The sequence below is a fragment of the Phaseolus vulgaris genome, chromosome 8, assembly GCF_051622355.1.
Source record: "Phaseolus vulgaris cultivar YP4 chromosome 8, ASM5162235v1, whole genome shotgun sequence".
Lineage (NCBI taxonomy): Eukaryota > Viridiplantae > Streptophyta > Magnoliopsida > Fabales > Fabaceae > Phaseolus > Phaseolus vulgaris.
In genome coordinates this window covers 2705710-2766486 of record NC_143505.1, presented here as the reverse complement: position 1 = coordinate 2766486, position 60777 = coordinate 2705710, and the positions used below count along the sequence as shown (strand labels likewise).

The following is a 60777-nucleotide window of genomic DNA, read 5'->3' as shown; positions in this document are numbered from 1 at the left end:
ACCTAATTGTTGTTGTCCAGCAGCTGCTTAATTCTCCTAGTCCTTTCTCCTCTGCGTGTATGCTCGTCCGGTCGGCGAGGGTACCTGCGATTACACTCCGACGCTCAAGTCAGTTCTCTCCCTTTCTCAGTGTTTTTCCAGAAGATTCAAAACGTACCTTTTCCCCCTTTCAGCCGTTTTCCTTATAGGTTGACTTGGGCTTTTCCGTGTGGGCCAAGTAGGTAGTTGCTGAAATCGTGCTTAGTGGTGTTTGGGTCATGAATAGTGGCTTCCTGATATTAAGGGAGTGTACCTGCAAATGTCTTTGACCCATTCAACTACAGTTATAACTGTTGTTCTGCCACGTATTTATTTTGTTCGTTTTATTCAACATTCATGTTCGGTCGTACGGAGCCGAACGGTTATATATTAAAACAACATAAAGAAAGTAGATTCAATCTCCCTTTGTCACTTGTCACTGCGTGCAATTCCAATACTAAAATGCCCACACCAAACAGAATACTATAAATGTTGAAATGTGTACTTTCTAGAAGAAAAAGAAAACACGACAAGAAGAGACAGGTCAACTTTTGCTTGTCAACCAAACCAGAGAATTCAACAAAATATCAAGTTAGTACAAACTAGCAAAGAACAATTTTGTATATTAACATATAATAATAATAATATTATTATTATTAATAATAATTTGTTTTAGCAAATATTATTTCTAAGCTGTGGTCCATTTTTTCTGCTTGCCGTCTCGGATGGAACTAGGATCAAAGCAACAAAAAAAATTTAATAATCCCTCACGTCATTCTATATGCCTTAATAATTATATATAAACATTATTTATACCATTTTTCTATTATTTTACCATGTCACTTATTGTATTCATCGATCCTTCTGCCTTTTACTCATATTTTAGAAAAATATAAATGTTTATCCCATATTTAAATGGTAGAAAATGGAGGAAAAGTCATGCAAATAATTAATATAATAAAAATAAATATAAGAAAAAAGATAAAATGTTAAAAAATACTATATTTTGAGATACCCTTTTGTGTTGCAAACAAAAAAAAATAGGGACATTTAAGATCAAGTTAATCCAAAATATAATAAAAAACTGGTAAAATGTCAAATACATTTTCTAAGTGATTTTTCTTTAATTTTTTTTCGGCTTTCGGTTTAAAATCAGTAACGGAATCAAATCAGTGATTGAATATAATATAAAATATTATATATTTAAAATTAACTAACAACTAGTTAATAGACATAAATATGACTAAGAGAGAATTTTAGTATTTGATTATATTATATATGAGCATTGAAAATATATGTATCGAAACATGAAAATGAATTTATATTATAGTTTCTAACTGCAATATAATATTATTTTTAGAAAAAATATGAAATTGCGTGATTTATTTATGAATAAGGGACCACAATTAAAATATAATAATAAGTATAAAAGAGTAATAATAATATTTTATTAGAGATTAATCAAAAATTTACAAAAACAAAAAACACAAAATGATCAAACTCAAACATCAATATTCAAATAGTATATTAAATTAAAATTGAATTATCTAAATTTATATTTAACCTAACAGTCTACAACTTTTAGGAAAGAATATTGGGCACTGAGAATTACTGACCTGGCTGGGGGCCTAAACATTCTGGAATATTATTACACTCTAACTATTCAATTTAAATTCAGATCTAGAAATCAACCCAGCTTGCAAATTTGTTGATTTATGAAACACATTTTCACCATAAAACCAAAGCTTCACCCTTATTTGTTCCAATCTTGAAAGAAACACAAGTTCTCTGCTTTCTCCACATGGCTTCCAACAACATCAAAATCCACCAACAGTGCAGGGTTGCTCCTCCCTCTGCACCCCAAACATCCCTCCCTCTCGTATTCTTCGACATGTTCTGGCTCAGGTTTCACCCTGTCGAACGCATCTTCTTCTATACCCTCCCTATAACCCATTCAAACCCATCCATTTTCTTCACTCAAGTTGTTCCAAAGCTCAAAACTTCACTCTCTCACACCCTCCAACACTTTCCCCCTCTCGCCGGCAATGTCGTGTGGACCGATAGTTCCTCCAAGCCCGTCGTTCAGTACACCCCAGGCGACGCCGTTTCAGTGGTGCTTGCAGAATCCGAAGCCGATTTCGACCATGCGTTGGACAACGCTCCCAAAGAAGCATCCGAATCACGTTGTTTGGTGCCCCACTTGGAATCCTTGGATTCTCGGGCCTCTGTTATGGCTCTCCAAATCACTCTGTTCCCTAACAGAGGGTTCGCCATAGGAATCAGCACCCACCACGCCGTCCTTGACGGAAAATCTTCAACTCTTTTCCTCAAAGCTTGGGCTTCTCTGTGCAAAACCAATGATGATCACTCTGAGTCATCATCATCAACACCATCTTTGGCTCCAGAGTTGGAGCCTTTCTTTGACAGAACAGCCATCGAAACAGCGAGTGTGTTCGGGAGCTCATCAAGTATTGATAACCTCTTTTCCAAATTGTTATCAGATGAAGACAGCGACCCAAGATGCCTAAAGCTTCTACCTTTCCCTCCAAGATTGGAAGATCATGCTCGAGGGTCATTTGTGCTTACGGGAGCAGATTTGGATAAATTAAGGAATAGGGTGTTGTCCAAGTGGGACAGTGTTGACATAGTTGAAGAAGAATCAAACTCAAACTCAGGGGTTTCTTCAAAACCAACCAAACTGTCGACTTTTGTCCTAACGTGTGCTTATGCTACGGCTTGCATTGCCAAGGCCTGGCACGGAGTTGAAAAGGAGAAAAATAAGTTTTGTTTTGGGTTCAGTGTGGATTGTAGGGCCAGGTTGGAGCCTCCAATTCCTGAAAACTATTTTGGGAACTGTGTGTGGGGGCATTTGGTGGATGCTAAGCCATCGGAATTTATAGAAGAAGAAGGGTTTGTTATTATTGCCAAAAGAATTCATAGTAAAATAAAACAGATGTTAGATGAGAGTGTTTTTCATGGGGCAGATACTGTGGCTCCTAGATTTATAGCTTTGGTAAAAGAGGGAATTGAAATGTTTGGAATTGCAGGGTCTAACCGGTTTGGGGTTTATGGGATTGATTTTGGTTGGGGTAAGCCTTCGAAGGTGGAGATAGTATCCATCGATAGAGCCCTAACAATTGGATTGGCAGAGAACAGAGATAACAAAGGTGGTGTTGAAGTTGGGGTTGTTCTGAAGAAACCTGTGATGAAACTATTTGGCACTTTGTTTTATGGAGGATTATCAGATGAGTGATTCAAGACTCGACTGGAACATGTCATCTGAAATTGAAGAATGTGCACACAAACTTGCCCTTTTTTTTTTTATCATATATTTACTTTTTCTTCTTCTCAATTTTATTTTCTTCTGGTTGTTTCTGAATTGTGTAACTTATCGAGATATTAGATACTTTGCATTACAGCATAAAAAGTGAAGTAAGAGTATCCATAATCATTGATACAATTCTATCATGTTCTTAAAAAAGGTTGGGAGCCTTTGTTTTATATTAGATACTTTGCATTACAATGTACTTTTCTTATCTTTTAGCTGTAGTCTTCTTCTGCTATTCGTCCACCAGATTAGAAGAGTGAGATATCGATATTCCAACATTGATATATCTGTACGAGTTTAAAATTATAAAAGTTATTATAAAGTCTATTTTTATTAAACTTTGTCTTTTATAAAAATTATTATAGGTTCAATAGTCTTTTAATTGTATTTTAATATCTTTAATTTGATTTTAACTTTAATTAACCTTTGAGAAGTAATGATAGAGAAATTTTGGGTAAGTAACTATCGATTTTCGGTAGGATATATATATTATAGCTTCGTCACACGTACAAATATTTAAGCTCTCTTGTTTTTCATGGGGATTTTCATTTCCATGATTTCAACGAATTAATAATTTAAGTGGAAGTGGACCCACCATGAGTTAATAATGTTAAGTGTGTACCACTGATTCTCTCTGAAAAAGTTTTGAAAACTAAGAATTGGTTAAAAGTTTAATAAAAGTGAAAAAGATAAATATTTTATTTCAATATTTTTTTTATTAAATTAAACTTATTTATTGTTTATATTGAGAAATTATATTTTATAGCGGTGAATTCTTAATTTATCCACTCTGTATAACAAATTAATTAGAAATCACTTGAAAATTGAAAAGAATAAGGGAAAGAAAACTCACCCTAACTTTTAAAGTGTAATCTAGTTTAAAAATTTAAGTAAGAATGACTTTTTTTAATGATGTATACACAAGTTTCTTTCTTTCTTATTTTCATCTTCTTACATACAATTTTCTTATATGATATCAGAGGTATTTGAAATCTATCCTAAATATGTGTTTGTTAGACTTAAAGTCCACTTAGTTATATGATTAATAGCTTCTAAAGAAATTATTTATAAATATAATTAATTATATTTTAAATATAATTAATTATTTTTTAAATATAATTAATTATTTTTTAAATAAAATTAATTAATTATTAAATATAATTAATTAATTAATTATTAAATATAATTAAAATATAATTAATTATTTATAAATATAATTGATTATTTACTTTAAATATAATTGATTATTTACTTTAAATATATATTCTATTAGAAATGAAAAATTTAATAAAAAAATTATTTTCATTTTTTCAATTTTTGAATTTCATTTTTCACACTTTCAACTTGTTAAAAATTATTCTAATTCAAATATATTCGTACATACTAAAAGATACATTCTACTTCTTATTCTCATTGTCTTTTTTTTTCCTCACTCATTTACCTACAAAACTCATATCAAAATTAAAAATTCTACACCTCTCCCACCATTGTTCTAAAAAAGCTCAAATGCCTAATCCAAATTAACAAACATCAAGTTTGTATAAGACAAAATCTTTTATTAAAACTTGTTACACAAATTATAATTCCTTATACATCATACGGTATATATGTGGAAGACAATTATCTAATATTTTTGAAAGATGGTAAGTTTATGTTTAATTTAAAGAAAAATGTTAGTAGTTTAATGCTTTAATTAAGGAAATTATAAATTATTGAAATATTTTTATTTTTCATATATTTTAAATAATATAAATAAATTATCAAATAACCACTTACTTTTCTTTAGAATACATATAGCAAAGCAGACCATCGCCAGAAATTCATATTTCTATTTGATCTCTTATGCATATATAATTAACATCTTTACTATCTATATATTTGTTTATCTAGTATTTATATATAACCATATTCGAACTCTTTTACTGAATTTGAAAATGATATTTCATAACATGTTTATTTAACAAATTAGTAAAACATATACTAAAACAAAGAACGTTGATTAAATTAATATTGGGTATATATAAGTTAATTAAAGTTGTCCAGATATACTTTAATTTTGAATTAAAAAATACTATAAAAATATGTAATTGTTACGAACTCTAATCTCTAGTCTGTGGGATCTCCAACACACCCTCATGCACGACTATATATTTTGGGTGGTCCGATAGCGATCCGATAGCGGGTGACCTAATAAGTCCAACAAACACTCGCTAGGATAAACTCGAAATGACTCTGATACCATATTACGAAGTAGACTTTAAGCCTAACTCAACCCCATAAAACCGGCTCATAGGATTGAGGTCTGCACCCATTTATATATTATGAAATGTCTTTATCTTTAGTCGACGTGGGATCTCCAACAGTAATTCCACTAAAAAGTATTTAAATTCTTAGGAAATTTGATAAATTAATAAAGGAACTTCTTTTTGTGTCAGTGACCTGAGGGAACTTCCCTAAGAGGTAATGGCTGTAACCCTACAAACTCTACAATTATTACAATCTGATTTTTTTCATAAATAAGAGAAAATATTTTTTTTATCCATAATTAAGGCACCTAAAGAGGAACACGTGGGTATAATTCAGTCAAGTAGGATTTGTAATGTAATTTATTATTATTAATAAGATATTGTAAGTCTAAATTTACATTCATTGAGTATTTATTGATGTATGTGTATTAAATTTAAATATTTAAAATTTGGAAAATAATTATTTTCTTCAATAAGGGTTAGAGTTTAAATTATTTAATTTATATTTATTTAGTGGTGACGTATCTTTAATCATATCATTTAGCAAATAACAAAAAAAAAAGGAATAAAAGTTTTGAAAAACAAATGAAAAAATATTATTTTAATTGCAGAAAATGATTAAAATATAAAACGATACTCTAGTATTTACTGTCTGTATATTTTTGGTTAATTAAAATTGCTTAAAGTGTCTGGTTGGATATGGTGAAAATGTAGACATGGAGTTCATTTGAATTTGTTTGATAGCACAGAGAATCAAAAGATAAATAAGTTTCACTAATATTTTTTTTATAATTTTAATTATTTTATCTATTTTTATCTACCTTGTTTATTTTCTGAAAATATCAGGACATTTAAGTGTTTTAATTGAAGGAACAGGTGGTTGTAGAGAGTAGGAGCCTTCTAAACAATTTCCTCTCACTATTTGTTCACTTATATTGGATATTTCTGAAACAAATATTTACAGATTTTTCTATATATACCTATAGATTTCATGGATATTTGTAGAAAATAATATTTTTTAATTTTAAAGAAAATGATTTAAAATATAAAGTCAGATAAAAAAATATTTTTATAATAGAATTCAAATAAGTTTTTATAATAAAATATTAATATAAATAAATTGAACTTTTCTAAAATATAAATTTAAATAAGTTGAATTATAATATATAAATTTTTAAAAAGTAATTATCTTAAACAAATTTAATGTTATAGATATAATACAAATATATAATAAAAATTTAAATAATTTTAACAATTAATATTCTTTTTTAAATTTTATTTTGATAATTTAATTTTTTAAATATTTATACAAAATTTATTAATAACAGCAACAGAGTTTTGGCAGAGTTATAAAATTAGTAGAGATTTTTTTGCAAGCCTACAGGAGAGGATTGGCCATGATTTTAGTTTAACTTTTAATTTTTAAATAATTCCATTTAAAAAAATATCTTTACTTTTTTATAATAATTACTGTCAATGAATAAATAATATTTCTTCTAAATTATTAATATTTTTAAAAGTTTTATTTTCTCATTTTTTTATCAAGAAAAATGTTTATTTTTAAAAAAATATTAATATTCCTTAATTCAGAATCATATAAACTAATAAATGTTTTATTCAAATTTAATATCTTCTCATTGATCTAAATTACGTTTTTTATTTAGTTTCTTTCCAAATCAAGTTTTCACTTTTCTCAACTTTGAACTACATGATATAAATATTAATGTAATATATATTTACGGTATCCGGTCAAATCCCACCGGCTACGTCTAGAATTGTAGTGTCTTCTTCAGGTAGAAAACTTTGCGTGTTGAATATTACCATTATTTTTTGTTTTTCGAAAGTGGTAGAAAACTTTGCGTGTTGAATATTACCATTATTTTTTGTTTCTCAAAAGTGACGTAACACACCCTTTGACCCAAACATGAACCAGAAGCACAATTCTACTTAAAAATTATCTCTTTTTTTTTTTTCAGAAAAAACTATCTCCTTGCACAAATCATCTAAATCTAACCAATTAATCAAAGTACAAAAGGATTTGAAAGTACTTTTATGACTTGTTTGGAGAAAAAAAAGTTAAGGAACTGAAAAAAACAGAACAAAAAATGCAGTTATTTAAATTAAAGGATATTCATAAAATTAAAAAAATTATATTTATTTATTTATTAATATTCACACTTTAAAATTTTAATCATATATTTTTGGAATATAATCATTTCTATTTTTTTATTTCATCTAATTGGGTTAACTGTTATTTATTTATGTTAATCTTATAATTAGTCACAATAAATTGTAAAATATTTTTTAAAGTAGACAGTTTGACTAAATGATCAGATAAAAATGTGATGAATTAATAGAAATATGTGATTAGACTGGATGAATGAAGCGTCTATCATTATAAGTAGGTCAAATTACACAAAAATTAAAGTTACTTATTTGAATCAAAATAAGATACACAATTCGAAATCAAAATTAGAGAATAAAATACATTATCTCAAAAATATAATTGAAAGTAAATATTCTATAAAAATATGAAAAAACAGAATTGACAATAAAAGGTAAAATAATTCGAAAATTTTGAAAAATTAAAAAGTGAGAAACTATAAACAAAATCTAAACAACGATATTTTCTTATATAATTTAATTTGAAAACAAAAAAATCTATTGAATTCACCATAACAGTCACTAGTATTTAAATTCTTAGGGAATGCACCATAACTTTGAGTGTTTGTCATCGTACCTATTGAATTTAATAAATTAATAAAGGAACTTGTTTTGTGTCATGACCTGAGGGAACTTCTATCCATAACAGTCTTAGCTTTCCATATGTTTCCCACCGGCTACGTCAAAACTTTGCGTCTTGAATATTACCATTATTCTTTATTTCTCGAAAGTAACGTAACACACAGAAATGAAGCAGAAGCACAATTGTACTTAAAAACTATCTCCTTCCACAAATAATCTACATCTAACCAATGAATCAAAGTACAAAAGGATTTGAAAGTACTTTTATGCCTTATTTGGAGAAAAAAAAGTTAAGGGAATGAAAAAAAAAAAACAAAAATTGTAGTTGTTTAAATTAAAGGATATAGATAAAAATAAATTAAATATATCTAGTTATTAGTAATATAAGAAAAATATAAATATTAATAAAAGTTAACAGCATAACATACAAATATGTAATTGATTATGTTTTTTTTTTCTATAAAAATTAGTTCAAACTTCAAGTAAAAAATAAATTAAGTCATAATAAACTTGTTCAGACTAATTCAAAATATTAAAAAAAAACTATAATATATATAAAAATAGTTTTGTGTCATCCATACTAAATCCATTTATATAAGAGTGAGTAAGTTTTAATTATATTAAGTTTAACCAAATCATAAATGAAACACAACCTACTTTAATTAGACTGAATTAAGTTGAATTAGATTATCAGATAACGAACTCAATGAACATCCACGTAATTTTCGTAGTTCAAATTAGACAAACTATTTTTAAAGATAATTTAATAATAAGAACAAATAAATAAAAATAGAAAACAGAAATAGTAAGTATAAAGAGATTGAATAATTTATTTTGTTCCCAAAAGAAAACAAAGAAGACAGAGTAAATTTATTTATTGTAGGCTTAATTTATCACTATGATTTCAGATCAGAAAAAGTTAACCAAATGATAAAACAAAAGATACAACAGTTTTCATAATAACTGCTGATCATGGGTTATTCTTTTTTTTTTATCAAAATGGGGTCCGTTTTAAAAAATTACAAATTTAGACAAGTCGTGCCTAATTGGGACGATTTCAGGACGACTTCATACGCATAAGTCGTTCCAATTAGACACGACTTCTGCCATGTCATACTAAAGTCGTGTCAACTTGGTACGACTTTTGTCATGTCATACTGAAGTCGTGCCAACTTGGCACGACTTCTGCCACGTCATAATTTTTTATTTTATTTTTAATTTTATTGTTTATATATTGGGTAGTAAGTTATGTAATGTTAAAAATTAATTTATTCTCATCATTACGTGTTCTGTAAAATTATTACTTCTCAAGCTATTTATTTTGCAAATTCATAACAATAATTCTCTATTTATTTTTCAAATATAATAATTTTTCATTTATCTATTTATTTCCAAATTCAATAACAATTTTCTTCATTTTTTAATTAATCAAATAATCAAGTTATTGTATTACGTCAAACATGATCCATACACGATTATCCAATTTTTTGTTCCTTAAAACTACCACTCTTAGAAAATTATGTATCAAATTAATTTTTAACATTACATAACTTACTATCCAATATATAAACAATAAAATAAAAAAATATGACGTGGCAGAAGTCGTGCTAACTTGACACGACTTCTGTATGACAAGGCAGAAGTCGTGTCAAATTGGCACGACTTCAATATGACATGGCAGAAGTCGTGCCTAATTGGAACGATTTTTTGCATATGAAGTCGTGTCGAATTGGCACAACTTGCCTAAATTTATAATTTTTTTTAAACGAACTCCATTTTGATAAAAAAAAAAATAACCTTATCATGATAAAAAATCACATTTAGTTAATTTCACTCGTTACGCTTGAAGAAAACTTAAACTTATAATATATTAAACATACATGAACATTCAGTGTGTTTTGTCTCAATAAGATAAACATAATTCATATGTAAGGTCTTAAAAGCAAAATAAAACACAATTCTTATCTTGCTTTGCCTCCAGTTTTATTGTTGAGAGAAGAGAAAAGTCAAGATTGAAGGGAATCGAGAAGGAGAGACCCAAAAGTGAGCATTGCTTCTTTGGTGGACACAAACCCTATCTCAACACCATCACCACTTCTGCTATCTGATAAACAAAATGCCCCAGTTTTGTCTATGGAAGCCATCTCAACCTTCTTTGGTCTTCCCCAACCAAAGTCATTACTGTAAGCATCAAACCTTGGTGACCCAGCAATGCCAACCATCTTCACATCACCTTTCATACCTTCAAGCAACAACCTTGTCCAACTTTCTGCCCCACTCAGCGCTCCCTCCTTCAGACTTTCCAAACCCTCATTCACTGCATCCACTGCCACAATCAGTCCTTCCTCTCCCAATATCTCGCTTGTTTCAGCAACTGCAAACCTCCCCCCTACACAGTTCCCAAAATACGTTGCGGGAACTGCTGGCTCCAAACGCGCCCTGCAGTCAACGTTCAAAGCCAGCATCACCGTTTTGTTTTTTGTTTCCTCTGCTCTCACCCTGCAAACCCAAGCATAACCAATCGATAACACAAACGTTGACAACCGAAGGTTGCTGCTGTTTCCTTTCTTCTTGGACACCACAATCTGCTTCAGCTTTTCAAGATCTGAACGAGAGAGATGAAACGCGCCTCTTGTTGCATCTTCTGGGACCTGCACATCCCAAACTACGAGGCTTCTGTTGTTGGGTCCATCCTGTTTTAACCAATCACTGAGATATTTTTGTTCTAAATGATTGGGGTCTTGGACTACTTTCCTGTCATAAAATGGAGAGAGTTCGGGTGGCAGAGAAAAGGGTGATTGCTGTTGTTCTCTACAAAGATAAGCCCAGGATTTGATAAACGATGTTGAAGTCTTGCCATCTAGAACAGCATGGTGTGAGGTTACTCCTATGGAAAATCCAGAGTTTGGAAATAGAGTGACTTGCAAGGCTAAAACATCTGCTTGATCATGGGATATGGTCAAGTGGGGTAGAAGGTGGTGGATTTCTCTAGCCTCAGAAAGATCCGTGCCTGCTAGATGGTTGAAATCAGCGTGAGATTCAGCTACAGTTAGGGAAACGGTGTCACCGGTTTTGTAAGTGACGATGGGGTTTTGGGAGTGAAGGGGCCAAGTGAGATGTCCAGCAAGAGGGAAAAAGTGGGCAAGCGCAAGAGAGAGAGAGTGTTTGAGTTTGGGAAGAAGGGTATCAAAGAAGAGAGGAGTTGGATGAGGAAATTCATAGAAGAAGATGCGTTGAACAGGAGGCAACCTTAGCCATAATATGTCAAAGAAGGTGAGGGGAAGTGTTGTTTGAGCTGGTAACTCATTTGATTCTGAAGTTGGAGCTACGTTGAACACCTCTACCACTTTCATGGCTTCTTTTGTTGTCGTTCAAACCAGAGAAACAGAGAGGTTAAGTATGTCTCTGGTTTCTCAAATCCTAAGTATTCAACAAATGCGACCAGCGAATCTCATTTATGGTCTCTAACATCGTCTTTTGAATTCATTATTTATTTATTAGAGCAAAGTAATACTTCCACGATCTTTTAAAAGATTACATAATCTATATTAAAATTAAAAAGTAAAGTAAACGTTATTAAATATTACTTTAAGTTATCTAATGCATATTTTCGTTAAAGAATATTAAAATATCAGTACTTTTTATTATAAGCACATATTTGATACACATAATATGTTGATATTTTTAGATAATATCCTATTCATTTGACAATCAAAATATATTATTATTATTTTTAAAAATATTAATATTAATTTTATTAAAAAACATAATATTTTATTGTCTCGGTATGGGCGAGGCCGAGACCTTAGAAGATTTGGCCGAAAGGTCGAGAGGCCGAGACCCTATAAGACTTGGCCAAGACCTTATAAGACTCGACCAAGACCAGTGGAATTTGGCCGATGGCCGACCCATACAATGGGAACTTGGCCGACGGCCGACCCCTACTACAGCTAACGCTAAAACCAAGATCAGTGAAGTTAATCCATCATCAAGAATTAGGTAATGCAACCCTAAGCGGTATCCACCTCGATAAGCGGACCCAACAAGGTAGGCCCATTAGAATAATATAAATAGCACGCATTCCAAGGAGTAAGGTATGTCATTTATTACTGTTCACCTACCTGAGAGCTGACCACCCGCTTTACTGACTTGAGCGTCGGAGTGCCTTCGCAGGTACCCCACCATCCGGTGTTCAGCCGAGGCCGAGTGCCGAAGGAGAAGCAGGAAGACGAGAAGAATCCCAGCTCACCATCCAGTCACCTGACCGACCGAAGGAAGGAGAAGAAGACCTCAATAGTTCTTTAGGTCCCATCTCCCTAGCAGAAACATTTATAATTAAGCAGGAATATTTATAATTAAAAAGGATTGTAAATAGAAGTGGAAAAAGAAACCTAGTGTTCAGTAGTTTTTTTTCATAATTCAATTATATATTCGCAGACATATTAAGTAACTTATAATAATCATATACATAAATTTATAAGTATGCATGCATGTGTACAGTTTAGTCATACATATTTTATTTATGTATATGGTATCATTCTATGTGTATCTTTGGATAATTAAAAATAATTTCTCATATGGTATCATCATGCATGAGCTAAAGTTTTTTGACTGGTGATGTTTTCTTCTTCTACTATCTAACCTGATACCTTCCTAGAAATGTCTAACACAGAAATGTTGATCTGCCCCACGTAATTTATTTTGTATTATGGGCAAGTCACCCTCATGACCCTTACCCTCCTTACCTTCACCATCTTGGCCCTGTTCACCTTCCTCACACGTGTCCTTCTCACAATCAGCCAGCTCACCATTGTCCTCCGAACACTCACCCTCACCTTCCTCACACATTAGCCTCCTCACCATCATCAACATAGTTGGTCTGCTTCTGAATTCCTTCATCATTACCACTCTCAACCCTTAATTCTAAAAAGTGATGATTGAAACCACAACTTCTCACAAAGGTGTGCCACAAACAAATGTCCATATATAATTGGAATGTTTACCATATTCATTACAACACTATCATGAAACAATAACTCCAACCTATCTTTTAAGTTAGAACACCCACCACATCAATACCACAACTCTTCCAGTGTGAAATAGTCTATTTCTAAATGCTTAGTATTTGAAAATAACTACATCGGAGTCACAAAACCATCTACTGGTCTCACCAACATATAATAAAAAACTTATGTAATAATATTTGAAAAAACACTTATTTAAATGATATATAAAATTAGATTTATTAAAGAAAATTTTGAATATTAAGTCAAAAGTAATTAAAGTTTTATTTATATTAAGTTTAAAGGTGCATGGAAACAAAGTATATTAAATTGAAGAATATGAACATAATTGAAATGAAATTAAACTAATTGACATTTAATTAAGCTTACTTTACAAGTAAGTTTTATGAAATCATAAATTCACTGATATCAAACTATACAAAAAAAAAAGTTATCTTACAAAAATTTATTAAAATTATTATGGCATATTTCATCGGACTCTATAGTATCTTCTAAAATAAAGTATTACTTCGAAAGTGATGATATTAAAATTTGTAAAATAATTTATAAGTAAATTTAGAAACGTATTATTTCCTTAGTAAATTTCCTAAACTTAGTTAAATTCAATCACTAGAAGAAAATTTAAACTTATAATATATTAAACATATATACATGATCATTTAACTACAAGAAAATCATGAAATAAAAACTAATTTTTAGAAATCAAAATAATTAGTTACAATAATAACTAAATTAGAAATCATTTTAGAAACTAAAAAAAAATTGGTTTCTAAATTAGTTTATATTATTGTTAAATAGTTTCTAAATTGATATCTAATTAGCAACCAAATGTTTTTCTATTAAATTTGGAAACTAAATAATTGGTAGATAAAACCTTGGTTGCTAATTAAATGGTTTTTTGACCATGATGGGGTTATTTTTTTTTGTTTTTACCAAAATGGGGTCTGTTTAAAAAAAATTACAAATTTAGGCAAGTCAAGTCAATTCGGTATGACTTCATATGCAGAAGTCGTCCCAATTAGGCACGACTTCTGCCATGTCATACTAAAGTCGTGCCAACTTGGTACGACTTCTGCCCTGTCATACTGAAGTCGTGCCAACTTGACACAACTTCTGCCCCGTCATACTGAAGTCGTGCCAACTTGGCATGACTTCTGCCACGTCATAATTGTCCGCACAGACAAGCTTAATAATAAAATTCAATTCAAGTTTGATTATTAATTTCCTCATTTTCTTTATCTATGTATTTATTACTTCATAACACTCATAGAACATTCATTTTCTTTATCTATCTATGTATTTATTCATTCAATTCAAACATGATCCATACACATTATCCAATCTTTTGTTCCTTAAAACTAGCACTCTTAGAAAATTATGTATCAAATTAATTTTTAACATTACATAACTTACTACCCAATATATAAACAATAAAATTTTTTAAAAAAAATAAAAAAATAATGACGTGGCAGAAGTCGTGTCAAGTTGACACGACTTCAGTATGACAGGACAGAAGTCGTGTCAAGTAGGCACGACTTCAATAAGACATGACAAAAATCGTGCCAAGTTGGCACGACTTCAGTATGACAGGGCAGAAGTCGTGCCAAGTTGGCACGACTTTAGTATGACATGACAGAAGTCGTGCCTAATTGGGACGACTTCTGCATATGAAGTCATGTCGAATTGGCACGACTTGCCTAAATTTGTAATTTTTTTTAAACGGACCCATTTTGGTAAAAACAAAAAAAATAACCTCATCATGGTCAAAAAAACCTAATTAAATACTAATTTAAAAACTATTTAACAATAATAGAAACTAATTTAGAAACCAGTTTTTTTTTTAGTTTCTAAAATGTTTTCTAATTTAGTTAATATTGCAACTAATTATTTTGGCCTCTAAAAAATAATTTATATTTCATAATTTTCTTGTAGTGTTAATATCTTGGTTGGTTCGTATAACTGTGTTTTGGTTGAATAATTTTAATTTGGTAATTAAGTGAAAGATAAACTTAATTTATACATAAGCTCTTGAAAGCAAAATCAAACATGAGATGAAATGAAAGTGGGATGTGAGTGAAAAAATCTTATTTTGCTTTGCATCCACTTTTATTGTTGAGAAAAGAGAAAAGTCAAGATTGAAGGGAATTGTGAAGGAGAGACCCAAAATTGCGCATTGCTCCTTTGGTGGACACAAACCCTATCTCAACCCCATCACCACTTCTGCTATCTGATAAACAAAATGCTCCACTGCTGTCTATGGAAGCCATCTCAACTTTCTTTGGTCTTCCCCATCCAAAGTCATTACTGTAAGTATCAAACCTTGGTGAGCCAGCAACTACAAATATCATCAAATCAGCTTTGGAAAGTTCAAGCAACTCACTTGACCAATTTTCTGCCCCACTCAGCCCTTCCTCCTTCAGTCTTTCCAAACTCTCATTCACTGCATCCACTGCCACAGTGAATCCATCCTCCCCCAATATCTCGCTTGTTTCAACAATTGCAAACCTTGGCCCTACACAGTTCCCAAAATACGTTGTGGGAACTGCTGGCTCCAAACGCCCCCTGAAGTCAACGTTCAAACCCAACATAACCCTTTTGTTTTTTGTTTCCTCAGCTCTCACCCTGCAAACCCAAGCATAACAAACGGATAACACAAACGTTGACAACCGAAGGTTGCTGCTGTTTCCTTTCTTCTTGGACACCACAATCTGCTTCAGCTTTTCAATATCTGAACGAGAGAGATGAAACACTCCTCTTGTTGCATCTTCTGGGACTTGCGAATCCCAAACTAGGAGGCTTCTTTTGTTGGGTCCATCTTGTTTTAACAAATCACTGAGATATTTTTGGTCTAAATGATTGGGGTCTTGGACTACTTTCCTGTCATAAAATGGAGAAAGTTCGGGTGGCAGAGAAAAGGGTGATTGCTGTTGTTCTCTACAAAGATAAGCCCAGGATTTGATAAACGATGTTGAAGTCTTGCCATCTAGAACAGCATGGTGTGAGGTTATTCCTATGGAAAATCCAGAGTTTGGAAATAGAGTGACTTGCAAGGCTAAAACATTTGCTTGATCATGGGATATGGTCAAGTGGGGTAGAAGGTGGTGGATTTCTCTAGCCTCAGAAAGATCCGTGCCTGCTAGATGGTTGAAATCAGCGTGAGATTCAGCTACAGTTAGGGAAACGGTGTCACCGGTTTTGTAAGTGACGATGGGGTTTTGGGAGTGAAGGGGCCAAGTGAGATGTCCAGCAAGAGGGAAAAAGTGGGCAAGCGCAAGAGAGAGAGAGAGTGTTTGAGTTTGGGAAGAAGGGTGTCAAAGAAGAGAGAAGTTGGATGAGGAAATTCGTAGAAGAAGATGCGTTGAACAGGAGGCACCCTTAGCCAGAATATGTCGAAGAAGGTGAGGGGAAGAGTTGTTTGAGTTGGTAACTCATTTGATTCTGAACTTGGAGCTACCTTGAACACCTCTACCACTTTCATGGTTTCTTTTGTTGCCGTTCAAACCAGAGAAACAAAAAAATGGTTAAGTATGTCTCTTGGTTTCTCTAATCTTGTACCTCTCACTAGTTCATAAATATAGCACAAATTCTACCAGCACGATTCTCATTTACCTCTCCAACATCGTCTTTTGAATTCATTTTTTATTAGAAGCAAGTACATAATATAGGAAAATATCTATTTGAGACTCTATATTTTACCTACATTTACTTAACAATTCTTTTTTAATATAATGAGTTCCACATGTATACTGAACACATGTATGAGAGATATAGATGAAGTGTACAATTTAGAAAAATACTTTTTTAATATCTGATAATTTTAACACGGAATATAATTTAGATAAAAGAAATACAATATTTTTTAAAAATTTAAAATTTGTATAAATTTTTATTTTAATTATATAAATAAAGAAAAAATCTTATATATAGTAAATAGTATTTAAATTATATATGTATTATTGAGATTTTAAGGTTTAGATTTATAATGTGAAAAATTTTAAATTGTTAATTTATCGAATTTTAATTAAATTGTTTTTTTAATAATAATTTTTTTTCATATAATTCATAATGACGTGTTGTGTCCGATGTGAGTAAGTAGCCATAACATATAACTCAATTATGTACATATTAAATAACTTACAATTGTTATATGCATGGGTCTCTATGTATGCATGCATGTTTACATTTCAGCCATGCATACTCTGTTTGTTTCTGGTGCAATTATCTGTGTATCTCAGGATGATTAGAAATAATATACAATTTATTTTTTCTTGTTTTTGTTTTTTTCTCTTCTTACAGACACACACACGGAAAAAAATAAATATTAAGCATACTTTATAATTCAAGAAGTTAAGATAAACGATTATAGAATGTCACAATTTTTCATGATGTCCGTTTATTAACTTCAGGAATATTATTCATTCTAAAAATATTGCTAGATAAAAAAAATCTTTAAAACATTATTCTATTTATTATTAAAACTTTTTAGTAAATTGATAAAAACAATTTAATATGTTGTATATGGATTTCACACTAGATGAAATGGAGGTAAATATTTATTTACTATTAAAAATATTTGATAATATAATAGAAACTGTTATATAATAAGAATTTCATGTTAAATGAAAGGTTTGTCATGAAGAGTAGAATACTATAACCATAACAAAATCTAATAGTTTTTTTTTTTGAAAAATAAGTTTTGTATAGAATGTTTGAATTGTTAGTTACCACCACTATTATTTGTCTCCTTTCCTTCAATACTGACACAAGTTAAAGAAAGAACCTTTTATTTGAATTTTCTATTTTTAAGATTATTCTAAGTTCAATTTTCCAAACTTAACAAGTTCCTCACAAATTGACTTTTAGACAAATTTTAACACTTTTAATAATTCTTAACAAAAGAGTTTTTCCTTAAACAAAAAATTTATTAAATGAAAAAAAAACTGTATTTGTTATTGATCATGCATAACCGAATATTCCATTACATGTTTCATCTTTTATCGTTTGTCAAATTGAATTCTCAATTTAAGTTGTTCTCATATTTATAATTTCTATATAATAATTGTATTGACTTTACCTATATAGATGATTAAATTAGGCCTAAATGGACCCAAATTTTCCCCATCATAATTTTGTAGAAGGTTTATTATTCAATATTTGTTAATTACATTGTTAAATTCTTAATTCTTACTAAGAGATCCTTATTATATATGTTGTAGAGATACCAAGTAGATTCTTCTCAGTATCTCGATAGTCAAGTGTACTAATATTTTCATAATAAATATGGAATACAATTATTTTCATAAAAAAAAGTTGAAACACTTAATTATATTATTTTCATAATCGAAAGTCTTTTTTTCGTTTTTGAAACATATTTTTATTCATATTCTTTTTCATCTCTTGTTCATATTTTGATTAATACTTATCTTAATTTTCTGCAATAAAAGCATATAGTGTAATAAAATTAAATTTTAAATAACATAATACTAAAAAAAAATATGAAATAAAAACTAAATTTATAGACAAAAAATAATTAGTTGCTATAGTAACTAAATTAGAGGTCATTTTAGAAACTAATTTTTTTTGGTTTCTAAATTAGTTTCTAAAGTAGTTTATATTATTGTTAGATGATTTCTAAATTGATATCTAATTAGCAACCAAAGTTTTTCTATCAAATTTAGAATCTAAATTATTGGTAGTTAAAACTTTGGTAATTAATTAGATACCAATTTAAAAACTATTTAACAATAATAAAAATTAATTTAGAAACCATTGTTTTTTAGTTTCTAAAAATGGTCTCTAATTTAGTCATTATAACAACTAATTATTTTTTGTCTGTAAAATTGATTTCTATTTCATGATTTTCTTGTAGTGTAATATAAGAAATTGATTTTTTTTTTTTTAAAGTAAAAGTAAAAACACAAATGATTAAGAGTGTTAGTTTTCCTTTTGGAAAAACTAAATATTAAAATGTAAGTGGATGTGAATACTGAAAAAAACTAACCATAATATAAGAATAGTAAAAAAGACTGGAGGGAAAATTATTAAAATATACCGTTGTGATATGACTTGAATAATAAATTATTAAAATTAAAGCAAATAAAACAACAAGATTTTGATAAAAAAAAAGTGGAATCTACTAAATAATTATCTTGTGAATGTGTTTCTCATCTTCTTTGTCTCTCTTTGTGGGTGTTATCTTTCTTTTTGGTTTTGTTGTTGTCCTCCATCTCACTGTAATACACCACCGTGAAGATGTCGCATACGACAGCGGAAACGTGGTGGTTGAGACATAATAATGGCAAGGAAAAACTATATCTAAATAAAAGGTTTGTTTGTTTTAATCACCGTCGGACCCAAAATAAAGTTTAAGATTTCGGATCACGAGATTCATAGTTTAGTTGTATAACCACAAATATTCTATCATATTTTTTGGTGCGTGTAAAATATGGTAAAGAAAAATTGTGACTAAACGACAGTGTTACAGTGATTTTGTATCTTAGAAAATTAGATTTCATAGGTTAAAGAAAAGCAATAGATGTTGATAGATGCGTTGGATATTTAGGAGATAGAAAAGAAGATTTTTTTAAATCCTAATAGCGAGTTTTAAGGCTCTTACATGTGGCTGAGTGGGAAGAAATTTTTTAATCTTAATAATGTATTTGAAACAGAGTGTTTAGGTATAGATTCTTCTATACTTTATTATTTAAGAGTAGATGTAATGTAATTAAGATCAAATTGGAATATTTTATTATTTTAATATAAAGTTTATAAATGGTTAATTATTTAAATTTTAGTTTACAAAAAATATTATCTTTTCTTAAAATAAAAATTCTACTTTTTCTCTAGATTTTTAAAAGATATATTTATCATTCAGTAGATTATAGTTCATCTTATGAAAAAAACAAGTCTAGCTAATCAGAATTTCTTTTAAGGTAAGTTTCTTTTTGTTTATTTTCTTGATTTGGTTTTGAGAAGTTTTACATGTATGGGGGTGTTTCTATGATAAAGATGGACCTCTGTAAGTCTATTATTATATTAGTATATGTTTAAATCATTAATTAATGTTTTGTGTGTATAAGCTTTCCATGTGATTCGAGAAGTTGAATGTTTGACTTTAAAATAAACAAGCTTTAATAATTAGTACTTAAGCTTTATTATATCAGGTTAATCAAGTTTTTTTTTTAAGGTAGTTGATATGAATGTGAATGTGAATGTGACGTTCACATAATATTTTTATGTAAAGATTGTATATTGTTTGAATATATTTAAATTGTTTTAATCTTAAAATAAATGTTTAGTGATATGTTGAAGATTTTCATGGTGTAATATGATTAAATATATTTTTTAGATAATTTGGTTAGTTATCTATGGTGTCTAGGTGTAGTTGGCTTCATAAATGGGAGTTGAATAAAGCCTCATACTTTCTTTTTGTAACGAATAATTAGACTGTCTAATTAGACCATCTAATGAGTCATATAGTAAAATCGTCTAATAAATTGTTTAGTAAGACTAGTATGTCATCCAATAGTTAGAATTAAGGCAACAAGGAGATTAAAGAGATATCAACACACAAAATTTGTCTTGATTCACTTAAATTTGGGCTACATGCAGTCCCCTTAAGCAACTGGTTATAACAAGTATTATCACATTTTTTGGTTCAACAAGTATTAAATAAATATATAAACTCAAAAAATGATAAAAAAAATTAAAATATTTTTAAAATAAAAAATACTTACTTTATGTTCTTGCAAAGGTCAATAAAGTCTTGTCACTTACAGTACGACTATTCTCTTATGAGTGTTTTCTATGTGAACTTGGTCTTTAGTTTTCAACCTCTCTTAGCACTATAAGAAAATCATGAAATAGAAACCAATTTTAGAAACAACAAATAATTAGTTGTTATATTGACTAAATTAGAGAGTATTTTAGAGACTAGAAAAAAATTGGTTTTTAAATTAGTTTCTATTATTGTTAAATGGTTTCTAAATTGGTGTCTAATTAACAACCAAGGTTTTTGCTACCAAATTTAGAATCTAAATAATTGGTAGCAAAAACCTTGGTTGCTACTTAGACACCAATTTAGAAACCATTTAACAATAATATAAACTAATTTAGAAACCAAAGTTTTTTTTAGTCTCTAAAATGACCTCTAATTTAGTCAGTATAGTAACTAATTATTTTTTATTTCTAAAAATTGATTTCAATTTCATGATTTTCTTGTAGTGTAAATCTTGGTCTTCGACCTCAAATTTTAGTATCGATCAGATATAAATTACCTGTAAAAGATCCTTCAACACTAAAATTAGAATATGATATTAGAAGGTTTAGGACAGTTAATGTTAACATAAATATTTATTTGGAAATTAGAGGGGTTGTAAATACAATTTTATTAAAACACAGGATAGGCGTGTATCTGTTTCGAAACTACAAGAGGTGCGATGTTCTTTAGCATAACTTTATAGTATGTAAGCTTATCATATGATATTATCATTATTGTAGACGTCTTTAAATCATATGTTTTGGTGAACTTAAAATAAGTTTCCTAAATATTATTGAGCACGTATTTAAAAAAATTGGGGACTTAAAATAATATTAATGTAAAAGACTGAAATAAAAAAAATGTAAGTAATTTTCAAGATGAAATGTATGCTCAAGATAAAATGTGATCAAATGTATTTGTTTTTATAAAAGCGTCGAGAATATATTAAAAATAATTTAATTTTATGATATCATATAAATTCAAAAAATTCCATAAGGTTATATTAATTGGAATAGGATAATTTTAATATATTAATCATGCAGTCAAATAATAATTTTATTTGTAAATTGTTTTCCAATGAAAATATAGATATAATGACGTTAGTATATTGGTTGGGCTTTAGTGCATTGGTCATTTTCCTTCCACATGCAATATAGGTAAATTCTTTCTGCACCTCTATACCTTCTTTTTACAGTTTCATATTTTATTTAATTTCAATTTTACCTTTTTGAGTATATGTTATGGAAAGTATCGTGACTTCTTTTCATTTTCAAGTAATCTTGGTTTTCTGGTGTTCATTGACTGCTAGTGATAAATATTAGTAATTGAGATAAGTTTTATGATGTGTTTAACGTTCATTTTTCATTCACTTATTTTTTATTTTTTTTTTTTGTGTATAGCGAATTGTAAAATTTAAGGGTGGGCAAAAAATCTAAATTACAAAATCCAATCCATAATGATCCAAATTCATATTAGTTTTAATCCATTTAAATGGATTTATCTTAAATTCAAATCCATATTTTTGGATTTTAAATTCAATCCATTTAATTGGATATGGATTAGATATGGATTGGATACATTTTTTGATTATCCAAATTGCATTTTGGGTTGGGTTTTGACTTGGCCTGATCTAAGTTGAGCCAAGACAATCCAGGCCGATGTCGAGTAGAGCAAACCCGAACCGATGTCGAGTCATTCGGGCCCGAGTCGTTGTCGAGTGTCCGGGCTCGGGCCGAAGTCGAGTCGTCCGAGCCGAGGCCGATTTCGAGCTGAGCAGGCCAAGACCGATATTGCGTCGAGCGGGCCCGGGCCGATGTTGAGCCGAGCGGGTCCACACCAATGTCGATCTGAGCGGGCTCGGGCCGATGTCATTCTGAGCAGACACAGGCCGATGTTGAGTTGTACGGGCCCGGGCCAATGTCGAGTCGTACGGGCCCAGGCCAATGTCGAGTCGTACGGACCCGTGCCGATGTAGAGTCGAACGGGCCCGAGCCAATGTCGAGTCGTATGGGCCTGAGATGATGTCGAGTCATACGGGCCCGGGGCGATGTCGAGTCGTATGGGCCTGGGCCGATGTCGAGTCATACGGGCCCGGGCTGATGTTAAGTCGTGTGGGCCCGGGCCTATGTTAAGTTGTACGGGCCCGGGCTATTGTTAAGTCGTGCAGGCCCGGGTCGATGTCGAGTCGTACGGGCCCGGGCCAATGTCGAGTTGTACGGGCCCAAGCCGATGTCGAGTCGTACGGGTCCGAGTTGATGTCAAGTCATACGGGCCCGTGCCGATGTCGAGTCGTACGACCCGGGCTGATGTCGAGTTGTCTGGTCCTGGGCCTGATGTCTTGTCGTCTGGGCTCGGGCCGATGTCGAGCCAAGAGGGGCCGGTTGATGTCGAGTCGTCCAGGCCTGGGTCGATGTTGAGTCGTCCGGGTTCGGGTCGATATTGGGTCGTTTGGGCCTGGGCCGATGTCGATTCGTTCGAGACCAAACCGATGTCGAGTGGTCCAGGCCCGGGTCGATGTTGAACTGAGTTGGTTCGCGTAGATCCGCGTCCAAGTTCAGTCGGATTAGGCCCAGTTCGAGCCAAGTTAGTTTGTGTCCATATCAAAATGGATTTAATGTATTTGACAAAGTGGATTTAATCTAATTAAGAAAGTGGATTTAATCCACTTTAAATGGATTTAAGAAAAATCCAAATAAATTTGATCTATTTAAAATGGATATGGATTTTAAATTCAATCCATTTATTTGGATTTGAATTGGATTTTGAAAAATCCAATCCATGACCACTCCTTATAAAATTCATAACACGTCTTTACTATAATATACATTTTAGATTTTAGAGTCCGAAAGATAATTCTAGATCCAAAAATACCTTATAAATCGTATAATTTGAAATATATTTTAAAATTAAATTCTAGATTGTATAATTCAGATTCAAAAATATATTATGAATGGTACAATCCAATGTATAATTCAAAAGTTATTACCAAATTTAAGAAGACCTTTATAGATTCTATAATTCAAAATAAAAAAAATTTAAAGAAAAAAATATGGAGGTAAATAGAAAATATATGGTATATTTTTTAATTCTACAATCCGGATGTGTAAATAGAAAAAATAACAGTTTCAAATTGTAATCCAAAATTTTTATAAGGAAAAAATAATTTTTTTACCTGATCTATAGAGTGCCAACAAATTAGGGAGGTGCATGAAGAAAGGCAGACAAACCACATGAAAAGCAAGTAAAAATAACCAAAATGGTTCCATGATATTGAAATCTCTGACAAACATGTTTCTTTTCTTTTAGAATTGCTCCACTGGAGATGCTTCCAGAGTTTTGTAAGCGGAAAATAGTTTTTTTTTAGGAACTTTACCAAATATTGGAAATAACTTACATGACAATGCGAGTTTCGCGAAATTAAAATTAGTTTCTTAGTGAAGGAATTGGTGCTTGTTAATAAAAAATATTTTTTTTCACTGTAATTTGGAGGAATTTGAAGCCAAAGAAAGAGAAAAAAATAGGAAAATGTGTGGGAGGAGAAACACAAACATGCGTCTGGGGCTGAATTTTCTTTTTTAATTAGGAAATTATTCAAAACAAAATTAGTATAAACATATGTTTCACTAAAAAAAATAAAACAAATTATAAGAGACATATGATGATATGTCAAAGACTATATAAAACTTTAGATTTAATGTTAAAAATTGGATGCACTCGAGAGAGAGAGAGGAAGGGAGAACACAGAAACATCTATTCAAAAGTTTCTAAAAAATAATTTAAATTTAATTTAACTTTATAAGTGACTTATACTAATCCATCTATTATTATGATATATGTTACTAGAAAAATAGTCTTGTAAAATTATATGTTTTTTTCAATGTTATAGTTTTTAATTAAATATTATCATGCATTTTCATTATTATGTATTTCCTTTAAGTAGTTTGTAATTTTCATTATTTTTAACTAAACATTACTATGTTTTATGAATTTCTCATTTATTTAAACATATTCTACAAATTAAATAAACTAAACTTTTTTGAAATTTTAATACTAATAATTAAAAAAAAATTATTGTCAAAATAGGAGGGTTAATATATATTAAAGTGGGCTTTATACAGAAGAAGCTCAACAAGAGTTTCTCTAGTTTGATCTGCAATTTACTCCATTTCTTCCACAGTAACGATAAGGAAGGAGATCAAAGATTTTTCATTTTGCCCTCATGGCTTCATGTGCAATTTTTTGTTTTCACGTGAAATATTCTTTTCTGTAGAGGTCAACTTTCATTTTCCTCCACAAAGATTGGTCAGTGATTTACTCGTTCTTGGATTATTCGAGTGATTAATTTAAAAGATCTGAATGAAGTTATAATATATAAAAAAAGTATGATGATATCTTCCAGCTGTTTCTTGAAGTATGTGTGACTGTAGACGGTGGATCTCCACGGATTTGTTGAACCTCTTTTTTTTTAAAAATATTTTTCTCGTTCTACTTCAAATTCTCATATATTATATAATGAACAATGAACTTTGAAATAGATATCTTGACAGTAAGAGAGCAAAAATTAGTGATAAAAGTAATACGCGAAATGAAGAAGAAAAGTAGTTGAAAAGTAGATGGGTAGGTTCTATAACAGTATGATTGGTAGACATAAAATGATTAAAATGAAAGTAAAACGTGAATGAATGAATAAAAAAGTAGTTGGATGGTTTTTATAATAATACTGGAGGATCGAAAGACACTTCAGTATCTGTCTGGTTTTGGTGTGTTTGTTTGGAATGGGTGGAACAAAGGAACAGGAAGCCATGAAAGTGGTAGAAGTTTCAAGTATAGCACCAAGCTCTGAATCACAAGAGTTACCAACTGAGGCATCTTTTGCCCTCACCTTCTTTGACATCTTATGGCTGAGGTTACCTCCTGTTCAACGTGTCTTCTTCTATCAGTTTCATCATCCAAGTAATGTCTTTTATGATACCCTTCTTCCCAAACTCAAACACTCTCTATCTCTCGCACTGGGCCACTTTTTCCCTCTTGCTGGGCACCTCACTTGGCCTACTCACTCCACCAAACCCACCATCGTCTACAACCAAGGTGATACTCTTTCACTCACTGTAGCTGAATCGCAGGCTGATTTCAACCATCTAGCAGGCACAGATCTCTCTGAAGCTACAGAGATTCACCATCTTGTACCTCCCTTGACCATATCCCACGAGCAAACTACGCTTTTTGCCTTGCAAGTCACTCTCTTTCCAAACTCTGGATTTTCCATTGGAGTAACCTCCCACCATGCTGTTCTTGATGGCAAAGCTTCAACAACATTTTTCAAATCCTGGGCTTATCTTTGCAGAGAATCACAACCACCCTTCTCTTTGCCAGCTGAATGGAGTCCTGTTTTTGACAGGGAAATAGTGAAAGACCCTACTAGAATCGGAGAAAAGTTTTCCCGGGGTTGGTTGAGGCTAGGTGGGCCCAACAACAGAAGCCTCATGGTTAATAATATGCCAGTTCCAGAAGATGCAACTAGAGGGTTGTTTCAGTTGTCTCGCTCAGATATTGAAAAGCTTAGGCAGATTGTGGAGAGGAAAGAGAATAACACCAATCTTCAGTTGTCAACGTTTGTGTTAGCTGCCGCTTATGCGATGGTTTGCAGAGTGAAAGCAGAAGGAGCCGAAAGTCAAAAGATTGGTTTCGGTCTGAATATTGATTGCAGGAGTCAGTTGGAGCCGGCTGTTCCTCCAACATATTTAGGGAACTGTGTTGGTATCGCTGTTCCAGTTACTGAAACAAGTGAAATTATGGGGGAGGATGGACTTGTTGTGGCTGTGAAAGCAGTGAGTGAATGTTTGGGAAAATTGAAGAAGGATGGTTTTCTGAGTAAAGCAGAAAACTGGTGGAAGATGGTGTATGAAAGTTACGAAATGGGTGACACAAAGACAGCTGCCTTTGCAGGGTCACCGAGGTTTGAGGTTTACAGCTGTGACTTTGGTTGGGGAAAACCAACCAAGGTGGAGATGGTGTCTATTGATAGAACTGCAGCGTTTTGTTTTTCAGATAGCAGAACTGGTGATGGAATTGAAATAGGTTTTGTGACCAAGAAAAAAGCTATGGAGACCTTTACTTCTCTCTTTGTAGATGGCCTTCAATCTTGAGTCCCTATCCTACCAATTTGGGTAGATCTTGTGCTTTTCAGGAATAATACTCTATCATTCGGTAGCTTATTGTCATCTAAAATGTTGTGTTGGTGTGCCATAATAAAATAAATCATTTGAAACCCATGCATTAGCATTGGTATTGATTATCCCCATGTTTGGGTAGATCTTGTGTCTTTTCAGGAATAAAAGTTTGGCAAAACTTTTTATCTCTTGTGCTCTATCATTTGGGAACTTATTATCATCTGAAATTTTGTGTGTGTAGTAGTAAAAGAAATCATTCGACTATCATTTATCAGCATTAGTGTTGATTATCCACCTCAATTTGGGGAGGAAACGAGGAGGAAAGTGGAAGGTATGAAGAGGAAAACTAGAAGTTGTGATGAGTAACAAGAACAAAAGGAAAGGAAAAAAACAAGGTGAGAACGAGTACAAGGTTTAGAAATGAAGGTGTGTTGTTTTGACTAGATTCTTTGGTCGAAATGGAATCATTGTTTCTTGACATTGTGAACAAGCAACTTCTTCGAGAAATTGAGATGAAGAAGTTCAATGAACAGTAATTGGACAAGTTAAAGAATCAAAACAAAATAAACTGATATGGTTCAGTCGAGGCACATTCTACAGGCAGAAATAAACTTTCAAACATAACATGATAAAAGTACGATGACTAAGTAACCAACTAACTGATTGACCACGTAACTGATACACATATTACAAATCTTAGGTATAGATTGACAGAAAGAAGAGACAAGAAATATTTTAGATTGAAACACGAATACACTAAGCTATTTAAAAGAAAAGCATGCAAAGAGTTCTTCTTTTGGAATCACTTCAGATGAATCTTATTTGTAATTTTGTATTAATATGGCATTACATAGTTTTCCCACAATGATATTTAGGATTTGACAGATTTTATATGAAGGAAATTGTCATCGTAGGAATTTTTGGAACTGCTGAGTGTATAATTGGATTGTTTACAGTAAAAACTGAGTGATATATAATGGATAAGAAACGTTTAAGAACTTAAAAAAGTATAAAAAAAAAAACAAGTTATCAAAACGAAAATAACCTTAGAAGAAGTGAAAAAGCAATAGGAACTGCACAGGTCATCTCGCGATTTCCGAACACGTAATTGAGGGTAGGAAAATTTTTGTTATGAACTGACACGTACAAAAGATTTATGCAGAAAATGACACCTGTGAAGTGGGAGGAGAATTTCATAATAGAAGGTTAATAATGGCTAATAGATTAGAATCAACACAATTGAAATGAAGAAAATTACAGGGCTCGTTATGCAGAGAATAAAATCTATATCAGTTTCAATTGATAAGTAATCAGATCAGAGAATCACGAGACATAACCACCTGCATCTGTTTTCTTTTTCTTTCTTTCTGTTTGGTCCAAGCAACAAGATATAGAAACCATGCATGTGGTACAAGTTTTCAGTGTAGCACCAACTTTGGAATCAGAAGAATTACCGACTCAAACATCGCTTCCCCTCACCTTCTTTGACATACTATGGTTAAGGTCACCTCCTACTCAACGCATCCTCTTCTACCAATTCTCTAACCGAACCCCACCCTTCTTCCTTACCCTTCTTCCCAAACTCATACACTCTCTTTCTTTTGCACTTGGCCACTTTTTTCCTCTTGCAGGCCACCTCACTTGGCCCCTTCACTCCCAAAACCCCATCATCAATTACAAAACGGGTGACACCGTTTCTCTCACAGTAGCTGAATCTGATGCTGATTTCAACTATCTAGCTGCCTCAAATATTTGGGAAACTGAAAAAATGCACCATCTTTTACCTCACTTGACCATAACACATGAACAAGCTACGCTTTTAGCCTTGCAAGTCACTCAATTTCCAAACTCTGGATTTTCCATTGGAATAACCTCACACCGTGCTGCTCTTGATGGCAAGACTTTAACATCGTTTATCAACTCCTGGGCATATCTTTGTAGAGAATCAAAAGCACCCCCTTGTTTGCCACCTGAACTATGTCCTTTCTATGAAAGGATATTAGTAAAAGACCCCAACCAAATTGGGGGGAAATTCATCAATGATTGGTTATTGCAGGGAGGATCCAACAACAGAAGCCTCATGGTTTTGGATGTGCAGTCTCCGGAACATGCAACTGGAGGCTTATTTCAATTGACTGGTTCAGATATTGAAAAGCTGAAGCATTTTGTTGTGTCTAAGCAGAAAAACAACACCAACCTTCACTTGTCAACCTTTGTGCTGTCTCTAGCCTATGCATGGGTTTGCAGGGTGAGAGCCGAGGAAATGGAAAACAAGAGAGTTATGTTGATTCTGACTGTGGATTGCAGGGGTTGTTTGGAGCCACCTCTTCCTCCAACCTATTTTGGGAACTGTGTTGGGTTAAGACTTGCAAGTGCTGAAAAAAGAGATTTGTTGGGAGAGGATGGACTAATTGTGGCTGTGGAAGCACTAAGTGAAGCTTTGGAAAGTGTGAAGAAGGATGGTGTTGTGAATGGAGCTGAAAATTGGTCATCATGGTTGCTTGACTGTGTGGGAGGTGAAGCTGATGTGAAGACCATTGGAGTTGCAGGGTCACCGAATTTTGAGGCTTACAGTAGTGACTTTGGTTGGGGAGGACCAAAGAAGGTGGAGACAGTGTCTGTTGAGAGAACTGCAGTGTTTAGTCTTTCAGATAGCAACAATGGAGAAGGAATTGAGATAGGTTTTGTGTCCAAGAAAACAACAATGGAGACCTTTGCTTCTCTCTTTGCTAAAGGCCTTCAATCTTGAGTCCCTCCCTTGCAGTTTGGGTACATCTTGTGGCTTTTCAAGAATAAAATTTAATCTACTGTTATAGCATGTAACAGCTTGTTATTTGAAATGTTATGTCCTTGTCTAATAAAAGAGTGTTTATGGACTGTGGTTTGAGAGATAATGTTACTAATACTTATTCATTCATAATACAGAGTGAACAAATTTCAATGATTCTAACACACAATCTACCACCTTTGTAGTGCCACATGAACATATGAACATTTTATATTACGACTTTGGTTAATGCATGCCTTGCAAATTGCACTTTCTAGAGTTCGAAATGGATAAGCAACAACTCCATGAATTGGGACAATTGTGAATTCCTTTATGTACCTGGGTGGACGTCAGGGCTAGAGTGATATTGTTCCACGTCAGTATCTAATTGTTGTTGTCCAGCGGCTACTTAATTCTTCTAGTCCTTTCTCCTCTGCGCGTATGCTCGTCCGGTCGGCGGGGTACCTGCGATTGCACTCCGACGCTCAAGTCAGTACTCCTCCTTTCTCAGTGTTTTCAGAAGATTAAAAACGTACATTTTCCCCCTTTCAGAAGTCTTTCTTATAGGTTGACTTGGGCTTTGGTTCGTGTGGGCCAAGTAGGTAGTTGCTGAAATCGTGCTTAGTGGTGTTTGGGTCATGAGTAGCGGCTTCCTGATATTAAGGGAGTGTTCCTGAAAATGTCCTTAACCCATTTAACTACAGTTGTAACTGCCGTTCTGCCACGTATTTATTTTGTTCGTTTTATTTAACATCCATGTTCGATCGTATGGAGCGGACCGGTACACTTTCAACAAAGGGAGTGTAATGCAAACATACCTATAATCAGTTCACAATCACGTATTAAGGTAGGCTTGTTTTTATCTATTTTTTTTATCTTATTCTTTTGATCTTTCTCTTTATTTCTAATTACATTATTACCATATCTAATCTTCTTCTCAAAAAATAAATCCATTTCTCCTTTGTTGTTGTGAAATGGTTATGGATGAAGTAGCTGTTTCAAAATGATCCGATTCTTGCACAGAATGAAGTCTACAATTTTTGTTTTCTTTTCATTTAATTGCAACATAAAAAATTATATTTAACATTATATGCATCCTCTTATATCCAATTGAAGAGGATAAATTCCCCCTCCCCTCCGTATCTTCTTCCTCTACATTCATATACAGTGAAAATTCAGTTTTAACTCTTTTAAAAAATTTAAATAACAAACATAATTTCACATCTTTATATTTTAAAATAATATTAGTTTTAACTATTTTAAAAAATTTAAATAACAAACATACCTTCACATTCTCATACCTCTCTTTTAGTCACATACCTCTCTTCCCAATAACATTTCCATTCTTCTTCACTCGCAAATTCTTCTCTAATCACAACGTTTAATAGTAGTTTTATCGCTTGAGCGTGTATGAGAGGATTAACAAGAATATTAGTTGTATTTGACATTGACCATTGTGAAGATATATTTTTTTTTTTGCGTTTAGTACTTCATTTTTGTATCTACTGATTTTTTTTCTGGATTTTTTGGCTTTAAAAAACTGAATAAAATAAAAAACATAACCACAACTTTACCTCAACCACCAACATTCACTATCACAAACAATCACTTGAAAATGAAAAAAAATAAAAATTATCTCAATCATACTTAGAAAGATATTGTTGGAATACAAACAATCACAACCACTTGAAAATGAAAAAAAAAACATTATGTCAATATAATTAAAAGGATATTGTTGGAATTAAAAAAAAAAAGTATGAAAGAAAAAAAAAAGTATGAAAGAAAGGGAAAATATATGGAGGTGTATGGCAGAATTTGACTTTAAAGTAAAGCAATCTTAATTCTTAACTTCAGTTTAGATTGGGTCAATATTATCGTTGAATCAGACCTTAATAGCCCAACTCGTTGCTATTTTGAACTATAGATCTAACATTTGGGCCTATTTTTTGGGGGGAATCACATGATCTATTTACATTTAATTTATTCTTCAAATTACTTTATTTTTATGCATGTTTTACATTTTTTTATCATTTTTTCCTCACAGCATTACATTTTACATTTATTGTTTTCTTGAAGGTATATTATACAGGAAATTATTCAATTAAAGAATCAAGTGAAACAAATGGTATAAAAAATCCAAATACTTCTATTACAATTATACTAACTCTTTTATTCACGATGAAGATAAAAGTAAAATATTTCGTTTAGAAAGCTCTACAAGAAATAAAATTCTTTCTTTACTTTTGTATTTCCTTCTTCCAAATTGGTGTAAATATTTTTCTTTTACAATCAATGAACTTTGGAATTATAGTTACACAAACCTTTATATCTCTTTCATCAAAAGATGTTGTTTGAAAATGTTTATGTAATGAATATATTTTGAAAATTTGTTTGACAGAAAATAAGAAAAAAAAAAAATCTATTTATAAGTTAACTTATGTATAAATTAATTTGTAAAACTGTTTTCATGTGTTTTTATTTTATTTTTAATTTGTACATAAGTTAATTTTAGCTTATAAAAAAGATATTTCATTTTTTATTTTTATCCGAACAAAAAATTCATGTATTTATTCTACATTAATTAGCGAATGTACTTTTATTGTATTAAAACAGTATATTGATGGATCTTCTACCTCGTAAATAAAGAATTTTCTTTTTTGAGAAAAATAAAAATAAAAATAAAAATAAAGTATTTAGTATCTCAAAGTTTTGTTTGGATTGATGTATTTATCTTCTAGCCATTTTATCTCCTATTATAATTTATTGTTTGTGTTTATACATTTATATTCTAATAATTTTTGGATTAAAACAGATTTTTTTTTTCTTTTGATCCATCTTATTCAGATGTCATTGCCAAGATTCATGGAAGATTAATGTTTCAAATAATCAGGCCTTTTCAAAGTTCTAATGCCAATTTTCAAACTAATAATAAATCATATTTTAAAAGAAGAGAAAAAAAAAATTCAATTAAAAGATAACTTTGTAATTTTAATATCATTACCTCAAAAAAACAATTTCTCTGCAGCTAATTAACCATTTACTGTAAGTTATGATTAAAACTACATTTGCATATTAAAACTACATTTACTTTAACCATTTGCATTTTAATATTTGCATATTAAAATTGAGAAAGAATTTTTACTAAAGGTAATTTTGTAGATTAATTACCAAGATAAATAAAATTTTAAAAAATTATTAACATGTAATCAAATTTTAACTAAGTAGTTACATGCCTTCCATCCAAATTTAATTACACTAAAATTATGTTATATTAATAACTATATTCATAGACAACTTCAATTCAAGTATATAATTAGATCATTTAAAATCGTATTATCTTCAAATGATTTTAATTTAAATATACTGAAACTGTGTCTCAACTTAACATTACTTAACTATTTTTTAAAAAAATTATCCATTTAGTTTCATAAAAAAAAATGAAAAACTTTACCCTTAGACATAAAAAAGCTGGCGAGAAATGATATGGCATGCGTGAGAGAAAGGAATCTGTGGAAGAGAAAAGATTAGACAGAGAAAGCAAAGCAGTCACACATCTCCCAAACAAAGCATTTCTTACGTCATCACTCTTCTTCTATTCAATCTCAAGATACAAAACCTACCGTTTTTCTCTTTTTCTTTTTCTTTTCCCTTCAAATTTCTCTTCGATCTTCTTCCAAATTCAAGTTTAATATTGTCACTCTTATTTTTAGTACAAGCTAACTTACATATTTAATCTTTCCTAATCAAAATTATGTATGTTCACTAGTTACACTTTCATTTTTATATTTCATTTAAAGTCATGGAGTAAAATTAAAAATATAACTAGCACTATACATTTTATGGAACTAGCTTAATTGGATCATATTTAACTAGCATAATTAAAACATAAGAGATACTAAAACCATTGCAACAATATTTGATATCACACCCTTTTTTTTTGCAGTGATTATAGAATAATGGTCATTTAAAGCTTGGTATTAGAGATTAAAATATTAATTTCTTAAAAATTAGGTATAAATTTATTTATGAAATACTAATTACTTTTTTTTTCTTGGAACTAAGTACTTTTAATCCTTATCCTTAAGAAAATGACCTAACTTTATAAAAATCAGTACCGAATACTTTAAAGTACAAAAAGAAGGATAAACTTGAAAAAGATAAACATTTAGAATTTTGTTTCCTATAACTTCAGATAGAGGCAGTTTCTAATTCCCTGGAATAAAGAGTAAATTGCTTAACGTTACCTCTACTTTAAGTTGGAGTGATTGATGGCTGCTTTCGTTCTCAATATGCATATTATTAGGATTTATTACGATGAATTTGTTAGTTCTCATTTCATTAGCGGTGAAAAGGGTCCTATTCTTTTAGGTATGTATAAAGGTTGAATCACTGTGGTTCCTCCTTAAGTGGTTCCTGTTATTCGATCATTATTGCTGATAAAAAAAAAAGGTAAAAAGAATCTGACATCGATTTTTATGAAAAAATCTTTCAGGAAAAAAAATCCTCCTTATCTTTTAATTGGTAGGGAGATTGTGGATATTATGAAATATGAAAGGTGTTAGATTGCAATTAATTTAGAAATATAAATTATAGATAAAAAAAACAAAATAAGAAGGAAAAATTAGATATAAGAGGAAGAAAGTGGTCTCATCAATATAAAACAACAATTCAATTCGTAATATTGTTTCTTAGTAAACTAAATATTCTAGTTAGAAAGTGAAATCTTCAAGAAGAAAGATTAGTAGAAAATGATGAAATTTATTTTTTTATAAATTAAAATTAAGTTATGTATAAATACAAATTTGACAAAATTGCAAGTGAGCGTGACTATAAGCGTAACTTGATTGCAAGTGGTTTGGCAACTATTTTTTCATGGAGGTTACTGTCTCAACTTCTACCATTCTGGGAGCCACTATCCCTCTCACCAAACACTATCATTTCTATCATTCTCATACACTCTCTGAAAATGAAAACCTACACAGGTTTTGCTGGTTAATTAGTGTAAGAGGAATTATATTAATGAAAATTATGCAGTCATAAACACCCTAGAACCCTAGAGGACATGAACAAAATTGTAGTTTCTAGACTGTTTTTTAATCATCACACAAATGCCTTCTTTATTTTTCTTTATCTTTCTTCCTTTTTATATCACATCCATACTTCTTTCTCTGTGTATAGATTGACATGTGTGAGATGAATCATTTTTAATTTTATAGTTACCATGCTTTAAACTGTACTTGTGATTACGATTTTATTGTGTTCTATACAGTTACAGAAGTTATCATTGATAATACAGTCGCATGTTTTTTAGAAGCTTGATAGCTATATTGAAAATTCGTTACCAATCACAAAACTTCCATTGTTGATGAGCTTAGACTAACATGCAAAATTGAAGTTAAGACTTCGACAAAGACAAAAGATAACGTTACTGCTTACAGATAGTACTGCTGCTTCTGCTTCTGATGCATTCTGGCCATTCACTAAAGTGAGTGATTAGTCACGAGCTCTGAGTCTGACCCAGGGTTGTGACGAATCTTTTTTTTTTTTGGATCATATTTTACCCATACCAAGAAACAAGTTATTAATCTGTTTATCATTTTTTTTTTCAGATAAAACAGATGCTAGACACTGCTTGTTCATAGTCTTTTATATAGCCTCAAAAGCCTTCAGAATGACAGAGAGGAACCCTCTATTACAGTTTAAAGAATGTATATATAACCATTTTCCTTCTCCTTTCAAAAAGTAGGAACTTGGTTCTTTTCCTCCTTCTTTTCACCTTCATCCTTTCGCTCATATTCTCTTGGCTGTTTACGTCTTCTTAATCTTCTTTTTTTCTGTCATGTTTCAAATTAATGGAATGGAAGCTACACACACACGTATATATATGGTGTGCAAATGAACGTTCTTCTAGCTGTTAAACTATATAATTTAAATAGATTTAATGAAGCAAATTTATATATAATGACTGTGTTTGAAATGTTTGGGTGTGGAATTACTTCAGCCTCCAATGGTTGATATAGTTCTTTGGGCATCCATCTCTTTCAGATAATAACTCGAACCATGATGTCTTTTTTTTGTAAGTTTTGTGTGATGAAAAGGAATTGGAGCCAAAGAGTCGCTTGCCTTTGTTCTCTTTGTAGAATTAAAAGACGGCCCACTTCTTTTTCCTTGGAAATTAAAGAACATTGTATCTTTAGGAATATAATCTGCTTTTTTCTATTTTTCATGCTTTTACATGTCAAAAGTTATGCAAATTAGAAGATATTTTGTTTAGGGTATATAAGAACTTTTCCATGTACAACCATACTTATCAACCATGGAGTTTGCTTAACATGTGTATCTATTCATTAAAGAAAAATCAGGTTGGTTGCTGCATTTTTCAGAGTTTCTCCTTGCTTGTTAGGATGAATCTATCCACATTAAACCATGAGAAGGAAAATTCTGATGAACGATACTGGATGAGAGATGGGTTTTTGTGGGGGGAGTTTTAGGGTTTTGAGTTGAAGAGTAATCTGATTTGAAAGGTGAAAGAATGTATTTGCAGTCTTTGCCAAATGAAGAAGAGAAGAAACATGGCTTACGTTTCTGCATCACACATATGATTAATTGACTTTGTTTTGATGAAAGCATGCGCCATGGGGTTAAAACTGTGTCAGTGTCAGCCCAATGAAAAGCCTCAACTTGCCTCCCATGCATATCTCTCTGCAAAAGTTGTGTGGTCCTGTTTGTGGTCAGTGGGTGTACGTTTCAAAAGATATCACAACATAAATTGGTCCCTCACCTACCAGTACCTTTCCTTTCTCCGAAGTAGCTATCATGCACATAGACATGACAATGCCCTTGGACAAGGCGCCACAACTTTTAAGTCTCTCGCCATTACTTATCTAAAGTGGATTTCTCTGTTTGTCTTCTAAATCCTCTCCATGTGATGCCCTTACTGTTTCTGTTTTATCTCATTTTCTTTCTTTTTCACCTTTTCTTTTCATTTCTCAGCCAGGAACTATGAAGATCCCATTCTCCAAAATATAAGAACTGTAAAACAAAAACAGATAATTCTGCCCATGAAAACCTATATCAAGTGAAAACATTATCGATGACATATCAATGATTTGTTTATACAAAGATCATTATGACCTTTTTTGTCTTTTTGGTGAATCCAAAATCTGTTTGATCTAATATGCTTATAACTACTATGTGAAAAACACAGATTTATTTAAGAAATTATCTTCTATTTGTTTAATTCACGTGTAACTGACGACTCTTAGTAAAAACTTCGGATTGTTTTTGCAATTAGGTTGTCCAAAACTTGATTGATCAATGATTTTGTTGCTGTCATGTCCTTTTGAAACTTTTCATGTTAGATTCTAAGAATAAATTCGTAGAAAACTTCTTATCCATTAATATGCTAATAGACGCAGATATTAGTTAACAAGGCTTTTGCCCTTAACAAGAGCAACATTTTTGTTGATGCTTACTACATCTGTGGATCCCCATGTGATGTGTTCAGTCGCAAAACCTTTTGTAGTTGTCGATAAAGTGTAATCAGCCGTTTTAGAAGTGTGTAGGAATGGTCCCCTTCTGAGATTATATATAAACTGTGTTCATTAGGTTAAGCCCTTATGCAAGTAATTTTTTTGTTCAATTAAGACCCAACAAATATAGAGAAAAATCTTTTGTACAGAAGTCAAGCCTCTTTCCTTTACTAACAAGTAACAAAACCCTACCTTGAACAATTCTACCTACCAAAAACATTAAAGTAAGATTTTACAATTTTATCCGATAATGTTGAACAAAGTTGTTTAATTTGCCACATTAAGTACACAAGGTTTGTGAGAATTAGGTTTGTGAGAAGAAAATATCACGATATTTAAGTGAGTTTGGTAAATCTTTTTTCTTCTTATCACATTTGAGTCGGTTAAATTTTTTGATGCGAACTCTTCACTTAATCTTATTTTGAATAATGTTTGGATTACGTTGGTAAACGGGATTTGGAGGCATATGAATAATTGTTTATTCAACGGATGAGTGATAAACTATTTTAAAGTCTTCTCCTTGATAAAGGTTAAGGTTTGATCTTGAATCTTTTTAACAATACCTTTAACGAATTTCTAATTTTCTGATTGATGACTATTATATATGTACTTAATTAATAGTTGCCGATAGGATGACGAAGTTCATTTTTAAATTTTAAGTAATTTTTTGGCTAATTCTGACAAAATAAACCATGAGAATTTTCTCTTAAAGAGTATGTCTCTTTTGTTTTTTAAGAGGGTTGAATCATCCCTAAGAAAATGATTGCCCATTATGCCTCACCACAAAATGATAAGACAAAGACTACCATACTTATTTGACCAATTGGGCTGTGTGCCAGGTGGCAAACTATGCACCATTGCTTTATCTTTCAGTGTGGCGTGGTTAGTTGAATTCCGGCATCTTCCTTTTCCAAGCTGCAGACTCCAACTTCCACACTATGTTTATGTACAATCAAAGCCAAGTCAAGCTCAATCAGAAACATCAAATTTTGTTCTAGCTTCTTATGCAAAAGCACAGTGCAAACTTCATCCTTCTACCTTGTGCTGCATGCTTAGTATGAGAAGAGGCACGTGTTCATGTGAGTTTGCAGATACCATCAACTATAACTAGGGTTTGTATAAATTAAATTTACTAGTCTAGCTACATGTTTTGCATGTGAACTTATAATTGAATATTTCATACTATTATTAAATAGTTGCATTATTGTTCCTGTAAGTTTAATTACACCCTTCCTGACCATTATGCAGCCTTTTGCTGCAGTTTTCTTTATGTATATATCATAGATACCCCTGCTTCAATTTCTAACTGATTTTAGAGTTTTTAATATACAACTGCATTTGATATTGATTCCTTTTGGTATTTTATATAAATATTCTTTAATCCCCTCAAAACTACACAGTGTGCTATTGTTCCATAATAAGATCCATTAGTTTTCTGCAAGTCAGCGATCTGTGTCACCAGGTCATCTGTTCTTCATGCATCTACTTCCACTTTCAAAGGGAAAGAATATGGATTTTAAATTATATTTGATTTATTTAACGCCTTTAAATTTGAGTAAATTTGATGGAATCATCTTCCTCCTATCTCCTATTATTTTATTTCGTGTGTTTCTATGCAGATTCCTAGGACCGAGAGACAACCCGTAAATCTGCACAATTTAGCAGTTTCATTGTTGATGGTACCCTGGAACAGAATTTTGACAAGCATAAAGTGGAAGGACAAAACTCTGCACCTAGCTACGAACAATGAGATACATAAAATCATGATTAAGAGCCCAAAAGAAGCGGATTTTCCTTTAAAACAGGAGGGTAGTCATTCTCAAACAATTAGTGAGCCTGAAAAGGCAAAGGCTTCATCAAGCTCAGCAGCACAATGGCCTAGATTGAAGGATCCAAGGATTGTTCGAGTATCTAGAGCCTTTGGAGGAAAAGACAGGCATAGCAAGGTTTGCACAATAAGAGGGTTAAGAGACAGAAGAGTGAGATTATCAGTACCAACTGCAATCCAACTCTATGATCTTCAAGATAGGTTAGGGCTCAGTCAACCTAGTAAGGTTGTTGACTGGTTGCTCAATGCAGCTAAGCATGAAATTGATGAACTTCCACCACTGCCAATTGTTCCTTCAGTGAATAACTTTACCCTTGGTTATCCATCTGCTGTTACTTCTAATGAAGCTACAACCCCTCACTCTCAGCCTAGTCAACAACTTCTTAATATAAATAGTAGCATTCAGTGGCAAGGTTCAGACCAAAATTCTGCATGGAAATTAAAGCGTAAAGAAATTTCAGGAGAAATTATCAGCATTGACAAAGCAAATTGGATAAATAGAAGTGAAGAGGATAAGCAAGGAAGCAATAGTGAAGGTCCTAGCACACATGTTATGCCAAATAATCTCTTGCCAAGGGTAAACCATCCTTCATTCTTGGGCCTGCTAAATACCATGCCACATGGTTACCAGTGGGAACCTTCTGCTGGTGATGTTTCTCATCAGTTGGCAAACAATGGATTTTCAAACCAAACAGACATACACAGCATTAGCGTTGTACCTTTCCCGACATCAACGCTGTCTTTATCATCAGGGAATTCTCAAATTCTGTTATGTCCTCCAGGAGCAGCACAGTCATATTTCCCTTCACATTTTACAGCAATGGATATGGATCAGAGGCAAATCAACCACTATCAGATGTTGAGTTCAGGTCCTCAAAACCCATCATCGAATTCTCTCAATCATTCTTTTAGCTTGGCTATGATGTCTCATAAACCTCTCCATTCACCCAACTACAGCAAAAGCCCCTCCCACAAAGACCAAGATTTCCCTTCCAAGTGATACACAAAATACAAAGTTTATCTGCTCCTTCTCTCACAGTATGCATGGATGAAGATTGTGAAGAAGCTTCTTCAATTTAAAGATAGTCCACGTTACGGCGGGTTTGAATAATCATTTCGTTCTTGAATGCGTGTTTAGATTTCCTTCTATTTTTTTCAGTTACAGGTAACCCTTGAATTTTCCCTTTATTTTTTTGAGCTTATAAACGTTATAGGTTGGAGATCTCAAATCGATTAGAGATTTAGTCAATTCATTATTAATTATAACTGGGTGCAAACCTTACCTCATTCGATTCTCATAAGTTGGTTTGATGAGGATGAATTAGGTTTAAAATGCACTTCTTAATATTTATAAGTCGGTTTTATGAGATTGAGTTATGTTTAAAGTCAACTTCTTAATATGGTATCAGAGTCTTTCATAATCTATCTAAGAGAAAGTTTATCGTGCCTCTCGTTATCGGACCACACACATCCATAATATATTGTCTCACTCATAATATATAAGTGAGTGCAAATCTCACCTTATAAATCGGTTTCATGAAGTTTAGTTAAACTTAAAGTACACTTCTTATTAGACGAGGTATGGTATAATATAAAATAAGAGCTCTTCTTTAAGCATAATGAATAGCTTAAGAACTAAGAATGCATTGCAGATCTTTAACTCTTGTATACAGTAAGATCTTTTGTTACTTAGATTATGTTAAAGGAGTTGGATTTTAGTTAGAGGGAAAGAAACACAATTCTTCACTTACCATAAATAATTTCTATCTGTATAACATTAAAGACATAAAGTAACACATTAACGTAAATTTATAAAGCCTTAATCTTCTAATTTATTTTTATAAACATTACATATAAAGTTTCATCCTTTACCAATAATAAAAAACTTATTGTCACCCAAAATTCTCCTTAAAGAACACATGCAAACCTTTAATCAAGTGTGTGTCTTATTGTCCTATTATTCAGCCTTTTGTTTGTCTTGTTATTCCATGAGATGACATAAAACGAAAGACAATTGTTCATGCGCGGTCTCCAGCGCAGCGATCTACCATCGGTTACTGTCTCAAAACCGTGAATGTGACTTTCCCCGCCAGACACTAAAAGGTGACATGAAAATAACGTATCTCTAAAATTGCTGCACAAAGCAAGGAAACTAAACAGAAGTTTGGTCTGCATTATTATGGAATATTTTGATATTAATCACATTATATGTACTTTAAAGAAACTGAGCAAGAAAACACAAGTTCAGAGTTCTTACAGCTTCTGTATACGTTGTCTCGGAATAAAGCTTAAGGTGTGTCTTCCAAAAAGACCAACTTGGAAATGAAAGGATAAAGTATATTACTACTAAGAAAAGGACAATAAATCTTAATCTAAGGGTAAAACAGAATACAAGGACGATTGTTATAAGCATTATGCAACAAACATTTGTTCTGGTTATTTCAAACATTAGTTCTGAATGTTTTTTCACAGACGAGATATTGCTTAAAAGAGAATGCATGAAGTATTCAAACTCGTATACATAAAGTAGCAAGACTAATGATACAGAATAAAGAATTCACATCACAATTTGAAAATAATAAAACTGTCTTTATCTTGATTTCAATTAGTCAAGTTAAGATCACTGTTCAAATAAAAAAATTCCACCTTAAATAAGATTTGATTCCTCAAAAGCCACAAATACCACACAGCAGTCTGTTACACAAAGAAACACAAAGTTCAAAGTTGTTCCCCATGAACAAATGAATCATGATATTGTTTAACTGAGCATGAAAGGACTACCTACACATCCACCATGATCAAACAGAATACCAAACAAGAATAGGCCGAGGACAAGGAAAAAAATCAAGTGATCACAATAATGGGGATGGTTAAAGTAGAAAGCAAATACAATATCACGAGGTTCGTGACCTGTCTAAGAAAAAAATTGTAAGATTGTATGAATAAGGTTTAGAATTTAGAGTATAGAATAATTAAAAAAAATATATAAAAAAAATTAATTAATAATATAGGATAAACAGTAATTAGGTTAATGAATATATAAAAAAGAGATATTTTAGAATAGGGAGTTAAAGAAGATGAAAACTTGAATTATCATTCATGTAATTGGATACCTAAAACATTGAAGAACCATATCTTATAAAAAGAAAAAGTGAGAGTCATTCATCTCATCAAATCTATAGAGCATTAAAGAATATTTTTCTCATAAATATAAGTACACATATTCTATATTATAAAATTATGTTGTTATTTTTTTACATTTTTACACTATTTGTAAGTGTATATTTGAGTATGGGTCTGTAGACTTACACGTGGGTCCAAAAGAATATTCAACTATTCTTAATCATGATTTATTATTAAGTATAACTTAATTATAGTTAATTATAAATTTACGGATTACATTCAAATTTAAATTAAGGAAAGTTATTCAACCTTCTCGATTATTCTCGATTATTCGGTCATGTCATTTTTATCAACTATTCTTCAAACTTATGAAACATTACAGAATATATTGTTTTGCTTTATTAAGAAAGGATATAAATATATCGGAGGTAATATTTAAGAGAAGCATTTCTTGCGGGCTCATTGTAATTTAAGGCTTAGCAGGTCTTATTTCTATACTAAAAGAAGTTCGCTATTTACACCTCTCATTTTTTTTCCGTTTGCTCAGAACACTTTTTCTATTTTATTACTAATAAAAGTATCATTTTCATAAAAGTTATTAATGTTTTATAGTTCAATTTAAATTAAATTTTGATAATATAAAATTATCAAACAATAAAAAAACTATTAGATGTGCCTTAGTTGAATTTTACCTAAGATAGAGAGTTAATGGTTGTAGTGATATGAAGAAGACATGGTGACAGGGTATGGAAATCAGAACTACGTCATAATAGAGATGATCAAAAGTCAACCGTGTAAGTGTGATGTACCGTCATAAGAACATGGAAACTCATCATTATAATACCTCTAAATAATGCTTATAACGATTTGTACAATTTCATAATAGTTATAATTACACTAAAAATCATAAAAAAGTTGAGTGTTATAAACAGGACCTAAGTTAATCATAATTTAAGTCTAAATAATCTTTAAAAAAAATTACGCACACTTTAAATTATGATAAAATCACTTGTAAAATATGAATAATTTGAATTTTTTTGAAACTGATTTTATTATAATCAAATTGTCAACTCATATCTTAATAACGACACATGTTAATTTAAATTTAAAAGACTTGTAAATATAGTTTTACTTACTATAGAGTACTTAATCTCACTCAATCGCTTCAATACTCATATTTATCCAAGTTTTTATTAATTTGAGTGTTGAAGAATCTTTTACGAATTTTTCTTTGACGCTTCATCAACAAAGCTCAACAACCCTTCAATGGATAAATCATTTTATTATATCTATAGATATATATGATTTGTACCAAGTTGAATATATCTTTAATAAATATATCTGATAAATAAATAATACAATGAGATATTTATAATCTTCATATCATTTAAATGAATTGTTTTATCATATTAATGTCTTGTATTCCAAATAGTTTATCCTTTATTATGATAAAATAATAATAATAATAATAATAATAATAATAATAATAATAATGTTCTTATACATAAATAAAAAGTAAAAGGGTTTTATCATGGATTATTTTTAATACATGTACACTACAAGAAAATCATTAAATAAAAATTAATTTTAGAAACTAAAATATTTATTTACTATTTGAGTAAATTAAATACCATTTTATAAACTAAAAAAATTATTGGTATCTAAAGTAGTTTCTATTATTCATAAAAGTTTATAAGATGGTTTTTAAATTGGTATCTAACCATTATCTACATAGTTTTAACTACTTACTATTTTATATTCTAAATTAGTTTCTAATAGTTTTTCAGAAAATAATCTAAAATCTAAAATATTAGTAACTAAAATTTAGGTAGCTAATTTAGATACAAATTTAAAAATTATTCTATAAATTTTTATTAATAATAAAAAATACTTTAAATATAAATATTTTTTTAATTTTTAAATTAGTATTTAATTTAATTGATATAATAATTAATTATTTTTGTTTTTAAATTTAATTATTATTTAATGATTTTGTAGTGATATAACCATTGTTTTGATTGTTACGGTTTATATGTCAATATATATTTTTAAAAGCGTGTAATTCTTTGAGATACGTGACACCTTAAAGTGTGAAAAACATTAAGTTTTTTTACGTAGATTATTTCGTATTTCATTTTATGGAAGACAATCTTTAGCAAATACATATTAGAAAGTTATTTGTGAATAATATATAATTAAGAATAACAAAAATTAATAGTTAAAAAATAAAAATTGCAGTTGAGAAATCGGTTCTCCCAAATGATTTCTCATCTTTGGACAGTAAAAGTGTCACTTTAAGAAATTATTTGGATAGTGGGATATTTATATAAGTATTTAATTAAAAAGATATATTTTAAAACTAAAGTCAGATAAATATAATATTACAATTTTAATATAGGGGATGTAGCTCAGATGGTAGAGCGCTCGCTTAGCATGCGAGAGGTACGGGGATCGATACCCCGCATCTCCATATTTGTATTTTTTTAAAAAAATCATGTTAGAATATTTTTTTTTTTTGGAAATTATGCTTTTTTAAAAAGAAAATAAATCTTATTGGTGTGCGAACGACGCCGTTGTATGGAAAATATGGCCGGTAGCCGAATTAAGGTTGATTTAATAGGAGGGTTCAAATCTCGAAACCGCATCGTGTCCGTAATTCTGCTTCCAAACTTCCAACTCCATCTGCTTCTAATGGTAGTGGTGTAGTATATTTCGATCCAAGGGTTTCCCAGGGTTTAACCCCAACCAAACCCTAAACCCTAAATTTCCCAATTTTTTCAATCTATATTCCGCTCTGTCTCTTTCTCTCTCTCTATATCTCATAATTGCGGACCCATACTCTCTCGCTTGTGCTCTCAGATCCAATCACCACCCTCTTATCACTGGTAAGTTTTTCTGCTCTTTTCCTTTTGTTTTTAATTTCCATTTATAGTGAATATTTATTCCCGATCCCTTCTCCCTTTTTATCGGTCGAGTTAGGGTTTTTGCTTAGTTAATAAATATTGTTAGTGGGAAACGCCAAAATTGTGATATTGACATTCAACTCAAGTACTGCGTAATCTGAGACTCGTTTTTTTTAATTGCGATTCTTCTCAGAAGTGAGTGGCGTTGTGGGGTGTGATTCTTGGTCGGTTTTGGGATGCTGAATAATAGTGATTTGGGGAATGTGTATTGTTGGGTTTTCAAGTGATATGAAGTGCTGAATATGAGCAATGGCGGTGGGAAGACTGGAAGACAGCTTGAGCAGCCCGGCACATGGAGGAGGAGGAAAGTGGGTGGTGGTGACGACTTTGCCAGGGCAATTGCGAAGATTGCGGTAGCGCAGGTGTGCGAAAGCGAGGGGTTTCAGGCTTTTCAGCAGTCGGCTCTGGACGCGTTGTCTGACGTTGTGGTTCGGTACATTTTGAACGTTGGGAAATCGGCGCATTGCCATGCTAATCTTTCAGGGAGAACTGAAAGCAATGCTTTTGATGTCATTCAAGGGTTGGAAGATATGGGATCAGTGCAGGGGTTTGCAGGTGCTTCTGAGGTGGATCATTGCCTTGAAAGTTCAGGTGTTATTAGGGAAATTTTTCATTTTGTTAATGAGGGTGAACCGGTTGTGTTTGCACATCCCATTCCTCGGTTTCCAGTTGTGAAGGAACGGGTGCTTAATCCTAGCTTTTTGCAAAAAGGAGAAGAACCTCCTGGCGATCATATTCCTGCTTGGTTGCCCGCCTTCCCTGATCCGCAAAATTCTTCACAGTCACCAGTGGTGAATGGAAGAGGTACAGAACCTCGTGCAGTAAAATTTGAGCAAGAAAGAGAAAATGGCAAGGGGGAGTGGCCTGTGTTGAATTTGAAGCAGCAGATGGTCTCAAATTTGTTTGAAAAGTCTGCCTTGGTTGACGTTGCAGACACTAAGGCAAAAAGAGTAGCAGCAGAAGGTAACCCATTCCTTGCTGCTCCTTTGAAAATTGAGGACAAGGAAATTGCTTCTGTTCCCCCTCCAGCCAAGTTTTTTAATGATGTAGTTCTTGATAATCCTGTTGTGGAAAATTTCGTTCAAAGTGAACCAATTTCAGCATTGGAGACATTTGCTCCCGCAATTGAAGCAATGAAAAACACATGCTGTGATTCTAAGGAAGACCAGACAAAAAAATTTGTGAATGAGAAGCCTACTGTGCGTTTTAAGATTGGGATTAAAAACAAATTATTAGGAAGGTCCATTGGTTTTATCCCTCAAACAGAGGAGCATAACAAGACGTTGCCATGGTTTGCGATGGAAGATGAGAAGGATGACATGAAAAGGAGGGCTGAGAAAATTCTGAGGGAATCCTTGGAAAACCCAGATCAGCTTGTTCAGTTGTAAATTAGATTTTTCTTTCATTAGAATCTGTATACTTGATCAGGAGAATGTCAGGATAGCTAGTTCTGGGATATTCAAATCTTGGTAAATGTCTGATTGTGGGCATTATAGGATGGATGTTACTATTTTGCTCTGACATGTTCTCACTTTAACAATCTTTCAGGTATGTGCATGTCAATTGTTTGGTAGATCAATTTATGATTCTTTTTATTGTAGTCCTTTCCCACTGTATGATCTTATGCTAAGTATAGCATATAAAAACATCTCAACTTCTGACTTGTGGCAGTTACTCTGAATAGTGTACTCTGTACCCTTTTACTTCGTAGTCAGTGCTACATCCGCAACTAAATTTCCAAAAAGAATCACATTCCTTTATAGTTAACCAACATACTGGCGATAGCACTAAATCAATTCCCACTGTTTCAGATCACTTGTTATATTAACTAACAAATAAGAGAAGGATTCATTTAGTTAACAGTGACAGATAATCCTCCAGACATTTATCTGTAGTATTCTTATGAATAATAAAGTAGTACTAAAACCTCTTACCCACATATTATATTGTTCTTATTCAGCACCCTGCTGTTTCAAATCACGTGTTATATTAGCTATTAGTTGAGAGGACAATACATAAGATTAGTTTAATAGTTACTGATATTAATCCTCTGCACATTGTCATTGTAGCATGTTCATGTATAAACAAGTAGTATTTGAGCTTTATGCCTAAAATGTACAGAGAGAACTAATTGTTCTAGTATAGCTTTTGTGTTTTCCCTTTTCCTTCCTTATTAGCATTATCTGTGTATTTTCTTGGAAAGGCTACATTTTTCTTGTACTAAGAAATTGAGTTTTGCACTTCCGATTTATCTTCATTTTACATATTTTAATCCGTTTTTCCTTGTTTTAAATATAGTTATTCTTGAAGTATTGTTGCTATTTCTTTTGGATTTGCTTTTAATGCTGGACATCTATAAACCTAGCAATACGGAAAGTACTGACAATAGCATAAATAAGTGTAAAGTAGATTATAAGCTTGAGATGAATGATTGGGCTTACAAGAAAATTTTTGAGGTATGAAGATAGTCAGGTTAAAATAGTTGCTATTGAGGAGAATATGGCATGAATTTGCCTACGGTAGTTTCTATTTGATCATGTGAGAAGATCGAGAAAGGCTTTCCAAGTGAGAAAAAAAGGATAAAACAGAAGATACTTCAACTAAAATGGTACAAGGAGACCCAGTAACTTAGAAGAAATCATTAAAAATACTTCTATCAAAGTGAGTTTATTGAAATTTGGTTCTGGATAGCCCACTGACATTTTTGCTTCATGCTTCTAACTTCATCTAATGTTTTATCAAGCTCTCCTGGATAAGCCATGGCTGTCATATAGTTGTCATTGTTTGTTTCATCTTAATGCTTTGCTGGTGATTTTCAGTTGGGATATGTGTTACGCTTCAAAGGCTTTTAAATTTCGGTGCACTGTTCTTAAACTGTAGAACTTACACGATGCAATTTTACTGGTATCTTCGACTTCTGCTTTATATTATGCAAGTATGTTTTTAATTTATTGTTCATAAGCTTACTTTGTGCTACATATTCCTGGCTTTTTTATCAGAGTTTATGGCCCTTTTTTACAATTTTTTTATTAAAATATTTTCATTTTAGATAACTAGTGGACCTGAAATGCATGTTGAGCTCCAATCCTTTGACGTAGACATGTAAATGCTTATCCCATTTGTTCGTACTAAGCCTTGTCTTTTTTTCCGCATATCATTTGGAACGATGTGAATTGTCTATATGTAGGATCTTGTCTGTTGGATTGTTCGTTCTACATTTTGGAATTAAGGTTGGACATCAACAAACAACCCCATCTTCCCCTGGTTCTTTTTTCCACCACTTCTCATCGCTCTGGAATAATTCCAAATACTTTTCTTACAATATCTTCTTGCAAATCTTGCTATTTGTTTTGTGGTAAGTAATATATACATTATTGGAATGAGAGCAATATTCAATGCGGGTTCGTCAAATTTTTGTCCCGTAAATCTATGAATGTGGAGACTTATAAATGTGTAGACAACACTTCTATGGCTTACAAGTGGTACGTTTTATTCTCGAGTTTATTGGATAGCTGCACTATCTTGGCATGGATGCAAATTTAGGGTTGAAAAATGAGTGTCTGTTCAATTCGAGTCCAATTTTATACAAATATTTTTTCAGCTTATAGTTTGACTTGATTTATGGTTGCAAACAGTTTGACATGTGTGTCATTCAAGTGTTAAATCAGTCGAATTATAGTTAACTTAAGTTTAACATATTTAGTTCATAAATCAATTTCATCAGGCTAATTAACAAGTTCAGTTTTAAATTAATATCTTAGTTGGTTCAATTAGTTATTATCACACCAAAATGCAATTATATGAAAATGATTGTGTTGTGGATGTACGTTTTTTCTCTTCTTTGTGATGTTGGTAAGTACTGTACAAAACTAAAATTAATGGACAGACATTTTTGGTTTAGATTACTCCAATTTTTGTCTCAGATGACTCACATGACTTAAACGTTCCAACCCAACAAGATTCATTTTACTAAATTTATTACAACAGTTTTTGTCATTTTATTTAATGTACAGGTATGGTAGTGATGATTGTGTTAAATGCTCATAAAGCAAATGAATTGTCACAATAAAAGAACCAGCTCATCTTGAAGCTATGGTTGTTAATTGAGAAATGAAACCATTTAAGATTTCGTATAATTGGGGGACCTTGTTAAGTTAGAAACAAGACTTTAAGGAAAAAGTAGAAACATAAGAAAGAGGACTCAAATTACTCTTCTTTTCAGGACTCGATTTTGAAAAAAAAATTGATTTTATGTATCTTTCTCTTTTAATCGAGAAAAGTAGCAAATATTATTTTAAAGTTTAAAAATGAAAGACATAATTTCTTTTTTCAAAATTTTTATTCCTAGTCGTCTAACTTTTAATAAATATATTCATTTATTATGTCAATTTGGTTAATGTCATTTTCAGATATTTAAATAAGATCTCGTGTTCATATTTTGTGTAAGGAGAGTAAAAATCAAAAGTAGCTAAATAGGTTTTTTGATGCAGATTAACTATTTTATAGCAATGTTATGGTGACACGAAATAAAAAAACTCCCAAAAACAAATCAAAGTTTTAAATGCAACATAGTTCATATAGATCAAATGTAGTTATTTTGAACAGACTACTAATTATTGTAGAAAAAAAAGACACTTAAAAAGGAATCAAAGTTGTAAGTAAAATAGACTTCTTATAGATCAAATATGGCTATTTTGTTTCACAATTGATTGTCTATTATTCTCACTATTCTCGTTTATAAGAAAAGAAGACATTTTTTTTTTCTCAAATACTATAAACAAATTTTACTCTAAGCACTAGAATTGTTGGACGAAACTCTATTAAATTTCCACCACAAAATTTATAATTAGAGTGGACAATTTTTTTTTGTTTTTTTTTTTCACATTAATAATAAAGACTTTTGGAAAAAAAATATTAGGAGGTTATAGTAAAATTAACAGATATTATTAATACCTGTGAATTTAGTTTTTTATATATAAAAAAGGAGAGGGTATCAAATTTATCTAATAAAGTTATTAGCCACTTTAACATATAGTTAATCACTTTAAGATAAAATTAACCACAATTAGATAAAAAAATCTCCATTTCTATAATTTTTAAAATGAATACTAAAACCAATAAAGGACAAGTGGTTACTAAATCACATTATAAAATTGTTTTGTATAACATCTTTTTTTCTTATTTAAATTAATAAGTGAAGACTTTACACCACTATGCCTTCTCTTCTTGTTTTATAAGGATTCAGATTGGATTTAAAAAGATTTATATGTAACACACTGATATAGGTTTATCTACATTTCTTCATGTATTTATGAACGTTGACTGCATAAAAACATGAAGAAAGACATAAAAGTGAAACAATTGAAACAAAACAATTGAAACTGCCAATTAAGCAGTTTATTACTGATCAAACTATATATCATGTTTAGCTAGATTAGAAAGGTGCAATATGAAAGACTACAACTAGATATATTCTCTTTTACCCTCAAACTTTTTAGCTAAAATTCCTACTTCAAAAACACTAGTTGCCTGCAATGTGTACCAGAATGGCTTGCTACTTCACCTCTCACTACCTCCGTTATCAAATCTTTAAAGATCAAACGTTCAATATCCAACACAATATTTGGTATCTCAGTGCAGCAGTTACTCCAAATTGCATGCTGATGCTTCAAATTCTCATCCTCACCACCTAAACTGACACCATTTTTAGGTTGCAACTGTTCAATTTCTGTGCACAGCTCATCCAAAAGCTGCTGCCCTTTTGGTGTTGTGCCTGCGAACCCATTTGGTTGGCACCCCAATGCAGAAGAACTAACTAATATCAGCTTTTGAACTAAAATGTCGTTGACAACATCAAATATGAGTTTTCTTTGCATCTGCTCAGACTTTTTAAACCTGGCAACCTTCTTGGCATTATCTTCAATGAAATGTCTCTTTGTCTTCACTTGTTCAAGTGCATAGAACAACTTTGGATTAATCAACTGACCTGGCGAATGAAATATTTGGCTAGAGCTGTGGCCACTGAGCAGACCTGATGCTAACAGTATTTCTGTTATATACTTATGGTCAGGATGCTTAGTGGTATTGAAGATGAATTTCTCTTCAATCCAGTCAATATCTTGAAGTATATCCACTGAATTCTCTTCACTATCATCATCAGTGCTTTGAGCTTCACCTACAGCAGAAAATTTGATGAAAACCAAAATGTAACGCAGAATTCTTCTCTGTATTAATTTTATAATACTAGCATGTGTGTGAGAAGTGATACAAGTTACTTGAAACTGATAAATGAATTTAGATTTTCCATGATTCAATCTTTGTTGCTTACCTAAATATTTTGAGATGTCTGGTTTCTTTTTCACTGGAGATGGTGGGTCATCTCTATAGAAAGCAGCATCAAGAACAGACACGGGACTTGGTTGTTCCGCAGTAACCATTGTCTCAGCCTTCCTCATCTCTTCAAATGCATTCTGATCAACAAAAGAATGTTTAACCAATTGATTTAGTTGCAAAAATGTTTATATGCAAGGAAGAAATACTTACATTTTGATTCATGCAACTCAGCTGGATGGAGGAGCTAATGATCTTTCCAGTTTGATCAATTCGTATGACTTCAATCTCACTATGACGGGCCAAGCTGCTTTTGTCTTCGAAGTCCGGAATTACATTAACACGGTGCTTAAAATCCCTCCAATTACTACTGATCTCGCTGAAACGTTCATTTATCTGCTGCAAACTGGAGAACTCATGTCTTGGTGTTGTACTTGGAGAAGACAATTCCACATGTTGCCTATTGTGCTCTCTTCTGTTAATGCAGGAATCTGATGATGGACTAGTTGGTTGTGAACACCTCTCCAGACCAAACTTCTTTTGTAATCTGGGGCTCCCAGTCACAGTTGTATAACCAGAATTGGTGGTGCATTCTCCAGTGCTGTCCTCAGAAACTTTCAAGGATTGCATCAGTTTTGAAGTTCTCGTGTTTTTGTGTGATGGACGAACCGGTTGGCCAAAAGGATCCTTGATATTTTTTGTTGGACTTATGCCTTTAGCACAATGCTTGTCAACCAATCTTCCATTTGTTGGATTACTAGGGGAACACTTGCTGAGACCAGATTTACCATGAACTGATAATTCTGTAGGAGAAGAAGGACTATTGACTTTTCTAGTAACTTTCGCAGGTTTCATGATGACAATTGGCAATTTACTACCCCGTGTAGAATTTGACATCTCAACCGTGACAGATGAAAGGTTTTTCTGTCGTACTCGTGGGCTATGTAAGTTCGAGCTTTCATTGGAATTAGTACTATTCCTACTGTCAGATGGAGAATTCGAAGTCTGATCTCTAGCAATGTCTAACGAATCTTCACGTCTCTGCATTGCTTCAAGAATATGTTTAAGGGCTCTGAGATCCTTTCCAGACTTTTTGAACTCAAGTTCTGCCACCCTTTTCTCAATTTCCCCATATACTGTGAGAGAGGTCTTTGAGGCTTTTATATCAGATTCGCAACTCTTGGAAGTTTGAGAACTTTGGATTCCATCAGGTTGCCCCCAAGGAGTTGATTCTAATGCAAATCGTGAATATGGCTTCTCATTTGTGGTTGACTCAGCCTTTCTAAACTGAGGCAAGGTGAATTTTTGGTGGTTCTTATCTTCATCACTTGTGCTAGAGCAACTAGAAGTTCCAATTGGACTCCCACAAGTTCGTGTACGCTCCGGGAGTGCCTCAAGTCCCATCAACTTTGCTACAACACTGGAAGATCTTTTGGAAGTTTCTGGCTCTTGCAGCTGGTTAATCATTGTGCTAGAGTTCTTTGCATAACCTTTCTGCTGACCCTTCAACAGGTTGCGAGACTTGTTTCCTTCATTGGAACCTCTGTTGGAGCCCTGTCTGCTGTCCAAGGAAAGCCTTGGGAATTCCTTATGCTTTGTGGCAGATTTGAATGTTTCATCATAAGAGAGCCGTGGTGAGTCCCAAGTTGTTTTCTTGGACTTGGCAATAGTATGGAACGGTTCGCTTGCAACTGAAACTCCAGCATTCATAGATTTGTGTGACCGCAAAGGCCGGGGAGAGTCTATGAGTTTCAGGGTATTAGTATGACTCTTCTTTTCCCCTTCAGCCACAGTTTTCACAGACAATCCTTGAGCTTCTTTATGCATTGAGTCTTTGACAATATGATGGAAATGGGATTGTTGGCGCGAGGTATCAAGTTGCTTCTTTGCTACTTTTGATTTTGTGTTTTCAGGGATTCTTGTTTGATTTCTTGATGATGATTGCATCTGAATTGTTCTGTTAAACTCAAGGGATGACATGCTAGATGAACAAGAGGATGAAGACAAAGAAGTTATGGATGATTCTGTGGAGAATTGTTGCTTTTCTCTACCACTCTTCAGATTCTTTGCCTGCACCGATACAAACTTTTAACTGATTTTTTCTAAAATTCTCCAAAAGAACCAGTCTACTGCTATCTTACCTTAGTTTTCAGCATTGCACCATTGAGCTCTTTAATTCCATAACTGCTATCACCTGAGAAGAGAAGAAAGTTTTACTTAGAAGTTAGTTCGAAGTACAATCGAATATCTTTGTCAAAGGTTAAGTTTTCCTAAATCCTTTTTCCAACATGCTGAAGCTCCACAAGTCACAAATCAATGATACAACTTTTAAGGATTTGAGTTCAGCATAAATCTGGAAGTTGAGTGAGAAACAAAGGATGTTGAGACACAAATGTTTCAAGAATGCAAGGAAAATTCAAAAGACAGAATGATGTTCTACTTGGGAGATTTTGAAGCAACTTCAAGCACCCATGTTGCATTAAATGAGGAAAATGAAATAGTTCTATTTATTCTACAATGTATCGCTCTAAAAAAATATTTTTCTACATATATAATGAACAACACTGTTTGAACATATATTAGAAATTTTTCATATAAATTTTCAAGTTTCGTATAGTGAGCATCTTCCATCTTAGACTTCAAACCGGGAAAAGTCAGATTCTTATATTGGAATGGGTTATGTAAATTACAGAAACTACAGAGGAAATATGTAAACAAAGAACATATTTTTGAAAAGCAAACGAAAGAAAACTTCAGCTCCAAAATTTAATTACAGTTACTTGCATTATCAAACCTAAAATTGTCCAGTAAATTTATATATTCAAAAGAAGATGAAATATAAGAAGTTTTCACCAACATGTGATTTTCTTAGATCGGCAACCAAATAAATCCAATTTAAAGACTAGGAAACAGGATGAAAAACCAGAATAACTTAAGTTGAAACCACTAAATAAAAAAACTTTAACTACCCCTCAAAAGCCAAAATCAAAATGAAGAAAATAAATTAAAAAAAAACTCTGTGCGAGGACAGGTTCCTGACAGATTGAAATAGGTTAATTGTTTCTGAACATTAATGTAGGAGAAAGAGAATTCTAATAAAAAAATATATCGGTAATGCATACAACAAATTTCAACATATACTCCGGACACGTCTAGAAGCAATTGAATCGGTAAACCTGCAAAATTTCTCCATCTCGATATATGAGATTTCAGAGAAATTTTGTACGTACACCTAACATTTTCCATGTTATTAAAAAAATGTATTTCTTTGCTTAACCATTTTCCTTAATTTTAATATGCATGTCAATCCATTTTCTCTACCCCCAACATCAAAACATTAAAATAAAAAAAGTACTAACACCCAAGTTGATAAATTTGTCTGCAACATGAAGGTTTTTTCAGTGTTTATAAGTTTATCACGGTAGTTGCATCAATTGTATTTTTGCAAATTTTCATGAAACGTGGGGAAAACCTCGTTAAAACCTTATATTTCAAAACTGGAACAGAAATAAGTATATTACAGAATACCTGAAGTAGGCCTGTGCTGAATGTAGGTGGCAGAGCGTTGGCCTGTGAGGAAACGGTGGCGGTCAAAGAGCTGAAAAAATCCTGTTATGCACCCAATTTGCTTCTGCAAATCTGGGTTTTCATCCTTCAAGGATTTCAAAGCCTTTCCAGACATTTTTGCTTTCTCAACCTTGAACCTTGCAGACTCCACAAGGGTTATTTATGTTAAGTAGCAGCAGCAACCATGTCCCTAAGAAGAGAGAGATCTTGTGCTTCTAAATTCAGTGGAGGCAGAAGGATTTGAATTGTGAAGGTGACTCAGCCAGCACAAGACCTGACCCATAAGAGTTTAAAGCTTCAGAACAAGATATAGTGACAAGAATTTGCATATTATATGGTGAAATATGAAGAGTTGGTCGTGCAAATTTGATGTAGAGTTGGTTTTGTGTGTTACATGTGTGTGCATGTGTACAAAAGAGTGGACAGAATGAAAGGGAGAAGAAGAATGAGAATATTATCTGCTGCAGAAACAGATGGAACAAAAGAGAAGTGGAAACAAAGGAATCACAAAGTGCTACCGCTAACATCCACCTTATAGTGACTAACAATGCAGAAAGTGAAGAAAATTGAGGCACCCAAGAAGAGAGATGTTTTGTTAATTTTCTCTGGGTTCTCCCACAGAATAAAAGGATTGCTTTTGTTTTTTGTTATCTCAGCAGGTGCAGAAGCCAGAGTGTGGTGTGTTGTGTTGCGTTGTGTTGGGTGAGAGAGGCGTTGTAATTATTATATATGTGAAACAAATGTTGAAAAACAGGTTGCTTAGAATATAATATAAGAAGTAGAGACAACCTTTTAATTACATTACGTAAGAGAGAGGAGAAATGGGTGGAATTTGGGGTATCAAAATCTGAGTGCCTCAAAGAGAGAGAAACTCTTTCATACTTCAAGAAAAATACTCAATTCCTAACTTATTTTGGAGGAATTTAGTGTATAATCTGCTATTATTATATATGCTCATCATTATGTATAGTTTAACGTTATTTATAGCTCATTTTTATTAACTATTTACAAATTTAAAGGGTCAAAATTAAGAAAATGCTTATTTATTAAGAAAGTCAATAATAATTTATAATTAAATTTCTTTTTTAATATAAAGATTTGATCAGTTTTATTATGTAGGAGTAATTTCTATAAAAAGTATGAATAATCCCATAGAATGTTTTGTTTCATTGATAAAGTTGAAATGTGGGATTTTAGAGAAGAAAAATGAATGGTATAATTTAAAATTGATAGTTGCATGTATATAATAAAGTTTTGATTTATTGATAAAGAAAGAGGAAGGGTAAGTGGGAAAGAGGTGTGTGAATGTGTGGGACAGGTTAATGAGGTCTGGTCTTTGGTCATTTCCTACCACTTCCATGTGGACAAAACAACGTGGGTGGGACTGTGCCTTCAACCTCTCTCCATGACCATGTGGAGTTTGTCAGACACAAAGAAAAAATAATCTGTACAAAGTAAGGAAGTGGATTTTGTACCAAAGAGAAAAAGAAAATTTAAAGAACAAAAAAGTGAATACAGATATTCAGTGAAAGCCTGCAGGATCTAAAGCCCTTGCTCAACCATTCCCATACACACATATCCCACTTTTCACCAAATTGCCCTTCATCCCTTCTCACCTTTTTCTCCATACTTGGGACCTGCCCTCTAAATGGATCCCATATCCTCTTTATTCACTTTCCCATCCAAAATGCAAAACACCCTTAAACTTTTTGTTTTGCAGACCCAAGTATTTATTACATGAATGTCAGTCAGTCACATACACATTTTTACCTCAGTGCTTTGCACTTGCAAGGCACAAATGGTGACATAAATGAATATGTCTACATTGAATTCTCTGAAAGGGTCGTCACATGTTTAACCTAACACATCACACATGCATCTTGGTGAAAATGGTAATTGAAGAAAGTTATTTTTTTTAGGAGATGGGTCATTGTTATTATTCAATCTGTTGCATTTGCTAACCTAGAAAGTAACAAGAGTGGCCACTCTCAGTGCAATGTGGTGGGTTAGGTGCTTTTTAGTTGATACATTTCAGCACAAATGTGGTCCTGCCCAATGTGTGTCACAAATACTATCATGCAAAGCTAGACAGTTACGAAGTCTAGGAATGTGTTTGGACCATTAGCATTTCCAGAACAATGAATATGGGAGATTAGGATAAAATCTTGAGCAAGTCCTTTTTGAAACTCTGTAGTGTTTCCGCCGCAAAGTTTTGGTGTGTTGCTGCCACATTGCTGATAGGAGGACCACGTTGTTAGTGCATCATCACTGTCATTGGTACTGCATGAGTTAGACTTCACTCAGCTATCTGCATTTTTTCTTTTCATCAAATAAAAAGCATTTGGTCAAGCTGCACCTATTAGGTTAAAGAAGAGTACTAGTTAACAAATACTTGAAACAGCTGATTCGGATCTTTTTCTGTGCTTTCATTAACTCTTTCCCTTCTCAAACCACTACAAACTTGAGCTAATTCATCATTATAAATACATCTTTTTAAACTTTAGTTATTTCATTTAACTTTAGCTAGTTCCTTGATATATTACCATTATTATTCAAATCATGCATTGCAATTCACAAACCACATCTTCAATGATACTTTATTCAGTGAAACTAATATGAATGACATAGATTTCATCACTTATCTATGAACATGTTTTCTTTGATTAGATGAAAAAAATATATTCCTGAACCTACTGCTAGAATTAAAAAAAAAATCTTGGTAAAGAAATAGTTGAAACAGGTTACTGAGATTGTTTGTTTTCTGAAAGTAGTACACAGACTTAAATTTTCTTCCCTATGATGCTAAAGAAAACTAGTAGAAACAGGAAAAAGAAATAGGTCCAATGCTGAAAGAATCAATCCCTACACTAACATGGATTGAAGCACCATCATGGAAATGCTAACGTGTGATTATCCTTCATCACGATCTAAATGTGGGAAATACCACCCATCACTGTCTAAACTCATTAGCATCTCAAATGTTACGTCTTTTCTTCACTTTACTTAAAATAAAACTGGCATTAAGTGACTCATATATATACCTAACCTAAAATAAATGCATAAATATATATCAACCATAGTTATTATATGGTAGGAATGCCATATATTGAAGAAAATACAAAATGATCTTTATAAAGGATTGAGAGATTGTATATATATACAAATACTAGATTTGAATATCTATAATGTAAGAGATTACGTAACAACCTGCAGTTAGAGCATATATATATATATATATATATATATATATATAAAACCTTCTTTCACATGCATCCAAGAAAATAGTATATGGTTTACATGTGCAATATGCCTTATAATAATGTAAGATACGTCCTATGCTTCACAACACAGTTGTACAATCGATGCTTCTGATATGTTGATACATCAATGTCTTATTCCTTTCAAAACTTCAGAATTTGAATAGAATGTAGTTTTATCATGAATTCTATTATTGATTCTTGTATTATTTTTAAAATTGGGTTATTTTTAATTAGTAGATATATAAAATAAAAGCTCTTACAATTAGAAGATATATATATACAACTTAAACTCTATTATTAACTTAACCAAGGACAATAATTGGAATGATTGTACAAATCAGCAAGGCTAACTTTAAACATCCACGATCTCTGGTCTTTATTTATTAGATTTCGAATTATAGGTACGGGAATACAAATACAAAAGATATTAATTATCATATTAAGCACTTGTGCGTTGCTAATGGTAGAAGTTTTTGTCTTATAAAACAATACGTGCTGATTAATTTTAATTATGAGGGAGATTTTAAGTAGGCAAGTTAGTTAATTAAGTGAATTACACACAAAGTTGTGTCAGAAATTTAATATACAAGTTAAAACAAATACTAAGAAACTCATTAAAAATGATTTAAAGTGTTTATAAAATACTTTTATAAGTCTACACATAGTTTTTGTTAATCGTTTCAAACGTCGAATAATTAGGTGTGTTTAGGTGAGTACATGTGATTTCGAAGTGAATTGATTTTGAATGTTTAATTTTTTTTATGAAAATTTTACAACTAAGTTGATAGTACACTAAAAAAAATCATTAAATAGAAATTAATTTTAGATATCAAAATAATTAGTCACTATTTAATTAAATTAGAGACTATTTTATAATCTAAACAAATTATTTGTATTTAAAGTAGTTTCTATTATTAATAAAAATTTATAAAATGGTTTTCAAATTGATATTTATCCATTAGCTACCAAAGTTTTAACTATTTACTATTTTATAAATTAGTCTCTATTAGTCTTTCAGAATCTTAATTTAGAATATAAAATATTAGTCGCTAAAACTTAGGTAACTAATTTAGATACAAATTTAGAAACTATTTTATAAATTTTTATTAAATAATAAAAATCACTTTAGATATGAATAATTTTGTAGTCTCTATATTAGTATCTAATTTAATTAATATAATGATTAATTATTTTTTTGTCTCTAAATTTAATTATTATTTAATTATTTTCTTATGATGAGTAGAATTTTATAAAAAGAGTTAATTAGCTCAAAAAAAATACTTAAAATTATTTCAACTCAACAATATGTAGAATCAAAATTGTATTTCAGTTTGAATAAAATATATAAATATTTATCTAAAGGATTATAGTAATTGATATTTAAACCTCATTTTAGATTATGTAAATCAAAATACACACCAATCAATGAGCTCCCCAATATAAGGTATAGTGTATTTGGACATCTTTATAGCTTTCCGAAATTCTGCATAGTATAGACATTATGATCACATTAATGCTTGAGCATCACAATGGTGCTTTTTCTATTTGTGCAAAAGTTTATTTGAGGTCTTCAAATTTTGTCTCTGAACTAAAAGTGCTACCTGAATATTCGTCTTACGTATGTAATGGTAAATTTTGGCTAAGAAATAGTGATAATGGAGGTGCATATATTGATCATTTTAGACCATTACTAGTTGCATCCACCTAATTAACCAGTTACCTATATGTTATAGGTTTTTGACCAAGAGGGTAACCACTACATATATGCTAAGTTCTCTGCACTCAGTGCTCTTCGTAAAGAACCATATGTTATATGTCCATGAATGGTATTGTCCTCTAAATTATAAATGCTACCATATTCATTTTATAGTATCTAACTTTGTTTTTGGCATTGTAAATTAAATATCAGAGCAAAATGTAGTTTTCCTTTAGAAGATTGAGTTGTCCAGAAAGAGTAATTTGCATAGTGATGATCATAATTTTGCAGGTACATAATCAAGGAGTAGCTTCTAGCTTAAACCAGAGATCTGCACACTGTATCTGTGAAAGCAATAAATGATAGTCTTTCACTGAAAATGCTAATGGAATTAATTTACAATCATGATATTTAGATACCA

At 31.7% G+C, this 60777-nt stretch overlaps 8 protein-coding genes and 1 non-coding gene across 11 annotated transcripts; 6 read left to right on the top strand and 3 right to left on the bottom strand.

Moving 5' to 3' along the window:
- The first annotated feature begins 1521 nt into the window (after positions 1–1521).
- On the top strand, positions 1522–3524 carry LOC137825818 (phenolic glucoside malonyltransferase 1). Its single transcript, XM_068631604.2, has one exon. The coding sequence runs from the start codon at positions 1820–1822 to the stop codon at positions 3269–3271; it is 1452 nt and encodes a 483-aa protein (XP_068487705.2). The 5' UTR covers positions 1522–1819; the 3' UTR covers positions 3272–3524.
- A 6659-nt stretch (positions 3525–10183) lies between these two features.
- LOC137826567 (phenolic glucoside malonyltransferase 1) lies at positions 10184–11867 on the bottom strand. The gene has a single exon (XM_068632577.2). The coding sequence runs from the start codon at positions 11688–11690 to the stop codon at positions 10344–10346; it is 1347 nt and encodes a 448-aa protein (XP_068488678.2). The 5' UTR covers positions 11691–11867; the 3' UTR covers positions 10184–10343.
- Positions 11868–15325: 3458 nt separating this feature from the next.
- LOC137826644 (phenolic glucoside malonyltransferase 2) lies at positions 15326–16919 on the bottom strand. The gene is given in 2 exon segments (XM_068632708.2): positions 15326–16645; positions 16648–16919. Coding segments are annotated over 2 exon segments (1347 nt in total). The 5' UTR covers positions 16840–16919; the 3' UTR covers positions 15326–15490.
- Positions 16920–25298: 8379 nt separating this feature from the next.
- LOC137826565 (phenolic glucoside malonyltransferase 1) lies at positions 25299–27480 on the top strand. Its single transcript, XM_068632575.2, has one exon. The coding sequence runs from the start codon at positions 25896–25898 to the stop codon at positions 27264–27266; it is 1371 nt and encodes a 456-aa protein (XP_068488676.2). The 5' UTR covers positions 25299–25895; the 3' UTR covers positions 27267–27480.
- Positions 27481–27627: 147 nt separating this feature from the next.
- On the top strand, positions 27628–30240 carry LOC137826566 (phenolic glucoside malonyltransferase 1). Its single transcript, XM_068632576.2, has one exon. It carries the CDS (start codon positions 28690–28692, stop codon positions 30037–30039), a length of 1350 nt encoding a protein of 449 aa, XP_068488677.2. The 5' UTR covers positions 27628–28689; the 3' UTR covers positions 30040–30240.
- Positions 30241–38432: 8192 nt separating this feature from the next.
- On the top strand, positions 38433–40666 carry LOC137825828 (transcription factor TCP13-like). 3 transcript variants are annotated; one of them, XM_090294539.1, is made up of 3 exons: positions 38433–38668; positions 39209–40286; positions 40375–40666. In XM_090294539.1, exons 2-3 carry the CDS (start codon positions 39266–39268, stop codon positions 40467–40469), a joined length of 1116 nt encoding a protein of 371 aa, XP_090150665.1. In that variant the 5' UTR covers positions 38433–38668; positions 39209–39265; the 3' UTR covers positions 40470–40666. The 3 variants fall into 3 exon arrangements, with proteins under 3 accessions (XP_090150665.1, XP_090150664.1, XP_090150663.1); XM_090294538.1 differs by having other exon boundaries at positions 38435–38668; positions 39209–40666; XM_090294537.1 differs by having other exon boundaries at positions 38435–38701; positions 39209–40666.
- Positions 40667–44937: 4271 nt separating this feature from the next.
- TRNAA-AGC (transfer RNA alanine (anticodon AGC)) lies at positions 44938–45010 on the top strand. The gene has a single exon. It is a non-coding gene; the product is annotated as a tRNA-Ala (tRNA).
- An 81-nt stretch (positions 45011–45091) lies between these two features.
- LOC137824511 (transcription initiation factor TFIID subunit 8) lies at positions 45092–47103 on the top strand. The gene is made up of 2 exons (XM_068630177.2): positions 45092–45425; positions 45637–47103. Exon 2 carries the CDS (start codon positions 45746–45748, stop codon positions 46889–46891), a length of 1146 nt encoding a protein of 381 aa, XP_068486278.1. The 5' UTR covers positions 45092–45425; positions 45637–45745; the 3' UTR covers positions 46892–47103.
- A 3761-nt stretch (positions 47104–50864) lies between these two features.
- Positions 50865–56166, bottom strand: LOC137825640 (protein LONGIFOLIA 1). Its single transcript, XM_068631366.2, has 6 exons — positions 55932–56166; positions 55362–55674; positions 53975–54027; positions 52047–53903; positions 51832–51973; positions 50865–51678 (listed from the first exon to the last, which is right to left on the bottom strand). Exons 2-6 carry the CDS (start codon positions 55513–55515, stop codon positions 51011–51013), a joined length of 2874 nt encoding a protein of 957 aa, XP_068487467.2. The 5' UTR covers positions 55516–55674; positions 55932–56166; the 3' UTR covers positions 50865–51010.
- Positions 56167–60777: the final 4611 nt, after the last annotated feature.

Excerpts from the sequence above, each read along its gene's own strand:
- LOC137825828 (XM_090294538.1), top strand. The coding sequence starts at position 39,266 with ATGGTACCCTGGAACAGAATTTTGACAAGCATAAAGTGGAAGGACAAA.
- LOC137826565 (XM_068632575.2), top strand. The coding sequence starts at position 25,896 with ATGGGTGGAACAAAGGAACAGGAAGCCATGAAAGTGGTAGAAGTTTCA.
- LOC137824511 (XM_068630177.2), top strand. The coding sequence starts at position 45,746 with ATGAGCAATGGCGGTGGGAAGACTGGAAGACAGCTTGAGCAGCCCGGC.
- LOC137825818 (XM_068631604.2), top strand. The coding sequence starts at position 1,820 with ATGGCTTCCAACAACATCAAAATCCACCAACAGTGCAGGGTTGCTCCT.
- LOC137826567 (XM_068632577.2), bottom strand. The coding sequence starts at position 11,690 with ATGAAAGTGGTAGAGGTGTTCAACGTAGCTCCAACTTCAGAATCAAAT.
- LOC137825640 (XM_068631366.2), bottom strand. The coding sequence starts at position 55,515 with ATGTCTGGAAAGGCTTTGAAATCCTTGAAGGATGAAAACCCAGATTTG. Across the intron at positions 54,028-55,361 it reads TCAGCACAGGCCTACTTCAG|GTGATAGCAGTTATGGAATT; the intron begins GTATTCTGTAAT and ends TTCTCTTCTCAG. Across the intron at positions 53,904-53,974 it reads GTGCAATGCTGAAAACTAAG|GCAAAGAATCTGAAGAGTGG; the intron begins GTAAGATAGCAG and ends GTATCGGTGCAG.
- LOC137826566 (XM_068632576.2), top strand. The coding sequence starts at position 28,690 with ATGCATGTGGTACAAGTTTTCAGTGTAGCACCAACTTTGGAATCAGAA.